Source organism: Sturnira hondurensis, unplaced genomic scaffold (genome assembly GCF_014824575.4).
Source record: "Sturnira hondurensis isolate 20B ecotype Veracruz unplaced genomic scaffold, ASM1482457v3 Scaffold0008457, whole genome shotgun sequence".
NCBI lineage: Eukaryota > Metazoa > Chordata > Mammalia > Chiroptera > Phyllostomidae > Sturnira > Sturnira hondurensis.
The window spans coordinates 533,687-605,775 of NW_028081088.1; the positions used below are offsets into that span (position 1 = coordinate 533,687).

Genomic DNA, 72,089 nt, shown 5'->3' on the forward strand with positions numbered 1-72,089 from the left:
TGCTATGTGTGTCCTGTCCTAGTTCTGCAGTCCTTCAAGGCCAAGGGTAAGGCTTTGAGTGGACATTTGGCCTGCCATCTCTGTTAGACAGTATTGGGGTGAGGGGGTCATTTGGTCCTTTGGATTCTGGGAGGGGCTGGTGAGATAAGAGTACCAAGCAGGCCTTTTGTATTTTTTGACCCTCTGAAGCTTGGTTAGAAGATAAGTTGCCAGCAATCAGCAAAGAGTTGGGTTTTTTGATCTTTGTCTTTAAGGTATACTTCCATCCTAGAGCCAGATCGGCAAGTTCTGGGCTCTGTGGCTGTGTTACAGGGAAGTAGACCTAGGGTCCCCAGTGAAGTTAGCCCCTGCAGTCATGGGAAAGAGACAAATGCCACTGATAACAGAAGAGACAGAATAGGGAGTGTGTGGATCCACAATAGTTGTTCTGGGCCCAAAACAGACATTAGCAGCAGCTGTCTGTGACACTTCACATTGAACTTGACTTACAACAGCTGATCTAGGACCATACCACAGGTGATGCACATGCTTCTCCATTGTACTGATAACTCTGAGTCTACAGCTGTATACAGCCCTGGAGAGTCAGAAACACTAAATACAGACACTCATTTATGCCCCCATTAAAGAAAAGGGGCCCTACAATCTCACTGGGTGTGCATCACTCTGCCTTGATTAGGGTCAGGGGAGGAGTTGGGGCCAGTGGAGAGGGCACTGGCCTAATTTCACTACAAGATATAGCCTCTTGGACAAAACCAGTGATGTGACTGCTGCGGGGTGCTCAGTGTCCTTGAATGCAAGAACCATTAAAGGAGCAGGTGCAGTTGTGCATTTTGGAGATTTCTTTTCTGGTTTCATCTTCTGGTAAGAGTTTCCTTTAGGGAACCTCTCTGGATTCCTGATTCTGTGCTCCTTTGAAGTCTCTGAGTTATACTAGTCTGTTGTAGAGGGAGATTTTCTCCCATGGACAGAAGGTGGAGTCTCTTTCTAACACTCCTGTGCCCAATTTCAATGAATCATCAAACATGTGACCCACATTGACCGAATATAACTAGAGGCTCTGCTGGATTCAACAGTCATCCCAGCCCTAAATAGCTTACCGTCCAAGCCAGGCAGCAGGAGGACAAGTGCTCGCTGGACAGTGGGCACTAGTGTTGTATGAAACCTACTCAAGAGGTCATAGTCCCTAGTGATGTTGGTCATTGACTTAACAAGATGATCACAGCACAAAGTATAGGTGACACCATGCAGAGGCAGAGGGACTGACACAGCCACATGTGGATCCCCAAGCTGGTGACAGACACACTCTGCAAAGGGACGTGGAATGTGTATCTGGCACAGGGTCATCACTGTGAGGAAAAGGAAAGGCCCTTCAGCAAATTAAATTATTCTCATTCCTGGTTATCAGCCCCCAGTGTATTGTTGAGGTAGGAACCACCAGGGAATAGTACTAGGCTGTAGTTCTCAATGGGAGTCTCTAATAAAGCTACAGCATGTTCAGAACTTTTACACTAAAGATGAAACATGTGAGCACATCATGGAATTGAGCCATGTCTCCTGCCTGTCACACTTTGACCCATGCCCTTGCTTTTGACTCCCCAGGATTTGGGAATATTTACACTTTCTATTTAAGTTCTAGCTAACATTCTGTATATTATTTTATATATTTAAAGATTTTGATTTATTTTTAGAGAGGTAAGAAGGAGAGGGAGAGAAACATCAATGACTAGTTGCCACTCACACCCCTTCTACTGGAGATTTGGCCCAAAACCCAGACATGTGTGCTGAGTGGGAATTGAACCAATGACCATCTGGTCCACAGGCCAGCACAGTCCACTGAGCCATATGAGGCAGGACTCTATATACTAATTTAATTGAGCCTATTGCTGACAGTAGATTCATCATCCACTTACACAATTTGTGATCTGGTGGTCCAATATACCCAGCATGCACGAGACGCCAAATACTATTATTAAGATGTTATTGACTATATTGACAGAGTGTTATTTAAACTGCAGTAATTAATCTCTAAATGCCCATTTGTTTATTCTTTTTTTAAAGAATTATTTCTAATTTTTTATTTTATTTTATTTTTATTTCTTAAAATTTAATTCTTGTTCAAGTACAACTTTCTGTCTTATATTCCCAGCCCTGCCTGTCCCCCGCCCCATGCTCCCCATCTCCCTCCCATTTCTGCCCCCCACCCTTAGTTATTGTCCATGTGTCCTTTATACTTGTTCATGGGAGTCCATCCCCTTTCCCCCTATGATTCTCTCCCCTCTCCCCCCTGGACCCTGTCAGCCTGTTCTGTATTTGAGTGTCATTGGTCATATTTTGCTTGCTTGTTTGTTTTGTTTAGATTCCTGTTAACAGTGAGATCATATGGTATTTGTCTTTCACCACCTGGCTCATTTCGCTCAGCATAATGCTTTCCAGTTCCATCCATAATGTTGCAAAGGGTAGTAGTTCCTTCTTCCTTTCTGCAGCATAGAATTCCATTGTGTAAATGTACCATCGTTTTTTGATCCAGACATTTACCGATGGGCATCTAGGTTGCGTCCAATTCTTGGCTATCGTGAATTGTGATGCTATGAACATTGGGGTGCATAGGTTCTTTTGGATTGGTGTTTCAGGGTTCTTAGGATATACTCCTAATAGTGGAATTGCTGGGTCAAAAGGCACGTCCATTTTTAGTTTTCTTAGAGAATTCCATACTGTTTTCCATAATGGTTGTACCAGTCTGCAATCCCACCAACAGTGAACTAGGGTCCCCTTTTCCCCACAACCTCTCCAGCACTTGCTGTTTGTTTCTTTGTTTATGATAGCCATTCTGGCTGGTGTTAAGTGGTATCTCATTGTGGTTTTAATTTGCATCTCTCTGATAGCTAGTGATATCGAGCATCTTTTCATGTGTCTCTGGACGCTCTGTATGTCCTCCTTGGAGAAATGTCTGTTTAAGTTCTCTGCCCATTTTCAGTCGGGTTGCTTGTCTTCTTTGAGTGGAGTCGAGTGAGTTCTTTGTATATTTGGGAGATTAAACCTTTGCCTGAGGTATCATTGGCAAATATGTTTTCCCAAGCTGTTGCTTCTTTTTGTATCTTGACACTGTTTTCCTTAGTCATGCAGAAGCTTGTAATTTTGATGAGATCCCATTTGTTTATTCTTTCCTTTATATCCCTTGCTCTAGGGGTCGTATCAGTAAAAATGTTGTTGCATGGAATATCTGAGATTTTCTTGCCAATACTCTCCTCTAGGGCTTTAATGGTTTCACGGCTTATATTTAAGTCTTTTATCCACCTTGAATTTATTTTGGTGTATGGTGTAAGTTGGTGCTCAAGTTTCATTTTTTTTTTTGCATGTAGCTGTCCAGTTCTCCCAACACCATTTGTTGAAAAGGCTGTCTTTACTCCATTTTATGTTACCGCCCCCTTTGTCGAATATTACTTGACTATAGAGATTTGGGTTTATTTCCGGGCTCTCTGTTCTATTCCATTGGTCTATGTGCCTGTTTTTATGCCAGTACCTTGCTTTTTTTTATTACAGTGGCCTTGTAATACAGTTTGATATCAGGTATTGTGATCCCTCCTCCTGTGTTCTTCTTTCTCAAACTTGCAGCTGCTATTCGGGGTCTTTTATGGTTCCATATACATTTTTGAAGTGTTTGTTCTATGTCTGTGAAATATGCCATTGGTACTTTAATAGGTATTGCATTGAATCTGTACATTGCTTTGGGTAGTATGGACATTTTGATGATGTTAATTCTTCCAATCCATGAACACGGTATATGTTTCCATTTATTTGTGTCTTCCTTGATTTCTTTCTTCAGTGTTGTGTAGTTTTCTGCATACAGGTCTTTTACCTCCTTGGTTAGGTTTATTCCCAGATATTTTATTTTTCTTTTTGCTATATCGAATGGTATTTTTTTCCTGATTTCTGCTTCTGCTGCTTCATTGTTGGTATACAAAAATGNTGGTAAGTCAGCAGCATTCTTCCAATTATTGCAGCTTCTGGTGAGTACGAGAGTCCTGAGTTAGATGTCCTGCCCTGGAGCTGTTCTCCAAGGTGTGGAGTTCACATTTGCCCCATGAGGTTTAAGGGGCCAACCCAGGGACATCTCTGAAGTGTTACTGTGTCCTTTGTTGTTGATACACTTGATACATTCTCCCTGTGAGGTTCATCAGCAATTTCCCCCGAGTCCTCATTCAGCAGATAAATTACCTAGTGGTAGTTTATGAAGGCACTATTGAGGACGATGTAAGTGAAGGTTGTCTGAGTTTGGTAAGAGGGTGAGACATGTGGGTCTTATGACACTTAACTTGAAGTCCATTTGATAGGAAATGTGTACCTCCATATTATCTGGGGATTTCTGTGAGGCTGTTTAAAATCAGTGGAATTCATGAGAAAGATTACCTCCCATAATGTGGGGGAGGTTCCCTGCATTACAACTGAATGCCTGCAGGGGACCAATGGTACCTCCTGCTTGATGTCCTTGGAACTAAAACGTCCACATGAGCTGTGGTCCTGTCTCCACCAACCATGGCACACAGGTTCCTCCTGCATCACAGGCCCAAGTCTTTGAACTGAAACTAACTTTGAGGCTCCTAGGCAAACCTCATATCACACTGGTTCTTCAAATTCCCCCAAATCTCCTTTCTGTCACAATCTTGTACTTTCTCAGAGCCACAGAGCAGAGGTGGGATGTGAGCCCCTGGCCCAGGAAGTCCAGGCTGATGCAGGTGAGATGTGAAGTTGAACCAAGTCCCCATCAGACCCAGGGCCCCATCCACCATGCTGTCAACACACACACTCTTTTCTCCTCATTCTACTGCTTCAGAATGTACATGAGACCATGACAGAAGACCATGAGCATGCTATGGAAATTATTACTGTTTGTCCTAACTCAACAAAGCCTCTGATCACAGGTGCTTCCTGTCCATTTCATTGATCAATGTTGACTCTTGTCACCTGAATTTGTTGTCCTCATTCTCTGTGCAGTGCTTCCTGATAGGAATCAGGAAAAGAAAAAAACTAATTACAAGTTGAATTTTTGTGAAAACCAGAGAGATGGAATCGGAAACTTATTAAGAAAGGTGTGCTCCGTCTTCACTACCAAAATGCCATTCCCTATAAAAAGCAGAGAAAGTGGACAGACACAAGAACACTGATGATTCTTGGAGAATTCTTCCCTGGAGAAGCACAACACTCTCAGAATCACGATGGCTGCGTGCTTCCACATCTGTGAGAGACAGTCAAGGGCATGAAGATGGAGAACAGTAAGGGGTGGCTGGGGCAGGGACAGGGAATGGGGAGTTATTGTTTAATGGGTACTGAGTCAATTTGAGAAAGTGAGCATTTCTGGACTTGGAAGGTGAAAATGTTGCACAAAGCTGTGAAAGTGCTTAATGTCGCTGTGTTCATTTATAATTGATCAGCATGGTGAATGTTAGTTAATGCATGTTTTACCACAAATGTCACACCAGGATTAATGTGAAGTGTGCACGTATTTTCCAGGAGAGATGATGTATACTGATCTTACAGGATTGGAATGTAGTCAGGAGTTAACTCAGGTGGCTGGTATGAGAAGTTGTTCTGAGGAGCTAGCTATTGTGGATAAGAACCTCAGGAAGAGTGTGACTTTCCCATGGGTGTTTCTAGGCAATGGAATTTGGAATGAGGGGAGATTGGATCAGGATTCTAGGTCACAGGGTCTCTGGGCTGAGAGCAGTGTGTGAGGTGGGTATGTGGGGACAAGGATAGTAGGTGAGTCACGTCCTTAGATGGTGCAGGGCATTACAAGGACTGGGTGTCTCTTTCAGAGAGATGCTGTGGGTGCTATGTTATTAGGGCCCAGCACTCTCTGATTCATGGCGCCACAAGGATGACAATGGGAATGCACAACCATCCAAGATGTTCTTAACACACAGGACCATGATGGCCCAAATGGACCCTCCCATCTCAGTAGATACTTTGTGCCCATGAATTTTCACTTTACCAAAACCCCTCAGCAGGCAAGCAACATTTCTCTCTGTTCTGATAGGGCGTGGGAGAGAGAAAATGACAAGACCTTCAACAGGTTCCACTTCTCTGGGTCTCGTGTACTCTAAATCTCCAGGAAAACTGGGATACAGAGGCACCCACAGGCCACCTGAAATATGTCTTTAGACAGTGTGACAAAAACAGGTGAGGGAATGGAGGACATGTCCAGTCTGAGGGCCTCTGGGAAACATGGGGACACACATAACTGGGTTGGCCAGAGACATGGGTGGGGGCTCAGTTCTCCTGCATGTTGAGGGAGGGGACAGGAGTGGGTTACAAAGCATAGGTGTGCCCTTGGGCACAGGTGTGCTGCCCCCTGGGTGAGGCATTCTTACAGCTCCTCTTGATCAGAATCCACCTCCCTTTTGTTCATGCTGGTCACAACTGGCCAGTGTCCAGGGCTCCTCACAGGTGCCCCCCAGTACCTGCAGGCAGTGGTACTATCTTTGTCACAGATACCACCTCAATCCCATGAGATTTCTTTAACCCATTGCTCTCATCTCTCTTGTCGACATAGAAGAGCACCTCAAATGATTGTCCCTTCAGGAAATCTCACCTCCAGTCAGTGGATGTCCTCAGTCTGTCAGATGTGCCCCAGTACTCGCTGTGAGCTATTAAATAATGGGGACTGCAGTGGGAATTTTCTGTGTGTGGAGGGTGTGTGAGACTTGGGCAAGAAAACTTTGTTTTAACCATTTACCAGGCTGTTAAATTCCATCATGAGTTTCACCTCAGTTTAGTGATTTAATGAAAGATACACTTGCTCTGCACTTTCATTTCCCTTCATCTGTCACCTGGGCCCATCATGAGCTCCCACTCCCCTTCCTAGGACATCAGCCACAAGATTCATCCCCATTCAGAGTCACAAGTGTACCTGAGGATGACAGTTTCCATACTGACCCTCTATGACCAGGAAAAGGGCACTGTCATCCACACACATCTTAGAACACCTGCTGACCCAGAGCCCACATTATGCCTTCTCTCTCTGAGAGAAGGTGACTCATAGGTCTCAAGGCCTCATGTGGTCAAGGACACTGAAAGACCTTCTGAGCATCTCATCTGTAGAAGCAGCTGCACTGCCATGTGTGACATGAGACAAAGGGAAGGATACTGTGCATGTAACACCTGGCTCAGTGTAGGGCCAGGGCTGGATTTCTGGCCACAAGTGTTAACCAGCATGGCTCAATACCTGAGCTTGACTTGAAGAGAGGTGACACCTGCATGAAAACTTTCAGGGTCCTAAGCCAGGTCAACGTATAGAATGTTCTGTATTTTGCTCCTATTTTTCATAGAATTTTATACCATATAATATTTTATATGAAATTATGAAACAATGGATCTGGAGACAATATTCCCAACCTAGAAACAATGAATCTACTTCATGTGTCTCTTTGGACTTATTATGTTTGGGCATAATGTGCATCTGTTTTAATATACACTTGAGTACTGCATGGAATTAAAAGAGTATGATCCCTCAAGCAGTCAGTCCTTAATTTTTAAATGTAGAAAGAAGGGTTGTCCTTTGACATGATTCAAAGTTGCTTCATAACCCAACTGCTCTCCATCATAGAGTATCAGAGAAGAAATGTGCTCAGGACCCTGAAGGAACTGAGGCAATGACCTCAGCTCCTTCTCACTTATGAGAACAGAGTCACCAACACACACACTTCATTCTCATTCCCCAGGTAAATCTTCCCCTGGGCTGTGGGGCTTACAGATCTTTCTGCCCAGGGGGCTGACTTATCTGAGAAAGGCTGGGCTGTACTCTAAGGAAGGTGAGATTGCTTTCTGTCCTACTTTCCCTGGTGACAGCCCCCCAGGGTGAGTGTCTGAGATGTCATACATAGGATTAAGGGATGGTGGTGAGTGAACTTGACTGACAGGGACTGATGCTTTATGTCCCCAGGTGTCGTGTCCCAGGTTCAGCTGCAGGAGTCAGAGCCAGGGCTGGTGAATTCCTCAAAGAGCCTCTCCTTCATCTGCTCTGTCTCTGGATTTGCCACACAACCAGTGGTTACTGCTAGAGCTGGATCCACCAGCCTGTAGAAAAGGGGCTGGTGTGGGTTGAGTACATGTGTTCTGATGGGAATACTTACTATAGACCAGGCCTCAAGCACCACACCTCCATCTCCAGAGACATATCCAAGAACCAATTCTCCCTGCAGCTGAACCACTGAGGACACAGATGTGTATTACTGTGCAAGAGACACAATGAAGGATATAAAACATCAACCCAAACAGAAATCTACCTGAGGGAGACAGAAGGACTGAGCTTTAGGTGAGCTCAGGACACCAGGGGGACAGTAGAAACTGCACTGACACTGCTTCACAGACTCTGACTCCCCAGCACCACTTTTGTGGCTCCTCTGTTCCTGCATCAGCAGCTGCTTCTGTTCCTGAGGAGACACCTGTCCAGTGCCCACCATGGTAGTTCCCTTGGAGCTCCTGGCTCTGCTTTTGGAGAATGAGGACCTGTGAGCTGTAGATTACAGTGACCTTACACACACGTCAGGTTAGTGTTGGCGTCACTAATTGGAAAAGGATAACCTAGGTCTGACCCTCTGGATGAAAAGCCAGGAGATTCTCACAATTGCCTCTGCAGGTCCCAGGTGCTGGGAAAACAGGAAACCACAAGGTCTGGGACATTCCTGTCTTTACATTAATCATGTTTTGTTTTGTTCTGTCATTAAAGTGCATCACTCACTTGGGTCCAGTGAGACAGGGGATCCTGCCCATATACTCGGCACAGGGCAGAAGGGAGACCTGAAGTCATTGTTGTGAAAATGATCACTGTGCACCTGTCTGTGTGAGATTCATTGAGCAGTATAAGTGCAATAGAATTAGAGCCACATGCAGGGATACTCAGTTGGAACCTGCAAGCAAGGACCTTGAGGACATCAGAGTCCCCAGAGACACTGAAGTTTCTGGTCACAAGGGTGTCAGCTGAATCAGTGTGTGTGGCATCTCCAGTGAAGGGACTTCCTGTTGGATTCATAGTGTCCTGATTTGGGGCTTGCTGTGGACTCACTGGGGTTTACTAAGGCTGATGCTCTTTATCCTGAGATGTCTAAAACCTGGTGCCCCTGACAGAGCATCCTGAAATCAGGGTGCAGGCTTTAATTTAGAACTAGAGATGCTGAGACGCCCATGCCTTGTGAGCCCAGACAGGACCCTCCCATTCAGGGCAGGGGCTGGAGAGCAGGTGGCATGTTGGACCCAACAACTCAGGGCTGCTCACCAGGAGAATGTGAAGAGAAAGCTAGGGAAGGGCTTCCATCTGAAGGTAAGGGTCTTCCTTGTTTCATAAAAACATCTTAAGTAAGGGCTGGACATGGAGTGACTCTACGTGTCCTGAACTCTCAGAGCATTTATCAAACTCAATAAGGCAAGAGGACCACAGTCATCAGAGGTATTTCTGCAGGGTTTTTTTTTTTTTTTTGTATCTGAATGTTCAGGAGCTAGAAAGAGGGTTTTTCCTTAAATTTATTCACTGCTGCATTTGGAAGACACCTCAATCTAAAGAATAAAAGCTACAGGCATTAAACCCCAGAACTGGACCAGTTACTCCAAGGTGGGATCTCTGTGAGGAGTATGTCCTGTGGGGGTTGTTTCTCAGTTGGAGGATCCATGTCTGCACAAAGATCAGGGGCCTGGCAGGGGACTCATATCAGATAACGCTGTTTAAGACTAGCAACTTGATTTTCTCACTGAGCATGGTCTCCGTGTGCCTTGACTTCTCACAGACTGAGTCAAATAATCAGCTATGAATGTTCTGCCGCATGACTATGCCAATGAGAATAATTAGACTAGGTGACGGAGGTTCTGCCTGTGCATTGAGAGCATCACCCACAGCCACACCCTCCCCTACGGGATACCTGATGTCACAGCCCCTCACCGTGAATTGGAGCCTGAGAGCCCTCTTGGTGGCACTAACTGCAGGTAAGGGGGTCCTCAGATCCTGAGTTGAGATGGGTGCCACGGGCAGTCAAGGGGAATTCCCACTAATTTCTGTTTTTTCTCCACAGGTGTCCACTCACAGGGGCAGCTGGTGCAGTCTGGGGTGAGGTGAGGAAGCCTGTGGCCTCAGAGTAGATTTTTTGCAAGAATTCTGTATACACTTTCACCAGCCCTGTATGTTTTATGTACATCAGGTCCCAGGATATGGTCTGCAGTATGTGGGCTGGGCAAACACAAACACTGGGAACACACATATGCCCAGGGATTCTCAGAATGATTTTTCTTTTCCATGGAAAACTCTGCCAGTATGGCCTATCCAAAGATCAGTGGTCTGACTTCTGAGGATACAGCCATGCTTTACTGTGTGAGACTCAGTATGACATCCTCAGTCTGTCACAAATCCAAAATAGAGGGACAAGTGGGTTGGGCTGAGGACATGACCGGGTGATGAGCCTCCTTACTTCCTCACACAGTCAGAATCCTGAGACCAGTAGTGATGTTGCCACAGGTATATCACAAATCCATTGAAAGTTTCCAAGAAAGCAGATGCACTGCAAGGAAGATGGAGGGGAGATGCTCCTGAAATGCCCCTTGTTATTTACTATGGTTGTGCAGGGGACACATTGAGAGTTTACTTGGACTCTGAATGAGGGATGTTCATGGGGGCCTCATCTGAGAAACTTGGTCAGGGTCAGGTTTGAAGATTTGGACTGTAGTGTCTCCCCAGCAAATTCTATGACATTCCCTGTTTCTGAACAATTAAAGAGAACTTTGGGAAAAGTAAGTACATGAAAGGAGGATGAAACTCCATGCCCTTGTCTCTAGCCAAGAATCGGAGATGACATTGTGGCAGCAAAGACTGTCCTTTTCAAACTCTTCTTCCTCTTCCAAAAAAATCATGAAGCTGCCTGATCCATGTCAGCTGAATCTAACCAGAGCCTCTGCAAGACTCAGCAGTGAGTCCAGCCCCACACAGCTCAGTTCCAATTCATCCAGCAGGAGGACACATGCATGCAGGACAGTGGGCAACAGAGGCAAATGAACCCACCTCTGTAAGAGAAAGGCCTCCTGTGGTGACATTCACTGACTTGGCTTCATGCTCATAGCACCTAGAGCAAGTGATGCCACACAAATGCAGAGGGATGCACAACAGCTTTGTGTGGATGTCCAGGTTGATGACAAACACAGACCACAAGGGGGCATGTCAAGTCAATCACCCACAAAGTTGAAATCTCTGGAAGGATCAAGTAAAGCCCTTCTGCAAGTCAAATTATAACACTACATCCTGGGTAGCATTCCCCAGTGTGTTGCTGAGGTAGGAACCACCAGAGAATAATAGAAGCACAAGGATCTGCATGAGATTCTCCAATAAACCTAATGATGCTCAGAATTTTCAAAATAAAGGTGAAACTTGTGAGTAGATCCCTGGAATTCAATCACGTCTTACCCATTGTACCTAGGAATTTGGGTTAAATATCTTCTTTTCTTTGTCTATTTCAGTGTCATTCCACATTATGTTATATCAGCTTTTAGCCTGCAGCAGAGTGATCACACAGCTTGTGACGTGATGGGCCAGCATCTCCATTTCCTGCCTGGCACCATCCATGGTCATTACAGTATTATTGACTTTATTATGAATGCTGTGACTTACCTCCCTTTGTTTAACCTGTAATTGCCAATTTGTACTTTTTATCTTTTTCCATTTTCATTAAGGCTCACAAATCTGGGTCTGTGAGTATGTTTCTATTCTGCTCTCTCTTTTTTTTTTTTTTGGCTGCTGCTGTTTTTTTTTTTTTTTTCTTAGATTCCAGATACAAGTCAGATCAAATGACATTGGTGTTATTCCACCTGAATATTTTTATTCAGCATAACACTCTCTAGGTCTATACAGTCCCAAACAGTAATATTTAATGATCTTATGTGTAAGGATTTCATGTGTTTTTTTTGTCTACATAAAAGTAATAGGTTAAATTTCAAATAAATTATTTTTTATATCAATGACTAGATGACTATGTGAGGCTATTTCTGAGAAAAGTGACACAAGACAACTTGAACTTGCTATATGAGGAGGACAAATCGCTACATAAAGAACAAGGACCCTAGAAGTACTGTCCCCAGGCTTGCTTAATCCCACCATCCATGTATCTTGGAAGATCCCTTTCCTCTTCTGCACACTGATCCACAGAGCATGTGACTTCATGCAGAAATGGCACCTGTCTCATGTGGAAAAGGTGAAAGCATTCTCAAAGGTCATGTGCAGATATGAAAATGGATGAGAAAGAAGGAGGAGACAAATCTTCTGAAATTTACTTCTGATGAACCAGGGATGAACCTGGTCTCATTTCTGACTAGAACTATGTCACATGCCTAGAAAGCCACAGATGCTGATGGTGAAAATAAGACAGAATCCAAGCACCTGACCAGATTTACATAAAGTTAGATCCACCAATCCCAGGATGGAGAGGACATTTAAATGACTTATTTACTTGGTAATCAGTGGGCAAAGAAAATGATGTTTTTATATAAATTATGATTTTATTTATTTTCTGTTATTTTGTATTAGTGACTGGTATGAAGTTTCATCAAAAAGAAATGTTTTAAATTTAAAAATACTTGCCCCTCAAATTCTACCTACATCTTCACCTGAGAAGATCTAGTCATGGTGAGATTCTTCTGTGTTCCTGATGGTGGAACCTGGTTTTACCACAGAGTCTAGGAAATAAAAACAAACGTGAGCAGTGAGGATGCTGAACATTCAGCACCAAACTCCACTAAAGAAACGTGTCCTAGGAGCACATTGTGCTTCTCTGTACATTTCATGCTTCTGTCTCCCATGCTCCACACAGACCTCCTCCAACACTGGGTCCACATGTTCCAGGGTCTCACTCTGTTCTTAGTTAATACTCTGATTGCTTCATAAAAGGAACACAGTCCAATGGAACTTTCTGTCACCCGAACAGGAACCTCCCGCAGCTTTAATGCTCCCTCCACTCATGAGACTTGCATTCTCTTGGTGTGTTCATTACTGTGAGTTTCAAAGGCAAATCTCATTTTAAATACTGGTCTTTTATAAAATTTACTCTCCTAGGTCATATACCCATCTCCTGGAACAGTTGGGTCAGTGGAGATATCACAGGTTCCAAAGTGCAGAGTAAGTCTTAACAGACATGCGCCCATAGACATGTCCATCTCTGGGGCATTGCCCTTCACGTGAGCATCCAAACAAACAGCTCCATATATAGCAGGAGGTCATGCAAATAGGGGCCCTCTGCTCATGAAAAGCAGCCCAGTCCTGACCCTGCAGCTCCGGAACAGGAGCCCAGCTCAGGATTCCCAGGTGTCCCAAGTCCCTGCTCAGGACATAACACAGACCTCTCACCGTCGAGTTTGGGCTCATCTGGGTTTTCCTTGTTGCTATTTTAAGAGGTAATTTGTGGAGAATGAGAGACACTGAGCATGTGGGTGGATGTGAGAAGAACAGTGGACATGTGACTGTTCTGGAACTGATGTCTTTGTGTTTGCAGCTGTCCAGTGTGATGTGCAATTGGTGTAGTCTGGGGGAGGCTTGGTTCAACCTGGAGTGTCTCTGAGACTTCTGTGTAGCCTCTGGATTCACCTTCAGTTGCTCTGGAATGAACTGGAAATGCATGGGCTCCTGGGAAGTGGTTGGAGTGGGTGGCAATTATATGGAGTGATGGAAGTCAGACATACTATGCAGACTCTGTGAAAGGCCAATTAACCATCTCCAGGGACAATACGAAGAGCACTCTCTACCTGCAAATAAACCACGTGAAAGCCAAGACAGGGCCCTGTATTACTGCACTCAAACAAAGTGAGGGGAAGTAAGTGTGAGCACGGACAAAAACCTCCCTCCTGGCGACAGAAGTCCTGGGCTGCATGGAGCACCCAAGACACCAAGGGACACATAAGATCTGCAGTGATTGAGTTTAGCAAAGGATTATTTTTATCTGATCTTGGGACAATAGCCAATGTCAATTGCCTTTTATGGAAAAACGTTTCTGGGTCAATTTACTGAAACCATATATATATATATATATATATATATATATATATATATATATATATATATAANTATATATATATATATATATATATGTATGATTCATTAGATTACTGTGAATGTTTGAAGGATGTTTGCTTGATGGAGGTCCTACATGTGATGATAAATTATAATGACAAGCACAGCATAGAAGATAAATATGCACCTACCTTAATGAAGTGATGGCACACAGAAATGTCACATGCTTGCTAAATCCAGCACAGGTCCAGGGCCCTGTAGAAATGGGGACTTTCTCAGTACTCTCTGGTAAGAGGAACCTGTGACACTCCCCAGACACTGAAAACCAAACAGATGCTCATGTCTGTCTCTGGAACTAAGGAGAACTCAGTGCCTACTCAGCTGCTGGGTTTGGAGGACGCAGATTCCACATGTGGAACATCACACAGATCCTCCATGACCAACCCCAGAGAAGACCTTTTTGAAATGGAGCCTGAGAAATGACCAGTGGCGTCTGAATTCTCACCTGCAATGTGTTGATCTGTGTGTTTGGCCACCAATATTAACTGTCAGACACAACTGAGAATATATCTACAACTTGCACTGACACAGACTGGACTATGTGATGAAGCTCCAGAATTCACCTGTGTACAGTGCTGGAATTTTCACACAGATATTTCCTAATAAAGGGTGCAGGAATACCTTGTATATACTATTATATGCTGACTATTTAGCACACAAAGCCCCCTGTTGGGAACCACCCTGCCTGGTTTCAGGAATTATAACTGTCTCCCATTGCTAAGTGAGTGACCTCCAGAATTCGAGCCACAGGAGACAAAGCTTGTCTCTGGCAGCAAGTGCTGCTTCTGCTTCTTCCCCTGCCCCCAAAGCATGGTAGATGTCCATAGTGGGTACAACCCTTCAGAGAGGGGCAACCTAGGCCCCTCATGATCATTTGGGAGGCCATCATGGAAGGACTCAGGGGGCTGCGACAAAGAGGGAGCGATGGACCCTTATCTCCCCGGCTACTGTGACATAGCCCGAGTCCCCATTTCCACCTGGGAGAAGTGCTTCCTGGCTCTAATCCACTTACGCCTAAAAACCTATGATAGGGAAGGCAGGGAATCCCTGTGCTGGAAAGGGGGGGTGGGTACCTGGGGTAAATCAGGCATAAGAAAGAATATGTAAAAATCTCATGAAATCTGCTTTGTTTAGAATGCTCTCATTTAAATGGTAAGGATCCAAACAAGAAGTTTGTTCCTCAAAGTTTTATCGCTCATTAGCTATCCGACACTGACTGAGAATATGCCCTCATGGTTCTTGGAATGCTATCTATTGTTTGATATTTATCTGTATTCTTGTACAAATGAACCCAATAAAAGCCCCTTGAGGAAGGGTCTCTTGGCCCTTCCCCTTTGAGGGACCAGCCACCTTTCCTCCCCAAGTAGATCATGTCTTGGTAGTTTCACTTCCATCCCTGGCAGATGGGGGCACTTTGCACAGAAAGTTGCCCCCAGAGCCTCCTATGCGTGAAGAACATAAAGTAATTTGGAACCCAAAATATCCATAAGGCCATGGACTGAGAGACAAGCATTTCCTTAAGGACAACTGCCCAGAACAGCTCTGAATTAAAATGGGAATAATTACACTGATATGTGACAGCAGATGAATGCTAGAGGCTGTCCCTTGTGTTCTTGGTCAGGGAGCTAGTCTTCTACCATGGCTCACTCTGGAGAATAGGGGGCTCTGTTGGTTCCTGTTGCCATGTGGATACTTGTCCTTGAACTTCTCCAAATGACCACTAAGATTCTTCTTGGGTAACAGGCAGCATTTATTTAATACATGGGCAGGCTCTTGTGTGAAAGGCATTCACACTGAGGCTGTTGGAAATTACTGAGGCAAAATGTAAGAGTACATCAGCTCATTGAGCTAAATCACAGGCTTATTTCTCTGATTTGCCTGAATAGTCACAGTGCTCTGGTGTGAGAGACACATGGGTGTTGTCCAGTGCAGTGTCCATGCGCCAGGAAGGTGGTAGTGGAATCCTGGTTATGATAGAGATGACTATATGGAGACAAGCCTACAGAATACCCTATGGTAAAAGGAACACATTGAGTAAAGCCTGCCACATCCTGTTAGAAGAAATTCCCAGGCAAAGGAGCAAGCAAGGGGACTTCCCAGTGGCTCTGTTGAAGTAGCCACCAGGGACCCTGTGGTGAATGGACACAGGGAGCTTGTGCAAGGCCATGATGTGCTCTAATCCATATATTCCTCCTGCACCCATGCAGGAGCCAAGTGCCAGCAACCACTTTACTGTCTGCCAGCCTGAGATGGCAGTTGATCATGGGACTGATGTCCTTGGGGAATGGCCACCACAGTTCACGGTGAGCATATGAAGCCACATCCCATGGCCCAAGGAGGCTGTGAATGTGTCCCACAATAAGCAGGTGCTTGTTCTGTTCTGGGCTTCACAGACCCTGTGGCAGGTGCCACTGATGGAGGTCTATGGAAAGTAATTCAATGCAGACATCACACCACATGGACAGCTGTCTTACATTACCTCACATTGAGGGACACACTTTTCTTCCCATAGCATCTGACAATGAGCAAAAAGGCACCATATCAGGTTGACTTCCTGTGCTCCATACCATTTTCATAGTTCTCTTTTGATGGGAACTGAAATGATCTATTAAAACATGTGGCGTGTACACAAGAAGAGAAAAATATGTAAGGGCTGCTTTACCAGAATTTTGAGTGTGTACTCACACTCACCAGGAGGCCATTTCCACTGCACAGACTCTACCACTGTCCTGGGGGTTGATACAGGAGGAGTATGGGAGCATTCAGGAAGGATAATACAAGTCTTTCCTCATCACTTCACCTTCTCTTTTCCTACAGTGTGCAGCCTGCAGGAATGAGAAGAATGTTTCTCTTAGTAGCCAAGGCCATTGAACTACATAGTTCACTTTTATGTCAGAGTTCATACTGGACTGTGCATTTACACCATCTTGTAGAGTCAAAGGGGCAGAGAGAAGTGCAGAACAAGATTACATAACAATATGTTAGTTTGGGAATAAGTTTAAAATGGAATCTTGCTATTTACAGGTTAGAAAAATAAAAGTGGGTGGAAATCCTTCTTATTAAAATGAAATATTTCTCTTGATTTTCATGTTTCAGAGTCACCCAGATATTACACAGTGAAGCTGAGCTCTGCCCTCCTCTGTTCACACAAGTCACATTTCATTGGCTCTTGGATCTTTTGGGGAGTCATTTTTCCAGGGCAGAGTGGGCACAGAACTCAGTCAGGGATGTGGCGTTGACACTTGGCTCCTCTTGAGTGGGAACCAAGAACAAGGTCAATTATGTCCTGGGGTAAACTGTGCTTCCCTCCACTCCATGGATCCTCAGCTATGGCCATTTCAGCCCAGCACTGTGGGTCTCTACAGATGATGGGATGGCACAGGGTAAGTGTGAAGCAGAGACACATGAGATGTCTTTGACCTCACACTCAGGTCCACAGCATCTCTGAATCCCAAGGTACTGTGACCTGGCTTGTGTTTCCATTAATAAGTGAAGCCAGAGGGTTAGCACCTTTGACAAGAATGTGTGTGCCTGGGACTTCCAGTGATGACCCTAGAATGATGCAGATTCTGGCTGAAGCCTTTTTAAAGGATTTCCAGAAACCCATTTCTTCACACATGTTAGTATTTTCATATGTAATTGAGGATTCTGTACAAGTGGATGGAGACCTGTCAACACCCACAATGAAAAGACCGAGTGGCATTGCTGGAAGGATGGACACAGGTGAATGGGTCAGAGTTCACATAGCTTCGCAGGAGACCTTGCTGTACTGGAACTGAAAGAGAAAGCACGGACTGAGGAAGTCAACACATTGCTTCCCATCCAAATTTTAATTAGTTTCAGAATTGAAAGGTGCATTTATAAAAATTCACAGAAAAGTACAAAATGTAAGAATTTAATTAAGACATGTTTGTACAAAGTAGTTGAAACAGGAGATACAATAAATGTTTACCCCACAATAGCAATACGAGTGGCAGGATTATAAAAATTTTCACATCAAGAATCAAAGTCTGAACCTCCATGTAATTTAGAGGCAGGTGCTCAAACACAAGGAATATCATTATTACTAAAAGGAAAAACATGTGGGTTCATGAATGCCTGCCTTTAGATAAGGTTATACTTAGAGCAAGGCTGATGTCACAAACTGTTTTACAGTTTTGTGCATGTAGGGTCACATAGGGCTTGAAAAAATACATCACTGTGCCTGCTTGTCCTGTGTGAATGCCACAGTGTAATTGAACACACCTGGATGGTTCAGCCACCACTGTGACCCCAGGGGCTGTGCTTTTTCAACACTGTCGTGCAGTAGATTTTTGGCAGTACAGTCAACACAAAGAACCTGTGAGCCATGCAAGACACTATGACATTATAGCACCAATGATGCCCCGAGGTGATAGGGATGATTTAATCCATTTGGACTGCATGGGAGCATTGTCAAATACCTGGTCTGGTGTTCACGCAGAACCCTATGTGCACGTGACTGCACAGGAAAGTGTGGTCATAGAATTTGGCAAGAGCCGATATGTTTAATCTGATGTTTCAGATGTAAAATTATTTTTTCCCAAAATGTTCATCCTTTTGAATGGCACCTGAAAGATGCATGAAATTGGAATATCGTGACTGGCCCATCCCCTCTGGCATTTGTTGTTACAATCGCCGACATGAGGGGGCCCTTTGGAGCCTCACTCTAGGGGAACACCTGCCTGATGTCTGAGGAGCACCTGTCAGACAGGAAGCTAGTTCTCTGTACATGACTCTCACCATTTGTGAACCAGCATTGCTGCTCCAATACACAATCACAGGGTTGCAGAGTTTATCAAAATGTCAGGGAAATGTCAGTCTCTTTGACAGTGAGCTCTCTGGTGATTTTTGAGTTGAAGTATTGAGATGAGATATTGATGAATTAAATTTAGTTAAATTAAAATTCCTTGTTCCACTGCAGTACTGATAAGGGATTGAAAAGGCAAACATAGAATACAGAACACATTTTCAAATGATAAAAATTCAAAATTTTGTATACTGAATATTAAAGACATTCTATGTAATGCAATAATCCAGGACCCTATGGCCACAGGGCCCAGCCTTCTCATGGAGGCTCAAGAAGGAGAGGGTTCCTTTGAGATTCACAGTGACCATCCCTCTCAGCAAAGTTGTGGACATGCCACACCCTAGTCTCCTGCCTCTGAATACAATAAATCACTAGTAACAGAATCTGACAACATGGGTCTGTCAGGATTCTGCTCACATTGTCTCTTCAATATTTGCACACCACTTCATTATAGAGAGGTCTAGTGGCTGTTTTGTTTCTTTTTTTCTGTGTTTTATATAAATGTGTGCTTCTGTCTGATGTGATTTTTAGGGTTCTCTGCTGTAGGCCACAGTGCCTTAAGGGAGAGCTAGCACAGAGAACCTTGGACACAAATGCAAGACTCAAACAGGGAAAATTAAGGGTCTCCCACCTGTTCACGCTTTGTAGTTACTCACATAACCATGGTGATATGTGTTTGAGTTATAGAAAATGGGGTCTTGTGAAAATGGTTGTATTTGTTTGGATCACACTTATAACCACCTTGGAATCAACATATTGCTAAACTTAAAAGTATGATTATAAAATCATCTCAAGTGTGGATATTTTCATGTTTTAGGTTTTGGAAAGTGTATGGAAATAAAGATAATACATTTTAATATTTACAAAAAACAGTGAGATTCAAATTTTACCCTTACACTCAGAAAAATTGGGCTATCTTTGACATTTTTGCAATGCACCTCAGAACCCTGGTCCCCTCTTGTCACAAGTCATGTAGGTTATATGGTCAGGAGAAGAGATACTGAGTAGGTACACTGACCCAGTCCCTGCCCACTTAGGGGAAGAGTCCCCTACATAAAAATTTCTCCCCCAGCTCCAGGTAAAGCCTCCCCTGGTCTGTGGGTCTCATAGCTCTCTCCTCACACAGGGCTGAGATCTCTGGGGAAGGCAGAACTGTGCTCTAGAAGAAGAGGCTACTTGGTATTTCTGTGCCTGGTGAAAGTCCCTAGGGTTGGCTTTCTCAGATGACAGACACAGGTGTGTTGCATGTTGGTGATTGTATGTGACTGACAGGGACCGATGCCCCTTGTTCCCAGATGTCATGTCCCAGATGTAGTTGCAGAAATTGGGCTCAGTACTGGTGAAGCCCTTTTAGACCTTCTCCCTCACTTACTCAATCACTAGAATTATCTACTGGATCGAATCCACCAGACTCCAAAGAAGGGGCTGAGGTGGATCAGGTACTGCACAAGGGGCACAAAGTATAGTCTAGCTCCTGGGACCACACCTCCATCACTGCTGACATAGCCAGGAACAAGTGCTCCCTACAGCTAAGCTCTGTGACCAATGAGGGCATGGCCATGTATCACTGTGTGAGAGACACAGAGAGGGGAGTCAGTGTGAGCCCTTGGTTTCTGTATTAGTCTTGGGTTAATACTTCATCTGACATCTGCTTCTGTATCTACTCCTGAGTCAGTATGTGGACACTGACAGGAGAGACTATTAAGCTGCAAACAGCACTTCTCAGGACTCACCTGCCATCAGCTGTCAGAGCAGTGGTCAATCCTGAAGGAGAAGAAAGACTTGCTGGTGGTGGTCATCGTCCCAGCACCATGATGCATAGCCTGTGACTGTGGCCTCTCTGCAAACTCCGAGGTGCTCACACCCCAGGTAGCTTCAGATGTTGAGTCTGATGATGCCCAGAAACCCTGGGATCATATGGAACTCAGTTATGACATCACTGAGGTCTCTGGTGGGTCAGAAATGCTTCTCCAGGATGGAAGAACTGACTTCTGAGAGCCAGGCCAGGAAATTGTCTCTGGGTTTGTTGTTATTAAGGTTGAGGGCTGGTGAAGGTTCTTGTGTTGAGCAGGGGCTTGGCTGGATCTACTGTCCCACCAGGGCCAAAGGAGTGATGCCCCAGGTTTCCTTACGGATGTGTTCATAGGAGGGCAGATGTGGATAAAGTGGGTAAGGGTCAAAAGCTCCCAGATGTCCATTAACTAACCCTGGGTTCAGATGCTGAGTCCACCTAAGAATTGCAATAAGAAGGGAAAGGCAGATAGGTATGCATGCGGGTCAACACCAATCAGAATTATGAGCAAACAGATATGATCTCACCAGGGTGTAGACAGGGGTCTTGGTGGGACAAATTGAGTGGCTCTTTCCACTGTCTGAGACTTTTCTCACTGTACCAAAGGTTGTGGGCCAGTTGTTTCCTTCCAAAAATCACAGATTCAGGAGGGTACAAATTCCTTAGTTAGACATCTTACACTGGAGCCATTCTCTAATGTGTGGAGTTTGCATTTCCTCCCTGAGGTGTGGGATGTGAACGAAGGGGCTTCTCTGGATTTTTACTGACTTTTGTAACTGACCCTCATTCTACAGTTTCATCTTGTGAGGTTCATCAGCATTTCCTCTGATTCCTCATTCAGTAGATAAATCTAGGTTTATGATTATGAAGACACTAATGAGGATGATGTGGGGAGAAAGCTGACTGAGTCTGTTGAGGGGTTTGGATACATGGGTTATGCCCCAGTCACTTTAAGAGGTACACTTCAGAGAAAATTGGCGCCCCCAAATTATCTGGGTGCTTCCACAAGGTGTTTCAAATCAGTGGACTTCTTGAAACAGATTACCCTCTTTATTGGGGGCGGCCATGCCTGAATGTCGAAGTCCTGCAGGACAACACTGTGACCCTCTTCTCTGATGTCCTTGGAACTAGAGTGTGCACATGAGCTGTGGCCTTTTCTCCAGCACCTAAGGCACACGGGCTCCTCCTGCACCTGAGGCCTGTAATGTTTTGACTGTAAGTAACCTTGAGACTCCTCTGTGATCCTCATATCCCTGTCACTCCTCAATTTCCCCTGAACTTTCTTTCTGTCACATTCTGCTATTTCCTCAGAGATACAATGCAGGGGCAGGATGTGTGCCCCTGTCCCAGGAACATCAGCCTGAGACAGGTGTGATATGGAGGTGGACCTGGTTCCTGTCAGACACCAGGGCCCCAACCACCCTGTCCCCATTACATAGGCTGTGTCTCCCCCTTTCCCTTTTTCCTCATCTCCTGCTTCCAGGATGGACAGGAGACTGTGACAGAAAACCTCAAGCAACATTATGGAAATCATTACTGTTTGTCTAACTCAGCACAGCCTCTGGTCAGAGGTGCTTCCTGTCTATTTCACGTAATCATGTGTTGACTCTTTTTACCTGGGTTTGTTGTCCACCTTCCCTGTGCTGTGCCCCCTCTTTCCTGATCAAGAAAACAACAAAAACACCTGTTCACAGTCAACTGAAATCTTGTGAAAACAAGACAAATGGAAGAGGAAACTGAATAAGCAAGATGTGCTCCATGCTCATCACAAAATGTCATTCCCCCTTTAAAAAAAGAAAAAGTGAACACATACAAGAACACGGAAGACCCTTGCAGACATAACGCCCTGAGAAATAAATCATGCTCAGGATCATAGCAGCTGTGTGTTTCCATGTCTGTGAGAGACATAGTGGTCAAGGGCATTGAGACAGAGCACTGGAAATTTGGCTGGGGTCGGGTCAGGAAAGAGGGAGTTGTTATATAATGAGAACGGAGTCAGTTTGGGAAAGTGAGCATTTCTGGGTCTGGATGGTGACAACGGTTGCATATGGAGTGAGTGTACTTAATGTCGCTGTGCCCATTTAAAATGGATTAGGAGAGTGGATGTTAGTGAGTGTATGTTTTACCACAAACATAACACCAGCACTGAGAAGTGGGTGCGTGTTTTCCAGGAGAACTGGTGACTCCTGACCCAGCAGGGTTGTCATGTAGTCTGGACTGCTGCAGTGGTTGATATGCAAGGTCGCTCTCAGGGCCTCATTTTGGGGCAAGAACCTCAGACAGAATATGCCTGACCCAGGGATATTTCCTGCAAAATGGTGTCTGGGAACAGGGTGAGCCTGGTCAAGGATTCTGGGACACAGCATCACTGAGATGAGAGAAGTGTGTGAGGTAGATGTGTGGGGTCAAGGGCAGAGGGTGAGACATTTCCTTAGGGAGAAAGGCATTACAAGACCTGAGTGTCTCTTGGAGGAAGATATGATGTGGGTGGCATGTCTTTAGGGTCAGCACTCTCTACCTCACAGTGTCACCATAATGATGGTGGGAACCCCCAACCTCATCACATGATTCTCACCACACACAGGCCCCTGCTACCCAGAATGCATGCTTCCTTCTCAGTAGACATGTTGTCACCATGAATTTTAACTTTATAGTGTTTTCCTGAGCTGGTAGCCAATGTATCCCTCTGAGCTCACCTGGCACGGGAGTGACAAAAGTGACAAGGCCTTAAACAGGTTCCATTTAGCTGTGCCTCACAGTCTCTAAAGCTTCTGGAAACCTGGGACAAGAGACGCCTATGTGTCACTTGAAATGCATCTCAGAGCAACATCACAGGGGCAAATGAGTTGGGGGAGACATGTCCAGATTGAGAGCCCTCTGGGGCAGTTCAGCAGACACATCCCTGGGTTGGACAGGGCCATAGGCAGGGGCTCAGTTCTCTTTCTTTCTCCACATTGGGTCAGGGGATGGGAAATGGTTAAAGAACATAGGTGTCTCCTGGAGCACAGGTGTGTTGCTCCTGGAGCGTGTGATCTCATTGTTCTCCCATGGCATGCCCCTCTTTTACCTTCTTGCTCGCCATGCTGTCCAATGCCCTGGAAACCTCACAGGTGTCCCCCAGTATTTCCAAGACAGTGTTGCCATCTCCACAATATGTATCATCTCAACCCCATGAGGCTCTACAAACTCCTCACTCTCAGTTCTTTGTCGACAAACACAAAATCTCCTGAGACATTTGTTACCTGAGGCAATCTCATAACTGGTCCATGGATGTCCTCAGTGTGGCAGATGTGCCCTAGGCCTCGAATTGCACTATTAAATAATGGGGAGTGCAGTGAGAATTTTCTGTCTATGGAGGGCGTGGGAGACTCAGAGAAGAAAACCTGGTTTTAAGGACTTACCAGGCTATTAATTTCCATCATGTGTTTCACCTCAGTTTAGTGATTTAATGAAACATACACTTGCTCTACACTTTGGCTTTCATCCATCTGTCACATTGGCCCATCATGAGCTCCTAGTTCCCTTCCTAATACATCAGCCACTAGATGTACCCCCATTCAGGGTTTAAAGTGTACTCGAAGAGGCCAGTTTTTATATTGAACCTCTATGACCAGAAAACAGGCTGTTATCCACACACATCTCAGAAGACCTGCTGGCCCAGAGTGAGTGCCTGTTTCTCTGGGTAAAGATGACTCCAGTTTCTCAGTGCCCCATGTGATCTAGGAATCTGGGAGTCTTCCTGAGTGCCTCACCTATGAGAAGGGGCTGTCTGCACTGCCCTTTGGTAAGTGAAATGAAGGAAGGACACAGCATGTGTAATACCTGTCTCAACTGAAGTACCAGGGCTGTACTCCTAGTGGAAGGACCTGACCAGTGTGATGTGTGCCCTGGAGCTTGGCTGAGACAGAGGCTGCACCTGCACCACCACCTGCAGTCCCAGGGGATTCAGCCAGGTCAAGGGAAAGACTTTTTAGTTTTACTCTTATTTTTACATCAATATTCACATCAACTGTTATCTTTTATAAAATTATGATTTTTAATCTGACAAATGAATCTACTCCATGTGATTTTTGAATTTGGGCAGATATCTGAGCACAATGTCAATCTGCTTTAGTAACCACTTTAATAACACATGCAATTAAGCGTGTGGTTACTCATTCAGTTCAGCTTCAATTTTTAAATGTGGAAAGAAAGGATGTCCATTGTCATGATTCAAAGTTATTGCATAACGCAGCAACGTTCCCATCTCTGATCCACACAATCTAGTCAGAGAGACAAAAAATGCTCAGAGAACAGAAGGACATGGGGCAGTGACCTAAGTCCCTCTGTACTTATGACAACAGAGTCCCCTATATTCAAATTCCCTTCTCAAATCCAGTTTAAATTGTTATCTGGGCTGTAGGGTTGCATAACTATCTCCTGGCAGGGGGCTGAGGTTTCTTGAGAAAGCAGAGCTATGCTCTAGAGATTAGAAAGATGGGTCTCTTCCTGTGCTTGGTGACAGCCCCCATGGGTGAGTGTTTTAGGTGTCAGAAATAGTTTTATGGGATGCTGGTGACTTCACATAATTGACAGGGTCTGGGGAACCTTGTCCCCAGGTGTCTCTCCCAGGTGCAGCTGCAGAGGTCGGGTCCAGGACTGGTGAAGCTCTCACAGACCCTCTCCCTCACCTGTGCTGTCTCTGGATTCTCTATAACAAGCTGTGGTGTGCATTGGACATGCCAGGCTCCAGGGAAGGGGCTGCAGTGGGCTGGTGCCATGTGGGGTTGTAGAGGTACATACTACAGCCCAACACTGAAATCTAGACTTAGCATCAGCATGGATGCCTCCAAGAGCAATTTTATTTAAAACTGAGCAGTCTCACTGTCGAGGACATTGCAGCGTATTACTGTGTGAGAGACACAGTTAAGGGAAGTCAGTGTGAGCCCAGACACAAACCTCCCTGGGAGAGGCAGGAGGGCTGGTCTGCAGGGCCACTCAGAACATCACAGGGCCCTCTCCTATCACCAAATCATAGAGAACAGCCCAGGGGCAGGTGTGGACCTGGTGGGGACTGAAGGAGCTTCCTCTCAAGAGCAGGGATTTCCTCTCAGATCCCTCAGCTGCATCCAGGGACCCTGCCTTCTTCTCTGTGAATCTGGTTTCTGAGGTTTTTACTGCAGGCAGTAAACAAGAAAGTAAACACGTTTGCAGATGAAATATCACCAAGGACTACTGACCTCTTCTTCAGCAAGTTCCTATTTTTTTCCTTTCTTAACAAAGTGCACCACAGTTTATTATTAAATTATACTTAAAATGTGACCAAGCAGTATTTGATCCAGAAGAACAAATTCTATGTTCATAGTAAGACTGTACATACTTACAGCCCCTTTATTTGTCTTTGTAAAAGCTACAGACATTCTATTTTTTTTCTAATTTTTAAGTAAGCAGACTAGGAACATGCATGAATGGAATATAGTCAGCAATGAAAATAATGATCAGGTAACAGAATTATCAGTGCCAGTGATTCTCAGGAATCACTCAGTGTAAAATGTGCCAAACTCAGCGACTCCAAAGAGGTGTATCTTGGTGCTCACAGGTGCACCCTCGGAAGACAGTGGGAGGTGGGGCTTTCTGTTCCTTTCTCACTGTTACCAGGCCGGAAGCTGCAATATATGTAGATGATCACAATCTCATTTTCAGGAGGGCCTGTTGAGTGGCCTGCTCCACATATGGAAGCAAACAACTCCAGGCTCCTGTGAATGCACAGTGTCCACCACCAGGTCTACTGTTGCCCTGACAGCAGCTGTTTCCTCCAGGTTCCTCTGTCTTTGGTTCTCCCATGAGGACAAGATACCATGGCAGCTGATACTCCACTGATCCCCATTTCTTGCAATAGATTTTCACCTTACCCAGACCTCCAGCACCTCCATACTCTGCTGGGAATGACTTCATCATCATGGGAATAGGTCTGGACTTTACTTGGTGGTTGATTTCTTGGCATTTTCCTGAGAAAACTCTGACACAGGTTATTCACCTGCTGCTGGGGACAAAGATGGCTGCACTCCACACTCAGTAAGAAGCTGAGTGCTCAGGTGTGATTACCTTGCAGGTCTTGTCTCCATGACCCCTGTCTCTGTGGGTTATCCCTGCCAGGCAAGTTTAGTTGGGACTTCCAGCGACCAAGTATTCTGGTGGGGTGTGTCCAGGGCAAGGGCTCCATCCAAGGAGTGGGGTAAGTTGGACAGAATGAGCCCTGTAGTTTGGTGGCAGCTGTATGGATCTCAACCTTAGTGGCCAGCACTTTGTGGATGAATGTAGGACACTGACATCTCTTTAGAAAAAGAATCTAAAGACAGCCCCTGATGCAGGGGCTGGCAACACAGAGACTGTGCTCTTAAAAGTGTCTGTCTTGAATGTATTTGCTGCACTGAAATTGGGAAGGAAAGGGTGTGTCTTAGTGTTCCACTGTTGGAATCTGTTCTGGAGTGAATTATTCTTCATTGTCCATGTTCCAATAGGATCACCCCAGTCCAAGTGGGATTTTTAAAAACAAGGTCTGCATTCTGAATACAACTGAAACCATTATAGCTCTTTGTGCTCTCACACTGGAGTCAAAGTCCTGCTTGCCCTCTTTTGTTCAGTGAGATCTCCACAAAATATCTATGCTTGACACAAACTAAATACATGTGATGCTTGTTAACTCCAGGTGCAGTGATGTGCAAGTGACCTCTAGAACCCAATCACCCTCAATAACGGGATGCTTTTTTGGAAAGGCAGGACATTATGCGCCTTCCACGAGCTCTGGTCAACCATGATGCTGTCCCCAGCAGGCGTGTCTGTACTTTCTGAGAGTCCTGAGGTAAGCAGGGCTGTTTAGTGTTCACTCAACTGTGCCCATGTCTCTTCCCTCAGCATGGTGCCCTCATGGTTTATCCATGTAGTTGCTTACCACAGGATTGCCTTTGAATTACCCTGTAAATATAAAAGAACGAGGTGAGAGATATCCAGTGTTAATCTAAGAGTTAAAAAAAGTTACTAATGAAGCAAAAATTCAGGCAGAAACCTAAATACTGCCTTCAGTAGGGGTGAAGGCAAGGGGTGTCTGAGACATAAAGAGAAATGCAGGTACACGGATACAGGGGAGGAACTGCTATTATTGCAGACAACCTAAGTTCATCTTTAGCTGCACATGGGGGTGAAGATTTGAAGATTGTCTGACGTTTTCAATCAAGTAGTCAGAACACATCTTCCCTGTTAGGTGTGCAATCAACTGTGAGAGATGCAGTGTCAGGGGCCCAGTGCAAAGGTGACTGTGCTGAATCCACACCCTGCATATGTTGGAGAAGGAACACATGACAGCTCTTTTGTATGAAATGGTTGTTCCCAGTCTATTTTAACACAGCCCCTCTCCTGTCACCTTCTCACAGTGTAAGCCTGTCACATGTGATGTGCCCCTCACAAATCTCTGAGTGGACAACATGTGTGATTAATTGCAGATGAGATCCACAGCAGACTCCCAGCCCTGACTCTGCTTCATGGTGGAAAATTCCAGGCAGGGAACACCCGCTTCCCAAGTTTTTGCTCCAGCGCTGCAAGCACCACCCCGCTGCCTGTGTTCATGTCCAGTGCTGACTCAGAGACCTCACCTCCATGGGGTCACACAGTGCTGGTCCTTTCTGATGGCTTAGTGCATATGTTAGTAATGTACATTTACTAAAATAATAGAGATTTACTTGATTAATTACATTTCCTCATATATCTGTGAATACTTCCTCAGAAAGGAAGTTTACATGATTCAGTTCTCAAGTGTGTTAATACGTAATGACAACACTAACACAGAGGATAAACATGCAGTGCCTGAACTAATTTGGTGAAAGATATACCTGGTACATGATTGAGAAATCCAGGACAGGTCCATGATCCTGTGGAAATGAGAATTTTCTCATTGTTGTCCTTTGTAGGAACCTTCTGTGTCATTCCCCAGACAGAGAAAACCAATCAGATGCTCTCCTCTGTCCCTGGAACTAAGTGAGATGTCAGTACTTACTGGGTTGCTGGATTTAGGACAGGGAGTCTACACATGGAACATCACCACAGCTCCTCCATGACCGACCCTACAAGAAACCACCTTTGAATGGAAGTCTAAGTAATGATCATCACTGTCTGAGATATCACCTGTGACACCTTGGTCAGTGCATGAATGTCCATGAGGGTTGAACTTGAAAACCAAACGAATGAGGAGATTGAGGTTCCTACAGCAACTGAAAGGTGCACCTGTGAGTCCCTGAGCAGTGGTTCTGTCTCCCCATGTGATGTGGGGTGTGAGGTCCATCAGGCAGGTGGTAGAAAGATATTTATCACAATAGAGCATACAGAAAGGACAAATGCCAGTGTGTCCTTCACAGAGCAGCCCATCATTCACTCACTCTGGAAGTCACACTCAGGGCTATGATCTCTGTAGCAGCCCTGCCAAAGTGGAAGAAACAGACAATAAAGTGACCTGGAGTTAACTACCATGAAAATCGTGTGTGTGTGTGTGTGTGTGTGTGTGTGTGTGTGTGTGTGTGTGATTTATTGAGCAGTAAATGTGCAGTGGGATTAGGGCCACATGCAAGGATACTCAGGTGGGACCTTCAATCAAAGGGACTGGAGGGCATCAGAGGCACTTAAAGCCCCTGGGAGCTCTGGACTCAGAGATGTTGAATGCATCAGTGCATCAGGCAGCTCCAGGGGAGAGGATCCCTGCTGATACATAGAGCATTGGGTATGGGGCTTACTATAGAGTCGCTGAGGTTTAATATGGTCAGTTATCTGTGTCCAAAGATGTCGAAGCACATGGTGTCCCTGAGGGAGCATCCTGAAGTAAGTGTCCAGCCATGAGAGGCTCATTCCCTGTGAGTCCACACAGGAACCTCTACTGCAAGGAATAAACAGAGCATCAAGGGACGTATGGGATTCAGAAGTGCAGGGCTCTTACCCCAAGGGCAGGTCTAGGGCAGGTACAGGGAACTAGGGAAGGATTTCCTCTGAGGGTCTGGGTCTCCCACTTCTCAGAAAATGTCTTTAAAAATCAACTTGAGGTGATAGTTAAACATCCTATTCTGGTAAAGAATTTACAGAACTGGTAAGACATGAGAAGCACAGTTAATGGGGATATATCTGGGGCTTCTATTATCTGAAAAGTAAGAGGCTGGGGACAGAGAAGATTCTATTAACTCACTAGGGTCACAGTTTTGGGACACACTGATCCAGCAATAAGACATGCATATATAAATGTCAGACTTGCCCTGATAGTCTCTGTATCACCAAAGGTGAGGTTGCAATAAGTAGTATGTCCTATCAGAGGTTGTTCTTCAGTGGGAGGAAATATGTCTGCACAGAGCTCAGGGATCTAACAAGGAGGTTACATCCAATACCATCATTTCAAACTTGGACCCTGAATCTCTCACTGAACATGTTCTATGTGTCCTCTACCATCTCACAGGTAGGCTCATGAATATACAAATTATAATAGGTGGAGTAGGTTAATATGGGTCTTTCTGTGTTCTGAGAGTATCACCCAGAGCCACACCCTCCCCTACAGAGGTCCTGAAGTCACAACCTCTAACCATGGACTGGAGATAGATACCATTTTCCCTGCTGGCATTGAATGCATATAAGAGGATCTCTAGTGCCTGGGTTGAAGAGAGAGCCATGGACAGTCAAGGAATATTTCCGCCTACTCTTGCTTTCTTTCCACAGGTGTCCTCTCCCATGTGCAGCTGGTTCAGTCTGGGGCTAAGGTGGAGAAGCTTGAAGCCTCAGTGAAAGTCTCTTACAAGGCTTCTGGATACACCTTCACCAGCTATGAGATGCATTGGGTGTTACAATCCCCAGGACAAGGCCTTGAATAGATGGAGTGGGTTTACCCTAACGGTGGGAACACAAAGTTCTCCATGAAGTTCCAGGGCATAGTCACCATGACCACAGACAAGTCTGCAAGCACAGCCTGCATGGACATGAGCAGACTGAGAGCCGAGGGTACAGGTTTGTATTACTTTCTGAGATATGCAGTGCAGGGAAGTCAGTGTGAAACCAGATACAAAACACTTTGCAGGAGACAGAAGGCCTGAGCTGAGGGGTATAGAGAACTGACCCATTTGGCAGTGTGAATGTAGCTCAGCCCTGATTAAGAAAACTTCCAGGCATGAGGCAGCACACAGGAGCCAGGCACACAGATTAGCTTTCTCATGTGGAACTATGCTGCTTCAAGGCTTGCTTTTACTAAAAATCCCTCACCCTTAATTGGGGCAGAAAATTTTTACTGCATACCTTTAAAGTAACTGCCTAAACTCTGCGCTAAACCACCCAAGGATGGAGCGTAACCAGGTCAACCACTTTTCCCCTTGTATTTGCAACATCCTTTTCTTTGAAGTAATCAGCAACAGTTTTTCTTTTTGTTATCTGTAAAAGTTAATGACCTACAGTGAAAATGTGTATGGTAAATTAGGACCATCCTCCATGTAATGTGCCCAGAAAAGCAATAAAAGACTGTCCAGGCAAGGGTCTGGGCACTCTCACTCAGAGAGTGGCCATGCTGTCTCTTTTCTTCACAGGACTTCTGTAGTCCATGTAAATTTGTTCATCATAGCCACAACACAGAAACCCTGCTGGTTGGAGCCCTCATCAGCTGGCACCAAAGGACAAGGACCCAGGACGATGAGCCACTATTGTGGACAACACTCCAAGTGGGCTTGAGTGCATGCATCATCTCAGGTAAGAGCAGATGACATTGAGTGACTTATGGTAAGGTTGGAGTGTACGTTAGATTTCAGAGAAAGTGGAGTTTCTTCCAAGGTCACCCTCTCTTGCTGCTGCTTTGCATCTGCACTCTCTTCACTAAGCAGGAGCCTTGCTCTCTCTCCATCAAGCATTAGCTGCATCTCTCAGGCATGGGTACAGAAGTTAAGAACCACCAGGGCACTCACTGCAATAAGAAACCCATGACAGGATAAGGTAGACTGTGGACCAGGAGAGAACACTGGGTTTTCCAACAGCCACAAGTAAAAGTCCACTCAACAAGAGGCACACTGAAAAACATTCACGAGCCCACCTATGCTACACAACCCCCCCAACTACATTTAGGATTGGGAAAATGAGAAAATACTTTCATTTTAATCAGCTTTAAAAATGATAGCTAGTTGCAGGGCTACTTAAAAGCAACTCAGCAGATTCTTTCAGGCCTCTTCTTGCAGTCCTTTCTATTGTGCCTTTCCCTCCATCCTCCTGCATAAGGAAAAGCAGATAGTGAATGAGTGTTTTGGTTTTGACTGGACTCTGAAGATTACTTTCCAGAAGAATTTAGTGTTAGTCACAGGTTTTGTATAAGAGCTTTTGGAATTTGTCAAGCTCCACAGACAAAAGGCACTTCCTCCCCTCGGCTTGAGAAACTGTGTTCCCATGTGAGTCTGACCCTTGAGAGGGGGTCTGGGAACAATTACTGAGATCTGGAGGGGCCTCATAGAAACCTCCAAAATGACTTAATATAACTTCTGGTTCATCCAGGAAAACGCAATATGAAGGCTAGTCACCTAGCACTTGGAGCTAAGAAATAAGACTAGCTAAGACTAGACTCCATTGCAGTCTTAGATGCTTGGAGGAATACCCGAGATCCATAAGCAGGGTTAGGGTAATTGGAATGTCTGATGCCCCTCCCTAACTATCTTTCACCAACAGCACATTTCGACCCACCACACTATATCCACCAATAGCTAACTAGCTAGGGTTTCAGCACAGGTGGCAGAGTCTGAAAAGACAACAATTAACAGTAAAAGGGAGCATTTTAGCAGGAATAATGAGCTCTGGTTTATCTAAAGATCAGGAAGAGTACCTACATGTGTTACAACAGCTCCTCTGGGGTACAGAAAGTGAGGTACAGGAACAGCATGTCATTCACTTTTTTAAAAATAGATTTATTTAATTATTGTTCAAGTACAGTTTTCTGTTTTATACTCCCAAAATAGGAATACTACTCTGCTTTTCCTGACAAGGGAACCTTAGATAATAAAATGTGGGCAACGACAGATGACAAGCTAAAATCTGTAAAGTACAGTGGTGTTTCTATTGGAGTTCAGGACTTACTGACTTGGGGACTAGTCACGACTGCTCTCATGTCTATATGGGCTAAGAAACTGAGGATAAAGCTAGTCACAGAGGATGATGAGGAGTCTAGTTCAAAGGAGGAAGTCATAAGATGTAGCAGGAGAATAGGCCACAGAAGTCTCGTCTGCAACCCCAACAGACCACCTGCCTAGTAGCCATTGTTCCTTACTTTAACTCTGGGAGTGTTCCTCCTTATATGGTGTGCTACCACCAAGAAACGCAGAAAATTCAGGTGAATACCCTGTCAGGGTTATGGGTCAGTGTCTTCAGCAGGAAGCAGAAACTGGGGATTTAGATGCCCATTTGGCTTTCCCCATTATAGTCAAGGGTAAAAGAAGTGTACATGACCCCCTTCTCCTTTCTCTTTATAAGGACTTAAAAAAGAGTATTAAGGAAAATGAGCCTCAGTCTTCTAATACTAGTGGGCTATTTCAAGTCGTCACCGACAGCTATAGAACGGCTCCTTGTGACTGGATTGCCCGGGCCAGAAGAGTATTAACCCGTGTTGAGTTCACAGTCTGGCATTAGGAATATTCTCTGCCAGCCAGTAACCAAGCAGACAAAAATGCACAAATGAATTACCCTGTCACCCTGCCTATGCTGTTTGGATCTGGTGACTTTGCTTCCACTGCAGATTATCCAGGCTTAATCCTTAAGCTTTTACTCAAAGTGCTCAAATTTCTCTCAGAGCCATGAAGGCTGTGCCCAGTTCTCGGGCCAGGGATGCTTCTTCCTTAATCCATATGTCAGGGTACTACTGAGGCATATATATTGACTTTATTGATTTCCTCTAGGAAGCCATTGAACAGCAAATTGATAATCATAAAACATCCAAGTCTCTTTTATGGCAACTAGCTTATGAAAATGCTAACAAAGACTGCAGGACCATTATAGCACTCCTGTGAGTTACCACCAGAGACACCAGTGAGCTTACCAAGGCTTGCAAAGATGTTGGCGCAGAGCAACGCAAGGCTTCTCTCTTGGCTGCTGCAATTAAGGGAGATCCCAAATGTTACAGTTGTGGAAAGCCCAGTCACCTGTGCAAGGACTGTCCATTCATATGGGGAGTGGGAATAAGTAATGACAAGCTTCCCCTCAAGAGATGCTCGCTCTGTGGCAGTGGCAGACACTGGGCAGAGAAATGCCACTGTAATTTTTTAAAAGATTTTATTTATTTATCTTTAGAGGGGAAGGGATGGAGAGAAGGAAATATCAATGTATGGTTGCCTCTATATATAAGTCCCCTGCTGGGAACTAGCCTGCAACCCAGGCATGTGCCCTCACTGGGAATCGAGCTGTGATCCTCTGGTTCGCAGGCCCGCACTCAATCCACTGAGCTATGCCAGCCAGGGCAATGCCACTGTAAATTTGATAAAAATGGCCAGCCAATTCAGGGAAACTTCCAAGGGGGCTCCCTCTTCAGAACCCCCAACCCCAATCGGAGCTTACAGAACAGCAACCAATATCAAGGAACTCAAGGAAACGCACAGTTTCTGACCTCCTTACAGCCACTTATGGAAATACAAGGCTGGACTTGGTCACCACCAACAAGCTCATCCTAAAGGAATGGGATGAAGTAATTATAGCTGCCACTGGTGTCTAGGAACTCTGCCCCCAATCACAGTCAGTCAGTATAATCTTAAGAGAGATCCAGTATTACTACCAAAGGCATTTTTGTTCAGCCAGGGCACATTGACTCAGACTATCAAGGGGAAATTAAAATTATGCCCAAAGCATATAGGTATTATGTTATTCCTGCCCAAACACACATTGCACAGCTGCTCCTACTCCCCTACTGAACCTTGAAGACTCAAAATATAGTGAGGGAGGAAGGAACCTTCAGTAGCAGAGAGAATCAATGAGTTTTTTTAACAGAATCAATTAAGTTAAATAAAACAATATTATGTGAAGTCAGGGCTTAGCCTTTAATTCTGTACTAAAGTCACTGTGATATCCATGCCCTAGGAGTGCAGACAGCACTGTCCCCTACAGTGTGCAGCTGGGGCAGCAGGGCACACGTGATACCCATGAACTCAGGGCTGCTGCTTCAGTATCAGGTACAGTAAGAGCTGGGAAGAGATTTCCTCTGAGATCCTGCGTCTTCCTCTTGTCAGAGAAACATCTAAAATAAGAGTTGGACATGAGGTGACTACAAATACCCTATTCCCTCAGATCATTAACCAAAACCAAACTCAGTAATACATGAAAACCACAGTCAGTAAAGGCATTTTTATGACGTTTTTATATCTGAATTCTAAGGAAATAAACATAGAGAGTATTTAACTAACTCACTATGTGGAAAATCTTGAAAACACTTTGGTCTAGTAAGAAGACATTTAGGTATCAAGGTCAGACTGGTCTAGATGGTTTCTGTGTCACTGAAAGGTGAATTCAGAATGAGGAGCATGTCCTGTGGGGGCTGGTTCCTCATTGGGAAAAACCGTGTCTGCATAGAGCTCAGGGACCAGCCAGAGGGCACATATCATCACATGCAGATTAAGATTTGGTCCATCAGACTCCGACTTAGCATGGTCTCTGTATCCTCTGCCTTCTTTCAGGTGGGGTCAAGACTTCACCTATGAAACATTCTGCTACATGCATGTGCAAATGAGAAGAGGTAGACTAGGTTGAATGTGGGTCTGCCTGTGACCTGAGAACATCACCCACAGCCATACCTTCCACTACAGGAGTACTGATAGCACAGTTTCTCAGCATTGATTGAAGCTGGAGAGCCCTCTTCCTGGTGGCAGTGGCTACAGGTAAGGAGATGCCCAGTACCTGGTTTGAGAAATGGACCTGGGACAGTCGAGAGTGTTATTCCCACCCTCTCCTGCCTCCTCTCCACAGGCATCCATACCCAGATGCAGATACTACACTTGCCGGCTGAGCTAAGGAAACTTATATACTCAGTGAAGGTCTCCTCTAAGGATTCTGGATACACCCCAACAACTACTGGATGCACCGGGTATGGCAAACCCCAGAACAAGGGCTTGAGAAGAAGAGACAAACTGATATTGAAGATAATGAAACAAAGTACATGCAGAAGTTCCACAGCTGAGTCACCATGGTTGCAGACAAGTCCATGAGCACAGCCTACAGAGAACTTAGTAGCCTGAGCAATGACAAGATGGCTGTGTATTCTTGTGCAGTGTTGGACATCCTTTACAATGGAATTCCTACGTCCAACCTGCACTATATTCCTGTGACAACTAAACCAGTCACACATCTGGCACAGCCATCTACACACATTTTTTTCTTCAGAGTCTGGCAATCACAGTGAGTGTGTCAGCTGAAATGAGGTTCATTTACCATCCCTAATAATTCCCCTCCGTGCATGGAGTCCCTTTTCCTATGTTGCACATTGATACATTCAGGCATCAGGTTCAAGTTCAGTAGATACCCATCAGATATGAGCATTGTCACTGTTTCTCACGGGTCACACATAGACATGAATGACAGGGAGAAAAAAAGGAGATGGCTCTTCTGAAGTTAACTATAGAAGAGCCAGGGGGCTTGAGCTACTCACTCTCCTGCCTTGTAATTACAACTACTTCACATGTGCATGTAAACCCAGATCCTGAGAGTGAGCATCAAGCTGAACCGGCAATCCTGTACAGTTTTAAAATAAAGTTAGATCCACCAGCTCCAGTAATGAGAAATGTTCTGAATGACTTATCCATCCTATAATCAATCAATGGATACATAAAAATAATGTTCTTCATATCAATTATGATTTTATTTACAGCAGTTACTTTCTATTAATAATTTGTATCATGATTTCCATAATCAACTTCCTAAAATGTCAACATACTTACTACCCAATTTCTACCTCCATCTTCAACAAAGGAGATCTGGTCATGACTAAGTTTCTTCTGTATCCAAATATTTGGATCTGGTTTTACTACATAGTCTGCACAATAACAACAAAAGGAGGCAGTGAGGCTGCTGAATATTGAGCATCAAACTTTGTTATATGAACATGAACTGGGAAAACTGTCTGTTTCTCTGTAGAGTCCACACTTCTGTCTCCAAAGATACACACAGATGTTCCACCTCCTCCAACACTGAGTTGGTGTGCTCTAGGGTCACTCTCTGGTCTTAGTTCTTACTGTGATTGCCTTGTAGGGGAAACAGGGTCATTTTGAGCCTCCTGTGACCTGAACAACAACCTCCTGCTCTTTGAATTCTTCCTCTGCCTGTGAGCATTGAATCCTCTTGGTGAGTTCATTACTGGTGAATTTCAAAAGCATCACTAATTTTAAATCCCTCTCTTTAATGAGAATTTACTCTCCTAGGTCATGCACCATCTCGATGCTTCAACATATCACACTCTGGGACAATGTACTTCATGTCAGCATCTAACACCAGAGGTTCATATATAGCAGGAAGACATGCAAATAGGGCCCCTCTGTTCAAGAAAAGTAGCCCAGCCTTGAACCTGCAGCTCTGGGATAGGAGCCCAGCTGGAGACTCTCAGGTGTTCGCAGTTTCTGTTCAGGACAGAACACAGACCACTCGCCATGTGGTTTGGGCTCAGTTGGGTTTTCCTTGTTGCTATTTTAAGAGGTAATTTATGGAGAATGAGAGTCACTGAGCATGGAGTGGACATGACTGAGGAAAAGAGTGGAGAGTGACAGTTTCCTGACCAATATTTTTGTGTTTGCAGGCGTCCAGTGTGATGTGCAGCTGGTGGAGTCTGGGGGAGGCTTGGTGAAGCCTGAGGGTTCCCTCAAACTTTCCTGTCTGGCCTCTGGATTCACTTTCAGTAGCTCCTATATGTACTGGGTACGCCAGGCTACAGGAAAGGGGCTAGAATGGGTCTCACATATTACTAGTAGTGGTGGTAGCACATACTACGCGGATTCTGTGAAGGGCCGATTCACCATCTCCAGAGACAATGGCAAGAACATGCTCTACCTGCAAATGAACAACCTGAGAGTTGAGGACACAGCAGTGTATTACTGTTCGAGTGACACAGTGAGGGGAACTCAGTGTGAGCCCCGACATAAACTTCCCTGTGGGAGATACAAGCTCTGGCCCATAGGGAGCACTCAGGACACCAGGGGGCGCTCAGGTCATAATGAGCACAGTTACCAGCATGGGAGCATCTCCAGATGCAGTTTAAGGAAGGGCTGGTTTCCTACCAGGTGTGGGGTTGACTCTCCACACAGCAGTCTCCCTCTGGTAGCCTCCCTCTCTTCATGATTCTGTGCCAACCTCTTCAGCATCTAAATTACAGAGGCTTGTTGTCATAGGAAGAAAATATTCTTACATGTTCAATGTTGGAGAGTCACATGCATTCGTTTTCTCTTATTCTGATGGAACATCAATGAATCATAAGACCTCCTGACCCAAATCAGCTAAATCCAGCCAGAGGCTCTGCTGGACCCAACAAGTATCCCATCTCCACACATCTCAGAGTCCAAGATGATGAGCAGCAGGACACATGCCTGCTGGACAGTGGGCACCAGAGTTGTAGGAACCCACTTCCATAAGGAAAAAAAAAACAGGGGTGATGGTCATTGACTTAATTCCACATCCATGACATCAATTACAGTTGACATCATATGGACGTAGAGGGACCCGCACCACACCATGGTGTGGATGTCCAGGGTTATGACATCCAGGGTTATGTCCAGGGTTAATCTGCTCTTAGCAGAGCAGATTTCATAGGTTTATCAAGAAACCTTTGTGATGCCAGATTTTTTCCCAGGGCATGCTCTAGCAAAGCAAGGAGCTGCACCTCTTTCCAACAGGTATTCAGGCTTAAGGGGATTAGAACCAGAAAGCACTTCTCCCAGAGAACTCAGGGTATGTTAAAGCCGGGGGGGGCAAGAGTCCATTGCACCCCCCTCCCGAGTTTTTCCATGAAGGCCTCCCAAGTGATCCAGTCTGGCTTAGGTTGCCCCCTGCTGTGAGGGGTCTTACCCGTCATTAACTTCCAACCAAGCTTTGGGAGCAGTGAGAAAAAACTGAGGCAGTGTTTGCTACCAGAGACAAGCTTTGTGTCCTCTGGCTGGCATTCCAAAGGTTGTCCCTCACCCTTAGTCACAAGGGGTTGAGATATAATTCCTAGAACCAGGCAGAGAGGTCTACAACAAGAATCAAACATCAAACACTAGAACCTGGCTCCTTATTTCACTGAGCAACTGGGCGCATGAGTGAGAACACAGAGGCACCTGTAATTATGGATAGAAAAATAAATTTATTCATAGAAAATTAGAATAACAGTTATATGTATGCAGTAAGATAGGAAATAAGAAATTATATGAACATTGTTGTTCAAAGTGTACGTTGGAACCTTTGCATTCTAAAAGCTTATCCACTTGTTCTGAAAGGTTTGGATTCACTCTCAGCTTCTACAGGTAAGAAGCATCCACAGATTTATGGGGATCTTCTACTCACATTTATGGGGAGATCTATTGAAGTAGCCTTCAAAATAGGTGGAATCATGATTGATCCATTTGTTGGTGCTATGAGCTGGTGTTAGTGTCACTCAAAGACTCCCGCAATAAAACCTGAAACTCACTCTGGCTGTTGCAGTTCAGTGGATTGAACACGGGACTGGGAACTGAGAGATCATGGTTCCATTCCCAGTCAGGGCACATGCCTGGGTTGCAGGCCAGTTCCAAGCAGGGGACACACAAAAGGCAACCATACATTGATATTTCTCTCCTTCTCTCCTTCCCTTCCCCTCTAAAGATATATTAATAAAATATTTTTTAAAAACCCTGTAACTCATGTGATGATGTTAGTCCATGGGGCACTGGGGCATGGGGCCTTGGGAGAAGTGATGGTCCCAGGGTGGGGCTCTCATGAATGTGATCACATTCTTTGTAACAGAAGACAGAAGAAGCTCCCACGTGATCACATTCTTTGTAACAGAAGACAGAAGAAGCTCCCATGTCCCATCCACCATCTGAAATCACAGCAAACAGCCAATAGGGAGGAGTTCCTACAAGTCATTAAAAGTGCCGGCATCTATTCTTGGATTTTTCACATCCATATTTGTGTGAAATAAATTTCTCTTGTTGGTCAATCTCACAGTCCACAGTAGTTTTTCACAGAACCCAGAATGGATTAGGGTTGTAGTGTAACATGACTATAAGGACTGACATCTTGTGGTTTCACTGCCATATCTGTTGTGAAAAGTAGGGCACGAATGTTATTGCAGTGATGTCCAAAGGTAATTTTTCTCAGTTGATTTCTTCCAAAGGGAAAAGTGTCTGGTTGAAGGCTATAAAAGGCTCCTAAACAGATGTACAGGAAGGTGGTATTAGAAGTGGGTATAATCCATGGTAACTTTTATTACTTAGCACATCAGCATGGAGCAAGATCCAGCTTCTACTGGAGGTAAAATCCATAAATTCAGGGTCTCTGTATAAATTCTCTCTGTAACCATGTTACAAGGACATGACTGATGAGCTCATGAAGGTATAGAGTGAACAACACTCAGGAGGAGGTCTGGCCAAGAGAGTTTCAGGGTTCACTTAGGTTTTAAAAAATATTTATTTATTTTTAGACGGGAAGGGAAGGAGAGAGAGAGAGAGAGAGAGAGAGAGAGAGAGAGAGAGAGAGAGAGATCAGTGTATGGTTGCTTCTCATGGTTCCCCTGCTGGAACCTGGTCTGCAACCTAAGCATGTGCCCGACTGGGAATTGAACTGTGGTTATTTGGTCCACAGGCCCATGCTCAATCCACTGAGCTAAACCAGCCAGGGCAGGTTTTATCAGTTTAATTAAGCCTGCTATTTTTAAAAATTCCCAGAGACTGTATATAATAATGACATGTGGCATTTGGATCATAGCAGCAACTTACAAGATAATGACTGGTGTACTGTGTGCTCATTGGGCATTTGATGTGACAATCTGTAAGCCTTTGTAAGAGGAGGAGGAAGAAACTGAGTGCAGAAAGTGCTCAGAGAAGGTAAAATTCTCTGCACATGTTTCTTCCTTCTTCCCACCCTCTTTCTCCACAATGATGGAGTCTCGGTGCACAGATGCATAATGGGCAGGGATTCGGTCTGGAAAGAACAAGACAGCAGCCATTGCAGTGCCCACTGACCTCAGCCAGGGGGACTGATGATGAGGGTGAGCCTCTCTAAGTGTGTTGGCACGTGGACAAGGTCACACAGGGCATTTGTTCAGAGCTGAAGAGCATGACACACTGTGCATGCGGAATGTTGCCCTAGATTAAATCGTGTTTAAATGACTGAAGGTAGAAATTAGCAACAACAAGAATAACTCTGCAACACAAAGCAACCGGTCTTTTATAGAACTCTCACTATCACATGGATGATTATCCCTTTGAGTTCAGAGTGGGGCTTCACATACGGACTTAATTTTTCTGTCCCAAAGTGGAACAGCAGATGCAAATTGACATCCATGTGCTGATATGCCAAGCCCTGTCACTGTCCCTGACTTTCAGGGAGAGCAGCCTCAGGTTCTCTGCAATTTGCAGTCACTGCAGCAGTTAAACTAGAGGAAGCTCCATTATGTTTCTGATGAGCTGGGCACTGGCTCTGGTGCATTTAAATGGTGACATTGTGAAGAAAGGGAGGCTTAAGTGTGTGTCCACTCCTAAGAAGAGTTTGTTTTCTCCAGGTTTGTGATATAATTTGCAGCTGATGGAGTCTGGGAGCACCCGAGACAGCCTAGATGTCTCCAAGACTCTCCTGTAAAGGTTGTTAATTCAGTTTCAGTGACTACTATATCAACTGAATCCACCACCTTCCAGGAAAAGAACTGGACTGAATAGGTTTAATTAGATATAAAGTTAAAATTCACACAAGAGAATATGCTGCATCTGCAAAAGGCAGATTCACCATCTCAAGAAATTGATTCTAAAAACACTGCCTAGCTGAAAATGAACAGACCGAGAGCTGAGGCCATGGCCTTGCAGTATGGTAAGGGAGACATTGGGAGGAAAACTCACTGGGAGCCCAGAACAAACCTCCCTGCAGGACAAGCTGTGACCATCAAGGGGTGGTGAGTGTACCTGGACACAGGGACAACCACTGGATCAGTAGCAGGAGGAGGTTTTGACTGTTTTTTCTGCTTGGTTTATTTTTCCTGTAACAGTTTCTCTCATGCCGCCTCTTGGGATTGCTATTCTCTGCTCACCTCTGAATTCTCAGATTAATAATACCTGTTGTAAACAGACAACCTTCCCTCATGTGTGAAATACAGAGTATTTCTCACACAGATTTGTGCCCAATTCCAACAATAATTCAAACCTTCTAAACTTTGTCAGCTTAACCTAACTGTGGACTTTGCTGGACACAACTGTATAGTACAGTCACATACAGTTCGGTGTCCAAACCAGCTACTGATAGGGCTTTAGCATGCTGGAAAGTGGTCACCAGAGACATATGGCCACAATGCCAGGGAACAACAATGCCCAGTGGTGATGGTCATTGACTTGGCATCATGATCACAACACCAGATATAGGTGACACCACACAGAGGCAAAGGTACCCACTAACCTTGGTGCAGATGTCTAGGATGATGACAAACACACATCAAAGGGATATAAAATTTTATCACACACATAAGTGGCATCTCTTGAAGAACAAAAAGGCCCTTAAGAAAAGTAAATGTGGATAGACTTCCGGCCAAGATGGAGGCATAGGTGGAAACACTGTGCCCCATACCACAACTAAGTTTAAAGACAGCAAAGTTTTAATTACAAAACACACCCAAAACAGTGGAAATTGAACTGTACAGAAATCCGACAACAATGAACCATTCAGCCAGACCGGTAAGAGTGGCAGAGTCAGTGGTGGAGTGGGGTCGGGCTAGAAAGATTGTTCCATCTGACCCAGGACCTGAGGTGGAGGAAGTTGGTGGATCCCAGGCATGGCTTGGTGAGCGGTGGACCCTGTGAGGGTGTAAGGTGGCTGGTTGACTGCGGTCACACATTTGCACACAGATAAACCAAGCGAAGGAGCAAACAGTAAGACAGACTGCTCAGGCTAGGGCCCCAGCAAAGGAAATTAGAGCCTGAAAGCACCAACTGGAAAGACTTTCTCGGGGTCATAGGGCTGGGAGAGGCTCCCAGGCTCACAGAGGGTTTGTTGGAGAGACCCACAGGGTCCTGGAGAGCACATGGGCCCACACACCTGGGAACCAGCACCAGAGGGGCCCAATTTGCTTGTGGATAGCCGCAGAGGAGATAGAAATCTGAGAGAGAGTGGAGCAGGGCAAAGCGCCATTTTTTTCTCTCTCTGACTCCGCCCCCACATACAGCATCACAACCAAGCAACTGGGTCTCCCGCCGCTGGTGAACACCTAAGGCTCCTCCCAGCATACATAGCAGGTGTGAATAGACCAAGCATTATGACTCAAAAACAGCTCAAAGCCCCAGAGCCTATAATTCTAAGTGACCAAGAAAAAGCCAACCTTTCAGATGCACAGTTCAACATACTGGTGATCAGGATGCTCACAGAATTGGTTGATTTTAGCCAAAAATTAGTGGAACATGTGAAGAAGGCTAAACTGATTGAAATGAAGGGACATGCACAGGAAACCAATAGTGATGGGAAGAAAACTGGGACTCAAATCAAGGGGATGGACCAGAAGGAAGAAAGAAACAACCAAACAGAAAAAAAGGAAGAAACAAGAATTAAAACAAAAATGAGGAGAGGCTTAGCAACCTCCAGGACATCTTTAAACGTTCCAACATCTGAATTATAGGGGTACCAGAAGGGGAAGAGTAACAGCAATGCGTAGAAAACTTATTTAAACAAATAATGAGGGAGAACTTCCCCAGTCTGGCAAAGGTAATAGACTTTCAGGAAATCCAGGAAGCTCAGAGAGTCCCAAAGAAGTTGGACCCGAGAAGGAACACATCAAGGCACATCATAATTACATTAGCCAAGATTAAAATGAAGGAGATAATTCTAGAAGCAGCAAGAGATAAGGGGCCAGTCACCTACAAAGGAGTTCCCATCAGACTGTCAGTGGATTTCTCAAAAGAGACCTTACAGGCAAGAAGGGGCTGGAAAGAAGTATTCCAAGTCATGAAATTCAAAGACCTACAGCCAAGATTGCTCTATTCAGCAAAGCTCTCATTTAGAATGGAAGGGCAGGTAAAGTGCCTCTCAGATAAGGTCAAATTCAAGGGGTTAATCCTCATCAAGTCATTATTATATGAAATGTTAAAGAGACTTATATAAGAAAAAGAAGATAAAATATTAACAGTGAAAGGACAGCAAACTCGCAGTTATTAACAACCACACCTAAAACAAAAGCAAACTAAGAGGACAGCTAGATCGGGGGCAGAAACAGAAATGGAGATCACATGTAGGGTTAGCAACAGGGGAGTGGGAGGAGGAGAAGGGAGAAGAAGGAACAGAGAATAAGTAGCATAGACGGTAGGTAGAAAATAGACAGGTGGAGGGCAGTAATACTATTGGAGAATACAGGATCTAAAGAACTTGTGACACATGGACATGAACAAAAGGGGGGCAATGGTGGCGGAGGGGTGTGCAGGGTGGAGGGAGTGAAGGGGGAATGGGACAACTGTAATGACATAATCAATAAAATAGATTTTTAAAAAAGGAATGAAAGCCGAGACTACATGCTGAGATTAGTGGTGAAGGGCTCGTTAATCTTGCAGATGTGATGGGCTGTGACTCTATAGATGAATTCTCTAACTTAATTACCTTTGAAAATGTAGTCACTGGTATTTTACCAGTTAAGAAAAACTATTGATTATAAAACACATTGGTGCCAAAATGTGCATTTTGTCACCTGCTCATTAGACTGGGGAAAGCTTATCTAAATAAACCATACAAATGCAAAAAAAATAATCAACTAGAAAAAACAACTGAAGGGTAGTTGCTCTGAGTCTTTATAAACTGTAGCAGAGAAGAATATGGGAGAAGAGAAGGAGAGCGTTAAACCCTTCTCACAGTGGCAGTGAGTGAGAAGCCCATGGGATGTTGCAGCAAGGTGCTCCCTGCCCTAGGGAGCCTGGGGTCTCATCCCATAAAGGATATGGGATGAAAAGGTGAGAATAATTCACACTAATAGAGATGAAAAGGGGAGCCCATGTAGCACTGGCTAGTGACAAATTGTACGGATTCTGTCCACCCGGGGGACTCTGAAAGCAGCATCCCAGAGAGGGAGTGTAGAAGACCATTATGTGTGGCATGAGCCCAGCTCCTAGTCAGAGATTCACAGCAGCCACGCCCACGGATAGGTTCTCCCATGGGAAATCAGGCCTGCAATGTACCTAGGCCACTTTGAAACTTGCTTTTGCTAAAACTCCCTCACCCTAAATTGAGATAGAAAGTGCTTACTGTAACTTCCTAAAATCCATGCTAAACCTTCCAAGGACAAGTGTAACCAGTTCAACTACTTTTCTCTTTTCATTTGCAAATATCCTTATTCTGTGATGTGATTAGCAGCATTAGCTCTTTTGTTTTCTGTAAAATGTAACCACCTAAAGCCAACCTGTGCATAAAAAATGAGGACCATCATGTAATGTACGGAGAAAACCAGTAAAGGATGGTCATGGGAAGGGCCGCAGCTTTTGCTCCCCTTGAGAGAAAAGCCATGCTCACCCTTTTTCTCCACAGGACTCAGTAGTCTGTGTGGATGTTTTGTGTCACATCCACAATGTGGCAGACTCCATGAGCTGGGGTCTGCATCAATGGAGCAAACCCTTTGTTACAAGACCAGGATCTATGACTGGTACCGTGAATGCAACAGCTCCAGGCTGGAGAATGTGTCTCCTTGGTGCATCCTGCAGTGGCTTTGAGGTGTCCTTTATTTTCTATAAGGACTCTGGGGAGAAAATTGCTGGGAGTCTCAACTGTGTGGCTTGAGGAAGAGGACCAGTGTTGCTCACCTGGTGTGAATGGGCAGCACCCCACCCCTACCTGCTGAATTGCTATGTCTACCCTGTCCTAGTCCTGCAGTCCTCCAAGGAAAAGGGGTACTGATTTGAGTGGACATATGGTCTTGCCATCTCTGTTAGACAACATTGAGGTGAGAGGGTCAGTTGGCCCTTTGGATTCTGGGAGGGGCTGGTGACATAAGACTACCCAGCAGGCCTTTTGTTTTTTTTTTTACCTTGTTTCATCAGTTTTATTGGTCATATATCCAGAACTCATTATATAACTCTTTCAAAATAAGTAGATTTTACAAGAATAGTTTATAATTCAGCTCTAAATGCACAAATACTTGACACAGGAAACCATTTTTACAAATACATGTTTCCTTATAAGAATACTTTACTAAAATAAATCTCTATACATCATACAAATTTTATGCAGCTCTTTGCTCCATTCAACCATCATTTCAGGATTTTCTACCATAGTATGTCCATCACATCCAGTAAAACCAAGTTACAGTTTGCTGATCCTTGTCATTCTAAACCGTTGGTGAGATTTCACACTCTTAGGGATTTTTAGGCTTCTTTTCTAATCTTTCCTGATCTGAAAGAATTCACATATTTAGGTTAGAAGAGGTCATTTACACAATACTCCCTCTAATTAGCACTTGACTCAGGTTAATCACTGTGCTTAGTGATCAATCTTTTCAGTTTCCAGGTAAGCTACGGCAGCAGCTAGTAATTTTACCCCCACTGCATTGAGCAGAGGGATAAACCCTGGTAGTCCTAAGTTTCTAAACTGCAAAGACAAAATCCTAAAAACAGAGTTAAATACAAATACCGAGAAAGCTAAAACATTTGCTATTGATTAGATAATGCTTTTACATTCAAGGTCTCTCCCAGGTTGAAGAAGAAATAAAAGAAAGAAAGCATGAGAATATGGCAGTAGTTTCATAAAATATTGAGAAACTGAGAAAGGGTGATCACTTGAGTCAGTGGTGTATCACATCCAGAGTGCCAGAAGACGCACATTCTGCGGCTAGCTGAAAGCAATAGCTGACGTCTGTGTTATGCTGTGAATTTGAAATAGTTTAGTCAATACTTACTTGCCTAAAGCAAGTAAGTAACCATTTAAGCCCGGGGAACTCGACAGAATACTGACCACGTTTACCTGAAGAGACAGGACCCACAGAGGGAAACATTTGGCATTAACCCCATTCCTTTGCTGTTACTGAAAAGCGTGTCCACTTGGCAAAGCCTGTCTTACTTTTCAGATAGCATGAATTAAAACCAAGAGATCAGCAATATTCTATAGTCATGTTCCTGAGTACTCAGCTCCAATTATCCTATTATCCAATACCCTTAAAAGGATTCTTTAATCGAGCCCTGTCCGACAGGAGACCCAAGCAGGTCTTTTGTATTTTTTTTATCCCCTTCAGCTTGGTTGGGAGATGAGAAGGTGCCAGCAAGCAGCACAGAGTTAGGTTTTTGGACTGTGTCTTTCAGGTGGACTTCCATGCTGGAGCCAGATTGGCAAGTTCTGGGCTCTATGGCTATGTTATGGGGAAGCAGACCTTGAGACACAGTGCGGTAAGGCCCTGCAGCCATGGGAAAGAGGCAACTGCCACTGATCACATAAGAGACAGAATAGGGACTCTGTGGAACCAAGATAGTTGTTCCTGGACCAAAACAAACTTTAGCAGCAGCATCTGTCTGTGATACTTCAAGTTGAACTCGACTCACGACAACTGATCTAGGGCCACAGTACAGGTGATGCACAGGCTACTCCATTGTACTGACAACTCTGAGTCTACAGCTCTATACAACCCTGGAGAATCAGAAACACTAGATACAGACACTCATTCATGCTGCCATTACAGAAACACGGTCCTACAATCTCATTGGGCATGCACCACTCTTCCCTGATTAGGGACAGGGGAGGAGTTGAGGCCTGTGGAGAGGGCATAGGCCCAGTTTTGCCTGTTACAAAATATGGCCCCTTGGGCACAACCCAGGCTGTGACCACTAGGGGGGTCCTCAGGTTCCCTGAAGACAAGTACCATGAAAGGAGCAGGTGTAGCCTGACATTTTGGAGGTTTCATTTCTGATTTCTTCTTCTGGTAACAGTTTCCTTCAGGGAACCTCTCTGGATTCCTGATTCTGTGCTCCCCTGAAGTGTGCGGTAAAGGAAGAAGATATCTTCCCATGAACAGAAGGCTGAGTTTATTTCAGACACTTTGTAGCCAATTTCAATGAATCATCAAACCTCTGACACATGTTGACTGAATATAACTAGAACCTCTGCTAGACCCAACAGTCATCCCAGCCCCAAACAGCTTACTGTCTAAGCTGGCCAGCATCAGGACATGTGTTTGTTGGACAGTGGAGACCAGAAGTGTATGAGACAAATTCACGAGGTTATAGGGCTCCGGTGATGTTGGTCATTGACTTGACATTGTGATCACAGCACCAAGTGTAGGGGACACCACACAGAGGCAGAGGGACCCACATAGCCTGGTGTGGATGTCCAAGCTGACGACAGACACACTCCCCAAAGGAACATGGAACATGTATCTTACACAGAGTTGAAATCTCTGGGAGAAAAAGGAAAGGCCCTTCAGCAAATCAGATTTTTATATTAAGTCCTGGGTAGCATCCCCCAGTATGTTACTGAGGTAGGAACCACAAGGTAATAATACTAGGTCATAGTTCTCAATGGGAGTATCTAATAAATCTAAAGGATGTTCAGAAGCTTTATGCTGAAGATGAAACACATGAGCACAGTCCTGGAATTTAGTCATGTCTCCTGCTTGTCACACCCTGCTCAACACCCTTGCATTTGACTCCCTAGGATTTGGGAAATTTTACTTTTTGTATTTAAGTTCCAGCTTACATTCTATACATTATATTATTTTATTTTAAAATGTTTAATTTATGTTTAGATAGGGGGAAGGGAGGGAGACAGAGAAACATCATTGACTAGTTTCCCCTCACACCCCTCCTTCTGGAGATTTGGCCTGAAACTCAGACATGAGTGCTGACTGGGAATAGAACCAGTGACCTTTGGATTCAGAGGCCAGTACACAATCCACTGAGCCACACCAGCAAGGGTTCTATATATTAATTTAATTGAGCTTCTTGCCTACAGCAGAGTGATCAACCATTTACACAATTTGTGATCCAATGGTCCAATATACCCAGTACCTACCTGCTACCACATATGCTTGTTAAGATGCTAATGACTTTATTGACCATGTATACTTTACACCATGCTATTTAATCTCTAAAAGCCAATTTGTATTTCTTTATCCCTTTATTTTTTTCACCCAGGATCCTAAAGCCCCACTCACCTGTGTGGGTGGGCTCTGCCTGCAGGGACCCTCCAGCCGCCAGGGATGAGTTAAATCTACCAAGATGATCTGCTTGGGGAGGAAAGGTGGCCAGTCTCTCAAAAGAGTAGGGCCGGAAGCCTATTCCTCAATGGGCTTCTACTGGGTTTAATTTCGACAGGAATACAGGTAAAGCTCATCAATCATTTTCAGGCAATAATAATAAAACAATAGATAATATTTAAAGAACTTTGAGGGTGCATTCCAAGTCAGGAGCAGATAGCTAAAAGGCCATAAAACTTTGGAGAAACAAAAGCATTCTATGCTTCTACCCTTATCATTTAAGTTGAGGGTATTAGCAAAACAGGTTTCACAGGATTTTATGCACTCTTTGTTAGGTCTGATTAATCTGGTGAACCTGCCCTTTCCAGCACAGGGCTGCACCCATCTTCCAGGCTTAAGGAGAAGTAAGGCAGCTAAGAGATTAGGAGACTTCTCATAGACAGAATGAGGATTCAGGCTATGTCAAAGCAGAGGGGTGAGTGTCCATCACCCCCTTTTTTTACAGCCCCCAAGTCCTTCCCTGATGGCCCCTTTGTGACCATGCCTTTCATATGTCATGTCTCCCTTGAGGAATCTTACCCATCATTGGCTAACTGGTCAGGCTCGGGGCATAGCAGGGTGAAGTAAAGGGGGCAGAATTTGCACCCCTGCCAGGGAGATTAGCTTCTCTCCCTTGTGGCTTATGGTCCCAAGGTCTTTACTCAGCCTTAGCCATGGGGCTTACAGCTTCTGAAACAAGGCAAGGTGGTCCCCAACATCTCCCTATTTTTTGTTTGTGAACACAACTGTAGGTGTTTAGCCTGTGAAACCTAATATTTGCTCTTCCCAAATGTGATCTCAAGAAAACAACCTCCATATAAACCATAAAACGCAAATAAGGGGAAAGACAAGGAGGCACCCAAAGGCTGCTATGACTCAAACCCATAAATTCAGTCCATCAAACAAAGTCTTAGGGTTCAGTCACTGTAGATCATCATGGAAGATCTGGAAAACCTTCTGTTCAGTTAGGTGTTTGATGTCACTGAGCTGCTGGTGGAGCTCAAGCTGGAGCTGATCAATTTGTACTTTGAGATTGGTAGAGAACAAACCCTGTAGGCAATGATGAATATTTGCCCAGGAATGCTGACTAGAATTTCACCTTGAAGGGTGACACACAGCTTAGAGAAGTCTGGATTGGGAGAGTCCAATAGAGCAGAGGTGGGTCATGGTTGGGAAAGGCTTTTCTGTGATATGCCTTCATCCTCTTCACTGGCAGCTCTGAATGTCATTCTGGAGAGAAAACACAAGCACATCCTCTTCCCCAAGTCCATAGTTCACCTGGGCCATTCCATTTTTTCTTCCCCTAAGTGGTCTTTGTATAGGACCAAGGGGTGAGGGCCTGCATGCCTGTTTTTCACAAAGTGTTTTTCTGTGGATGACTTTAGATTATCATCACAATTCAAAAAATATATGTGTATATTGCTAGCATGGTTAAATTTCTGGAGGATGTTCCTTGATTCCTCCTTTTTTGTTTGTTTTTTAAAATATATTTTATTGATTATACCATTACAGTCGTTGTTCTATTCCCCCTTTCATTCCCCTCCACCCTACACACCCCCTCCCCCACCATTGCCCTCTTTAGTTTATGACCATGTGTCTCAAGTTCTTTAGATTCTATATTTCCCCTACTATTCTTGCCCTCCCCCTATCTATTTTCTACCTACTGTCTATGCTATTTTCTGTACCTTCTCCCCCCTTCTTCTTCTCCCACTCCCCTGTTGCTAACCCTCCATGTGTTCTTCATTTCTGTGGTTCTGCTCCTGATCTAGCTGTCCTCTTGGTTTGCTTTTGTTTTAGGTGTGGTTGTTAACGACTGTGACTTTGATGTCCTTTCACTGTTCATATTTTGTTTAATAATGCTTTAAAGGTCCATGAGCTCTTTCAACAATCGCTTGGCCCATAGGGTTATAAGGGATACCTGTTTATGCCAAATTCCCCATTTTTCTAAGAAAGCCTGAGTGGTTTGCACAATATATCCCAAGCCATTATTATTCTTGTTTTTTTTTTTTTTGGTGGATGAACTAAGTGACTGAAGGCCTCAAGCCAATGAGCTCTAATGTTCTTTGCTGATTCCCCTGTGAGGGGAGTGGAATGTAGAGCATCTGAGTCAGTGTTTACAGATATATATATATATATATATATATATATATATATATATATATATTTGAATATTTCAAAAGGAGGGTAGTGAGTAACATCTGTTTTCCAAGTCATTTGAGGTTTCAAGCCTCTAGAGCTAATCTCAAAAGTAAGGGACACTTTTGAAATCACTAGACAATCAGGACATTCTGTGATAATCTGTTTTGCTTGGGTCCATGGAATATTAAATTCTTTATGCAGGGCCTGCTTATTTTGGTGAAAAATGATGAGATATCACCACAGATCGAAAAGTATCTGCTAGGCTGACAAGGGCAACAGCCCAAGACTTACCCTCTGCCATAAGTCTGGGAAAGCCTGAATGAGATTGAATATGGGTAAAAAATAAAAGGTGCTTCCTTTTATCTAAAAGACTTTCCAGGGATAGAAATAGACTTAGGAACTGAGGCTCAATGAACCCTTTTAATAGAGCCTGATCTATATGAAGGAATGTATGCACAGTATAACCAGAGTTACAAACTAAGTTAAGAGGCTCTTTTGGACAATGCTGGAGGGCAAGAATAGCCCCTGAAATTTCTGCCTGTTGGGTGGAAGAGTGCCCTCCAAAAAGAATATGTTTCTACTCATGCCCTTCTTTCCAAGTAATAGCAGCTTTACCTGTTTTTCATGAACCATTAGTAAAGATGGTTCTAGAATTAGGAATAGGAGTGGTGATGATTTTTATTCCCTGTGTGGATATTAAGAATGGGGAGGTTTTGGAGAATTTTATCAGAAGCCAAATAAATATTTAGATCCCCTACAAAATTAGTGACTGAACACACTGAAATTTTGAAGATTGACTATAAAGTTTTTGTAGATACACTTGGGTGAGTGGAACATGTATAACACCTAGGTTGTAGCAAAAAAACTAAAATACTCTATTGTGGCCTTTGATAATAAGCTGACATAGTGCAGTAATATAGGTGGTAATAGTGTTCTGGGGTTGATGGGATAATAATAACCATTCAATCATTCCTAAATTAGGTTACAACTGTCTGATTAAGCCAGTAGGCATCCCCAGTGTGGAGGAGCAAAGAAGTCTTACAGGTAATTGTCTGTTTGAACTACAGAGATGCCTGGGGGGGGGAGGCATTGGTTAACTAAATCTAATTCTTGTCTATCCTGATCACTTAAGGATCTAGGAGAATTTAGGACTGAATCCCATTTAAGTGTGTTGAATAAGTTAGTTAATTTTCCAGTGGAGATCCCTAAACTGGGACAAATCCAGTTGATGGTGCCTAAGAACTGTTGTAAAGTGTTAAGAGTTAAAGGGTCTGGTACTTGGATCTGAACTATTTGAGAAATAACCATATGGTGAAATAAGACATATACTAAATACTGCTGAGGCTGATAACACTGTACCTTTTCTGGGGTTATGATTAGTCCTGTTCAGGAGATATTGCCCTCAAGACAGAGACTTGTTTTGGTTCTTGAGAAGCTGCAGTAATTAGGATGTCAACCATGTAATGATAAATAGTACTTTGAGGAAACTGAGTTTGTACTGGCTGAACAGCCTGATGAACAAAATGTTGGAAGATGGTAGGGCTGTTTAACATGCCCTGTGGCAGGACTTCCCACTGAAACCTCTCTAATGGTTGAGAGTTATTAAGCAGTAGGGCTGAGAAAGGCAAATCGCTCGTGGTTCATTTCATCCAGGGGAAATGGTAAAGAAGCAATCCTTTAAGTCAATGACAACATGAGGACATTCTTTTGGTATCTATGTTGGATTTGGAATCCCAGGCTGAAGGGGTCTCTGGATTTTAAGATTTCATTAATTTTTCTAAAGTATAAGTCTCCATTTCCCTGTTTTCTTGGGAACTAAAAAATAGGAATATTCCATGGGCTACTGGATGGTTCTATGTGCCCTGCCTCTAAATGTTGTTGTATAAGCTCTTGAAGTTTTTTTAGCCTCTCCTTTTTCAGTGGCCACTGATTAACCCACACAGGTGTATCAGAGAGCCAAGTGAGTGACAGAGAAGAAGTCTGGACAGTGGCCGCTAAGAAAAATGAGGAGAGTGATTTGTACTCCTCAGTGAGTGAGGAGGTCCCTGCTCCAGATATTAACTGGGGAAGAAATGACATAAGGCTGAATTTGTCCAACTTGCCCATCCAGACTAAAACATTTAAGTGTTTACATATTTTTTGTGGGGCTGAGAAATCCCCGCTATCCTAGGTATAGAAATGTAAACAAAATTAAAATCCCTTTCTCAAAATTAAGCATGCTGGCAGCCTCCCAAAGCTTGGGGTCTGCTGTCCCTTACCTCAGAGGTGACCTGGCTGGAACTCCCCTTTGTTATGTGCTGTCTGTGTCAGTTCCAAATCTGCTGCTAGGCACTGACCAAGTCAAAGCACTTTATGGAACTGTGGCCCTTGGGGCAGACCCGGTGGGTCAGTACCAGCTCCCACTGCTGGCGTGGGGAAAGGTTGCTCCCATGCGCAGGGGGAAAAGGGGAGGACAGGGGGACCAACCACCTCTCTGCTGCTGTTACTTACCCCAAGTGGGATAAGCTGTTACTTAGCCCAAGTGGGCCCAGAGATCTGGCCCCACCATGCTGCGAGCTTGCACAGGCCAGTACAAACAAGGTGTGGCCATGACCCCCACTGTAGCTGAGACAATCAACAGGAAGGGCCTGGCTGGCATCCAGATTCACCCTTGCCACCATCCCATAGGCCCCTTTTCTTTTTGTCTGAACATTCCTCATTATGAGGGCTTCTCTGCCCTGCTTTTTCCCACATTTCCAAATCTAAAGATCTCTTATCTGGAAGACATCCAGCAGCCTTAAAAAGCTGCTGGATTAGCCTAAAACATTGCTCCTGTTCCTTAGAGAGCCCATTCCTCATGGTTGAGGATTTGTAGGAGCCTGTAAAGAAGTACCTTAACAAATAAGATAATATTTTCTTAAAGTCCTCCGGCCACAAGCGTGGTGATTATGAAACCAGTTTCAGTTTCAGTATCACTCCATCTACACACTCAGATCCTTTTTCTTTTTTTTAAATATTTTATTTATTTATCTTTAGAGGGGAAGGGAAGGAGAGAGGGAGAGAAATATCAATGTATGGTTGCCTCTGCCGAGGACACACAATGTATCGTGTGTCCCCTGCCGGGAACTGGCCTGCAACCCAGGCATGTGCCCTGACTGGGAATTGAACCGTGATCCTCTGGTTCACAGGTCCGTGCTTAATCCACTGAGCTACACCAGCTAGGGCTCAGGTCCTTTTTCTTGCTAGTGAGGAAAGTGTAGTGGGCCAAAATGTTCTGCTGGTGGAAGACAATCAGGGAGGGCTGCCAGATATTCCAGGTACCCTAACCCAGCTTATGAGTCTCGGTGTCTCTTTCCAGTTATCTAGAACAGCTGGGAGTGCTCTGAACACTGGGTAGCCAACCCTTAAATCTTGCTTCCCCAAATAACACAAAAGTTAAATCATGAGAGGTGGAATTCCATGTGAGACCCCTACATGTCTCAGGGATTTGATCCCAGACACGTCCACAAGGTTCCCATTCACATAGGGATTTGTAGAAACCTTTAAAGAAATTCCTTAACAAATAAGATAATATTTTCTGAAAGTCCTCCTGCCACAAGCATGGTGATTATGTAGGGTGAAATTTCTCACATAGGGAGAAATTTTCATTAATTTATTTCTCATGCTTGTTGCTGGGCACATGAGCTTTCTGTCTTGGTGACTTTCTGTAAATGACCTTTCTTTCTTGCTCTGGCTTTGTCTAACTGCCTACTCTATATCCTGCTCAAGAATTTTGGCTCTGAATCCTTTTGGGGAAAAATTGTGCTAGATATTTTCTGCAACTCCTTTCTGAAGAAGAGGGATGCCATTTTCCTTCAGAGACAAGAGTTCCTTACTGTCAGTCAGAGGGGAGATGAAGCCTGGACATGGAAGAAGGTGGTGATGGCATCTAGATGTAATATTTCTTGATAAAAAGTACATATTATAACCTGGAGGAGTCAAATTGTGTTATTAATCTCAATACTATAGAGGGAGACAGAAAGACAGGATCCAATCCTGTTCATTAGTGAATAGTAAAACTTTGAAGACAATTCCTTGAAGTTTAATGTCCATAGCTGCGTAGTATAGAGTCTATTGAAACACAATTTCTCCATATAAAATCACCATTGTTTTTATCAAAAAGTCAAACTAGGACTCATTCATTCTCTACAATAAGTCCCGTTTCAATTCAGCCTGATTATTTGCATAAAGATAACAGGAATAACAATTGATTGTAGAGATTCTCTTAAATGTGCTCTGTCTGTCAGGTTCTTATCAGGAATTTCCAGGTGAAGTTTTGATTATCCCAAAGAAGTGGAAAAGCCAAGCCACTTAAATGCTTTTAGGCTTTGCCTGTAATATCTATGTCTTTCAGTGAGTTTGTCAAGTTTTTTAGCTCCTTCCAATGTATCCTGAAAACCTTCATTGCCATCTCCCATAAAAGCAACCTTCACGCCTTGCTTGGAATTGCTTCCATGAGCTTTTTGAATAAGCAAGTTATGAGAACCCTTCTTCAACCTACTTCTATTGGCTTCAAATTAATTCTTCATTCCTTAAAGGTTTTGCTGACATCCAGAGTTTAAGCATGTCTCTCTCAGACATGACATTCCAGTATAAATTTTGGTTAATAAAACCACAATTGTTGCCCTGGCTGGTGTAGATCAGTGGATTGAGTGCAGGACTGCGAACCAGAGTATCACAGTCCGCTTCCCAGTCAGGGCACATGCCTGGGTTGCAGGCCAGTTCCCAGCAGGGGACGCATGAGAGGCAACCATACATTGATATTTCTCTCCATCTCTCCTTCCCTTCCCTTCTAAAAATAAATAAATAAAATCTTTAAAAAGCCCATAATTGTCAACTGGCTTTGCATGCCCTGTTATTAATAAGTCACATTTCTTCAGGATATATTTAAATAAATATATTGCCATAGAAATAACAATACTTATTCATTAAGAGTGTTCAATTTTGGAGGGATCAGCTGGCAAGAGGCATATAAATGCTTCAGTTTTGCTTATGAAAATATAGTTTCCACAGTTGCTTTAAGAAAAATGCAAATTGTCTTATGTCTGAAAAACAAAATGATTAAAATTAGCATTTTTTCAACAAAAGTTATAGAACTAAAATAATCTTAGGTAATTATGCCCCATAATTAATTTTATGATGACTATTTGTCAGTATTTTATATCCAGGTCTTCCATAGACTTCTACTGCTCTTTATCCCATTCAAAAACACAGAATTTAGAGTAAGTCATAATTCTTTGCATCTGTCTGTGATGTAATATATTTGGATATGCATCAGGATAAAAAAATGACTGCCCCTAAATGGCAGAAAAAGAAATTTAAGCCCTGGCTGGTATAGCTCAGTGGATTGAGCACGGGTCTGTGAACCAGAGGATCATGGTTCGATTCCCAGTCAGGGCACATGCCTGGGTTGCAGGCCGGTTCCCTGCAGGCCAACTCCCAGCAGGGGATGCAAAAAAGGCAACGGTACATTGATGTTTCTCTCCCTCTCTCCTTCCCTTCTAAAAGATAAATAAATAAATAAAATCTTTAAAACAAGAAAATAAAAAATAATTACTAAAAAAAGAAATTTAAAGTAACTTGTTTATGGATCTGGTTATAATGTGAGTGACACATAAATTGCTTTTCTGTAACAACTTAAGATATCTTAAATTGCAAATAAAATTATATCAGAAGTTTATAGATTCTTAGGGTTTTTAAATAATCTCTAAATATCCATTTAATGATAAAAATATGTGTGCATAAATAGAAAATATTTCTTATTTCTTTATGTGGCGTGCTCCCCATGTACTGTGAATAAACCAAGTACATCTAATTGGTTCAAAATTTCTTCTTTGTAATAAGAAAGTACAAACCCATGTTGAATTCCAGGAATCTATTGGAATGACCTGAAGTAAATTTTAGGTGAAGAAAAAGTCTTTTAAAATTAAACCCCGGGAAGTTAGTCATACATGTTTGACCAGAAGATTGTGTATCATTATGAAACAATATTAAATTATTAGGTATTTATTTACCCATTTTTAAAGGTATCAAACATAAATACAGGCTAATACAACTTTACTTCTTACAATATAGGATATGTGTTTTTAATAATCAGGTACCTGATTAACATAATATAACAAATTACTCTTTTTATAAAGTATAGAATATGTTCTTTCTAGACAGAAATGGAGAATTTTTTTACTTTTTAACAGACTGAAGAACAAAAATAGTTCTTGTTTAGTTACTTTGATACTTAGATTAATCTACCTAATTTAATTCATGATTCAGATAAATTGTGTAATTTCCTCTCAAGATGTCCTTTTGCAAACTTTTCAATTGCATAAATTGGATTTCCAGCCAAGATGGATGCATAAGTAGAAACCCTTCACTTCCTCACACAGCCAGAAGGAATATAACAACTATTCTAAAATCAATAAACAACCAGAAGTGCCAGAAAATTGAACTGCATGAAACTCCAACAATCAAGAAATTAAAGAAATAGTCAAAGAGAACAATCAGATGGGTGCCCTGAATGCAGAGAGGGCCAAAATGAAAGAACAGAGCAAAATTTTAGAAATAGAGCTAAATGATGAGGGTTAAAAAATGACTCTCCCTAAATGACAGACAAAGGAACTTAAAATAACCTGGTTATCTATCTGATTATAATGAGATTGCCAACATTTAGGATGGGGAATTTAAAGCATTGATAATCAAAATGTTCACAGAACTGATTGAGCTTGGTTGAAAAATGAAAGATATTCTGAGTGAAATAAAGCAAAATATTCAGGGAACCAACAGTGACAGGAAGGAAACTGGGACTCAGATCAATGATGTGGAACAAAAGGAAGAAATAAACATCCATAAGAACAGAATGGAGAAAGAAGAATTCAAATAAATGAATAGGGAACGGAAAACTCAAAGAACATGGGCATGAATTAAAGGGAGAGGAAATGCTGAAGGGCCGAGGAGTATGGGGTGGAGGGGGGTTTAGGGGCAAACAATTGGGAAAATTGTAATAGCATAATCAATAAAATATAATTAAAATAACAAAAATTAAAATGTTAAAAATACATAAATAAATAAATTGCATACACTCTTTGTGGTGTACACAGTCTTTTTGCAATTTACATAGTCCCTGCTAATTACCATTTTAAAATTCATTCAAAACTAACTGCCTTTATTTTTTTATTTTTAATTTTTATTTAATTCTTGTTCAAGTAAAGCTTTCTGTCTTATATTACCAGGCCTGTGCCCCCAGTGCTCCCCACCTCCTCCCATTTCCGCCCTCCACCTTAGTTATTGACCATGTGTCCTTTATACTTGTTCATGTGAGTCCATCCCCTTTTTCCCTGTGATTCTCTCCCCTCTCTCCTCTGGACCATGTCAGCCTGTTCCATATTTCAGTGTCATTGGTCATATTTTGCTTGCTTGTTTGTTTTGTTGTTTAGATTCCTGTTAACAGTGATATCATATGGCATTTGTCTTTCACCACCTGGCTTATTTCGCTCAGCTTTCCAGTTCCACCCATGATGTTGGAAAGGGTAGGAGCTCCTTCTTCCTTTCTGCAGCATAGAATTGCACTGTGTAAATGTACCCTAGATTTTCGATCCAGTCATTTGCCCATAGGCATCTAGGTTGCTTCCAACTCTTGGCTATCATAAATTGTGCTGCTATGAACATTGGGTGCATAGGTTCTTTTGGATTGGTGCTTCAGGGTTTTTAGGATATACCCTAACAGTGAAATTGCTGGGTCAAAAGGCATGTTCATTTTTAGTTTTCTTAGAAAATTCCATACTGTTTTCCATAGTGGCTGTACCAGTGTGCAATCCCACCAACAGTGAACTAGGGTCCCCTTTTCCCCACAACCTCTCCAACACTTGTTTGTTTCTTTGTTTATGATAGCCATTCTGGCTGGTATAAAGTGGTATCTCATTGTGGTTTTAATTTGCATCTCTCTGATAGCTAGTGATATCGAGCATCTTTTCATGTGTCTCTGGATCCTCTGTATGTCCTCCTTGGAGAAGTGTCTGTTCAAGTCCTTTGCCCATTTTTTAATTGGGTTGCTCGTCTTCTTTGAGTGGAGTCGTATGAGTTCGTTGTATATTTTGAAGATTAAACCTTTGTCTGAGATATGATTGGCAAACATGTTTTCCCAAGCTGTTGCTTCTCTTTGTATCTTGATACTCTTTTCCTTACCCATGCAGAAGCTTTTAAGTTTGATGAGATCCCGTTTATTCTTTCCTTTATGTCCCTTGCTCTAGGGGACATATCAGTAAAAATATTGCTGCGTGGAATATCTGAGATTTTCCTGCCAATGCTCTCCTCTAGGACTTTAATGGTTTCCCGGCTTATATTTAACTCTTTTATCCACCTTGAATTTATTTTGGTGTATGGTGTAAGTTGGTGCTCAAGTTTCATTTTTTTTTTGCATGTAGCTGTCCAGTTCTCCCAACATCATTTGTTGAAAAGTCTATCTTTACTCCATTTTATGTTGCTGCCCCCTTTGTCGAATATGAATTGATTGTAGAGAGTTGGGTTTATTTCTGGGTTCTCTGTTCTATTCCATTGGTCTATGTGCCTGTTTTTATTTCAGTACCAGGCTGTTTTGATTACAGTGGCCTTGTAATATAGTTTGATATCAGGTATTGTGATCCCGCCCACTTTGTGGAACTAACTGACTTTAAAATAAATGGTTTTATTCTTTTTTAATTTTCAGGAAAAGTATTGTTCAATTACAGTTGTCCCCTTTTCCCCAATTGCTCTCCACTGCCCTGCCCACAACCCCTCTCCCACTCTCAATTCTGTCCCATGTTTTGCTGGATTTCGGTGCCTGTGAAGTTCTGTGCCCATTGCTCTGGTGGACATTTAAGCACAGTGATTAACTCTCTGTTTTGGCCCCATATACCATAGACCTCCCATCTACTGAGGTCTTTGATCGTGCTCAGGGCTGGTGGACATCACCTGTCATCTTGGGGTCTCCATGGATCCTGGAAAGGGAAGTCAGATCAGTCCTACAAACACAGGATCCCCCACTTCCATTTGAAGAGGAGTCTCTCTTTTCTGTAGTGAACAGTCCCTGTTTTTCCCATTGCTCTCCACTCTCCAGCACTCAACCCCTCTCTCACATTCAATTCCACCCTCCTGTTGTCTTTGTCCATGGGTCCTTCATACATGTTCCCTGACTTGCCTCTTACACTTATTTCCCTTGTGACCTCCCACCCCCTCTGGCAAGTGTCAGACTATTTTTCATTTCCATGTCTCTAGTTCTATTATGCTCACTTGTTTTTTTGTTTATTAGGGTATACATATAGGTGAGATCATACGGTGTTTCCTCTCCTGGCTTATTTTACTAAGCATAATACTCTTTAGTTCTATCCATGATGTTGTATAGTGTAAGGATTCCTTCTTTCTTCTACGTTGTTTTCTATTATGTAAATATACCACAATTTTTATCCACTCAATTACTGATGAACATTTAGGCTGTTTCCAGCAATTGGCTATGGTAAATCATGCCCCTATGAACCTCGGGGTGCACAGGTTCTTTTGAATTGGTGTTGCAGGATCCTTAGGTTATAATTCCAGCAGTGGCATTGCCTGGATAAAAAGGCAATTCCATTTTTAGTTTTTGAAGAAATTATACACTGTTTTCCATACTGGCTGCAGAAGTCTGCATTCCCACCAACAGGGCAGTAGTGTTCCCTTTTCTCTACACCCTCTCCAGCACTTGTTTGATTTGCTTATGGTCATTATGACTGGTGTGATGTGGTATGTGGTATTTCATTCTTGTTTTAATTTGCATCTATCTGATGGCTAGTGATTTTGAAAATTCTTTATATGTCTGTGGCCCCTGTGTTCATCCTCCTTGGAGAAGTGATTGTTCAGGTCCACTACTTGTTTTTTTAATTGAGTTTTTTGTTTTCCTGGAGTAGAGTCTTGTGGGTGTACCATGTCATTCTTCATATATTTTGGAATTGAAACTCTTGTCTAAAGTACATTTGAAAATATGTTTTACCATACTGTTGGTTTTCTTCTCATTTTAATGCTGTTTTCTTTAGCTGTGAAGAAGATTTTTAATTGGATAAAGTCTCATTTGTTTATTCTTTTCATTATATCTCATACCCTAGGGAATGTAGTCATGAAAATATAACTTTGTGAAATATTCAAAATTTTCCTTTGTTCTCCTCTAGGACCTTTATGATGTCACAAATTGTATTTAAGAATTCTATCCACCTTCAGTTTATTTTTGTGTATGGTGTATGTCAGTGGTCCAGTTTCATTTATTTGCATTTACTTATCCAGTTCTCACAATACCATTTGTTGAAGAGGATATTTTTCTCAATTATGTACTTCTGCCCCCTTTGTCAACTATTAATTGACCATAGATGCATGGGTTTATTTCTGGGCTCTCTGTTTTGTACCACTTATCTATTTTTCTGTTCTTAAGCCAGTACCAGACTGTTTTGAATACAGTGTTCTTGTAGAATATTTTGATATCAGGTATTGGGATCCCTCCTGCTTTGTTCTTTGATGCATGCACTGGCCCTGGCCCACAGTGTCTGCAGCGTCATGGATGAAATATGAGACAAATTTGCACGGACTAGTGAGTTTTGTGGAGGAAAAGGGATGACATGACTACTCCCTCAAGGCAGGAGAGCCTCAGAAGGACCTGGCCACTCTCTCAAGGGGAGAGCATTGACTCTTACCTAGACAGTCTTTTATGGGTTTAATTTGCACATGAATACAATCACAGCTCATTAACCATTGTCAGGCATTAAGGATCAAACAGTAGATACCATACAAAGAACTATTAAGGCTTCTTTTCAGTCAGGGTCTATCAGCCAAAGGCTACAAAACTTTGGGAAACAAACTCATTTCCTGCTTGGGCCTTTATCATTTAACTAAGAGCAGTCTTAGCAAAGCAGACTTCATGGGATTTTACTTATCCTTTCTTAGGCCTAATCACCCAGGGACCCTGCCCTTTCCAGCCCAGGGCTGCACTGCCCACTGTCATTGTTTCAGGCTTAAGTCAGGCAGAGGAGGCAAGATAGCCAAGGAATTTGGAGAAATGAGGACTCAGGCTTCAACAAAGCTGGGGGGTTAAGGTCCATCACCCCCTTTCTTTATAGCACCCCAAATCCTTCCCTGGGGCCTTCATGTGATCATGCCTATCTTAGGTCATTTCCCCATTGGGGAATCTTACCCTTCATTGTTTAACTGATCAAGCATTGGGGCCAGTTATGAAAAAAGGAGCAGAAGCAGCACTCCTGCCAGGGATATAAGCTTTGTCTCCTTAGTGGCTTAGTGGCTTTGTCTCCTTAGTGGCTTGCTCAGTCAGCCTTAGCCATGGTGGGGTTACAGCTTCCAAACCCAGGCAGGGCAGCTACCAACAGTGCTTCTTGCTCAAAATTGCTGGGGCTAATTGGGGTGGTTTATAGTTTCATATGAATGTTTGAAATATTTCTTCTATGTATGTGAAATGTGTAATTGGTATTTTGTAGTGTTTAAATCAAATTTATAAATTCCTTTGGGTGGTATAGCCATTTTAATGACATTAAATCTTCCAATCAGGAACTCATTATGTGCTTCCATGTATTAGTGTCTTCCACAGTTTCTGTCTTCAGTGTTCTGTAGTTTTCTGAGTACAGGTCTTTCAACTCCCTGGTTGAGTTTATTCCTAGGAATATTATTTTTTGTTTCTATAGAAAGTTTGATTTACCTTAATTTATGTTTCTGATATTTCTTTTTTGGTATACAAAAAAGCCTTTAATTTCTACATATTGACTTTGACTTCTTCCTTTGACTTTGTATCTGTTATTTTGCTGAATTCATTTATTAGGCCAAGTAGTTGTGTGTGTGTGTGTGTGTGTGGAATTTATTGTGTTTTGTATGTACACTATCATGTCTTCTGCAAACAATGGCAGTTTTGTTTCTTCCTTTCTGATTTGGATGCCTTCTATTTCCTTTTCTTGTCTGATCTCTGTAGCTGAAACTTACAATATTATATATTTTTCATTTTTAAATATATTTTATTGATTGTGCCAGTACAGTTGTCCCATTACCACCCTTCATTCCCCTCCACCCTGCAAACCCCTCCCCCACTATTCCCCCCTTTTGTTCTTGTCCATGTGTCTCAAGTTCTTTAGATTCTGTATTTCCCATAGTATTCCTGCCCTACCCCCTTCTATTTTCTACCTACCATCTATGCTACTTATTCTCTGTACCTTCTCCCCCTTCTCCTCCTCCCATTCCTCTGTTGCTAACCCTACATGTGATCTCCATTTCTATGGTTCTGCTCCTGATCTAGCTGTCCTCTTAGTTTGCTTTTGTTTTAGGTGTGGTTGTTAATAACTGTGAGTTTGCTGTCCTTTCACTATTCATATTTTTACCTTCTTTTTCTTAGATAAGTCCCTTTAACATTTCATATAATAATGGCTTGGTGATGATGAACTCCTTGAATCTGACTTTATCTGAGAGGCACTTTATCTCCCCTTCAATTCTAAATGAAAGCTTTGCTGAATAATTTTGAGCTGAGCAATCTTGGCTGTAGGTCTTCTTTCCAGCCCTTCTTGCATGTAAAGTCTCTTTTGACAAATCAGCTGACAGTCTGGGAATGTCCATGGGGTTGAACCTGAGGCTCAGGTGCATGTAGTTCCTCCAACAACTGGAATGTGCTGCTGAGAGTCTCTGAGTAGGGAGTCTGTCTCCATGTGGGATGCTGAAGTATGAGGTCCATAGGCAGCTGGTAGAAAGAAAGATAATCATCAAGATGAGATATCCAGAAAGGACAGAAAGACAGTGTGTCCCTCACTGAGCAACCCAACACCCAGTCACTTACAAAGTCACATCCAGGCCTGAAATCCTTGTGGGTGGACCCTGCCCATACGGGAGGAATAGGAGATAAGGGATACCTGGAGTTAATTACTGTGAAAATCATCACACTCTGTGTGTGTGTGTGTGTGTGTGTGTGTGTGTGTGTGTGGTTTGCTGAGCAGTAGATATGCAGTGAGATTAGGGCCACATGCAGGAATATTCAGATAGGACCTGCAGGCAGAGGAACTGGAGGGCATCAGAAGCCCCCAAAGCTCCAGACAGCTTCTGAACTCAGATGAGTTGGCTGTGTCAGTGCCTCGGCCAGCTCCAGGGAAGAGGTTCTTTGGTGATTCATGCAGCACTGTTTATGAGGCTCTCTTCAGAGTCACTGGGGTTTAGTATGACCAATTCTCTGTGTCCAGAGATGTTGAAACACATTGTGTTCCCAAGGGAGCATCCTGAACTCAGCATCCAGCCATGAGAGGACCATACCCTGTGAGCCCAGAGAGGGCCCTCCCTTGCAAGTCATGGGCTGGTTAGTAGGGGACATGTGGAAACTTTGACCTCAGGGCTCACAGGGAACATGGGGCTCACAGAGCTCAGGACATGGCCCTGTATTATTGTACCAGAGACACAGTAAAAGCAAGTAAGTGTGAGCCCAGACACAAGCCTCTTTGGCAGAGACAGAAAGGTTGGCTGTAGTGGATGCTCATGTCCCAGGGACCACAGGGAGCAAATGCAGGGGCTAGTGTTGGCCTGGCTGAACATGGGTGTGCTTCCACTTGGGAGCAGGGATTTCCTCTGAAAATTCCCAGCTGCATCAAGGAATACTTTTTTACTTCTTTGTCGTTCTCATTTCTTACATTGTCACTGCAGACAGCAAAGGAAGAAATGACACTGTCTGTTTGAAGATAAGATTCCACCCAAAGTCTGGGACCTCTCCTTCACCATTCTCCTGTGTGCTCTTTTTTTTCTTGACAATAAAACACTCTGAGTGCTTTTTTCTTACCTATATTTGTAAATGTCTCCCAAAATGTGTAGTCCAGGCTAGTCCAAACCCCTATATGCTGAGCTCAGGCTCTCTGACACCAAACATAAACACAATGTCCTCACATGTGTCTTTCCTTCTGACACTCACACCTCACACTGCAGGGCTTGTGATCATTCCTCAGGACCTCTACCCCTCAGGCCTTTGTCTGGCCTGCCACATGTTACCTTCCTGCCCCTCATTTACGGGGTGGATGAGGAAATGCACCACAACATCTGTTTGAATGATCAGAATATTTTACTCTGATTTTCTTTTTTTCCTCAATTTTTTATTTATTTTTTAAGTACAGTTTTCTGTTTATTACTCCCATCCTATCACACCCCCATGCTCCTGCCCTCCCTCCCATTTCCACCCTTCTCAGTTGTTGTCCATGTATCCTTTATATATGTTCCTCTAAATTCCTTCCTTATTTCCCTGAAACTCCCTCCCCTCTGCCATCTGGTCACTGTCATCCTGTTCTCTATTTCAGTGTCTTTGGCTATATTTTGCTTGCTTCATTGTTTTGTTGTTTAGCTTCCTGTTAAAGGTGAGATCATATGGTATTTGTCTTTCAACACCTGGCTTACTTCACTCAGCATAAAGCTTTCCAGTTCCATCCATGATGTTGAAAAAGTTAGGAGCTCCTTCTTTCTTTCTGCACCATAAAATTCCATTGTGTATATGTACCATAGTTTTGGGATCCATTCAGTTACTGATGGGCACCTAGGTTGCTTCCAAGTCTTGGCTATTGTAAATTGTGCTGCTATGAATATTGGGGTGCATAGGTTCTTTGGGATTGGTGTTTTAGGGTTCTTAGGATAAAATCCTAGCAGTGGAATTGCTGGGTCAAAAGGAAAGTCCAATTTTAATTTTCTGAGAAAATTCCATACTGGTTTCCATAATGGTTGTACCAGTCTGCAATCCCACCAACAGTGGACCACAGTCCCCTTTTCCCCACACCGTCTCCAACATTTGTTGTTTATTACTTTGTTTAAGATAGCCATTCTCACTGGTGTAAAGTGGTATCTCATTGTGGTTTTAATTTGCATCTCTCTGATAGCAAGAGATATTGAGCATTTCTTCATGTGTCTCTGGATCCTCTGTATGTCCTCCTTGGAGAATTGTCTGTTCAAGTCCTTTCCCCATTTTTAATTGGGTTAGTTGTCTTCTTAGAGTGAGGCCGTGTGAGTTCTTTGTACATTTTGGAGATTAAAATTTTGTCTGAGGTATCATTGGCAAATATGTTTTCCCTAACTGTTGCTTCTCTTTTTATCTTGATACGATTTTCCTTGGCCATGCAGAATCTTTTAAGTTTGATGAGATCCCATCCATTCATGCATTCTTTCCATTATGTCCCTTGTTGTAGGGAACGTATCAGTAAAACTATTACTGCATTGAATATCTGAGATTTTCCTGCAAATGCTCTCCTCTAGGACTTTAAAGGTTTCCCGGCTTATATTTAAGTCTTTTATCCACCTTGAACTTATTTTGGTGTATGGTGCAAGTTGGTGCTCGAGTTTCATTTTTTTTTGCAAGTAGCTGCCCAGTTTTCCCAACACCATTTGTTGAAGAGGCTATCTTTACCTCATTTTATGTTACTGTCCTCTATGTCAAATATCAATTGACTGTATAGATTGGGGTTTATTTCTGGGCTCTCTGTTCTATTCCATTGGTCTGCGTGCCTGTTTTTATGCCAGTACCAGGCTGTTTTGAATACAGTGGCCTTGTAATACAGTTTGATATCAGGTATTGTGATCCCTCCTAATTTGTTCTTCTTTCTCAACGTTGCAGCTGTTATTCGAGGTCTTTTATGGTTCCATATAAATTTTTGAAGTGTTTGCTCTATGTCTGTGAAATATGTCATTGATACTTTCATAGGTATTGTATTGAATCTGTAAATTGCTTTGGGTAGTATGGACATTTTGATGATGTAAATTCTTCCAATCCATGAACATGGTATATTTTTCCATGTGTTTGTGTCTTTCTTTCTTTCTTTCTTTCTTCAGTGTTCTGTAGTTTTCTGCATACAGGCCTTTTACCTCCATGGTTATATTTATACCCAGATATTTTATTTTTGTTTTTGATATATCGAGTGAGATTTTTTTCTTGATTTCTTCTTCTGCAGATTCATTGTTAGTATACAAAAATGCCTTTGATTTCTGCATATTGACTTTGTAACCCGCTGTTTTGCCAAATTCATTTATTAGTTCAAGCAGTTTTTTGGTAGTGTCTACAGGATTTTCCACATAAGCTATCATGTCATCTGCAAAAAAATGACAGTTTTGTTTCCTCCTTTCCAATTTGAATGCCTTTTATTTCCTTTTCTTGCCTAATCACTGAGGCTAAATCTTCAAATACCATATTGAATAGTAGTGGTGAAATTGGACAACCTTGTCTTGTTCCTGATCTTGGTAGAAAAGATTTTAATTTTTGCCCATTGAGTTTGATATTGGCTTTAGGTCTTTCAGATATACCCTTTATTATATTGAGGAATGCTTCCTCTATTCCCACTTTGCTGAGTGCCTTTATCATAAATGGGTGTTGTAACTTATCAAAAGCTTTTTCCGCATCCATTGATATGACCGTGATGTTTTTGTCCTCGCTTTTGCTTATGTGGTGTATTACATTTACTGATTTGCGTATATTGAATCATCCTTGTATCCTGGGATGAATCCCACTTGGTCGTGGTGAAGGATCTTTTTGATGTATTGTTGGATACAATTTGCCAATATTTTGTTGAGGATTTTGGCATCTATGCTCATCAGCGATATTGGCGTAAAGTTTTCTTTCTTTGTTGTGTCTCTATCTGGTTTTGGAATTAGGATGATGCTGGCTTCATAAAAGGAGTTTTGGAGGTTCTCATCATTTTGGACTTTTTGGAATAGTCTGTGAAGTATAGGGGTTACCTCTTCCTTAAATGCTTTGTAGAATTCTCCTGTGAAACCATCCTTTCCAGGGCTTTTGTGTGATGGGAGTTTTTTTATTACTTTTTCAATTTCTTCTGCTCTTCTTGGTTTTTTCAGGCTTTCTGGTTCTTCTTCATTGAGTTTTGGAAGATTATATTTTTCCAAAAACCTTTCCATTTCACCTAGGCTTTGAAATTTCTTGGCATACAGTTCTTCACAGTAATTCCTTTCAATCCCTTCCATTTCTGTGTTATCAGTTGTAATTTCTCCTCTTTCATTTCTCATTGTGTTTATTTGGGTCTTCTCTCTTCTTTTCTTAATGAGCCTACTTATGGGCTTGTGTATTTTGTTTATTTTTTTCAAAAAAACAACTCCTGGATTCATTGATCCTTATAATTGTGCTTTTCGTCTCTATGTCATTTTATTCTGCTCTGATCTTGGTTATTTCCTTCCTTGTAGTTGCTCTGGGCTGTCTTTGTCGTTGCTCTTGGAGTTCTTGGAGGTGTAGGGTTAGGTTGTTTGTTTGATATGTTTCTATCTTCTTTAGGTAAGTCTATATTGCTATGAACTTCCCTCTCAGGACTGCCTTCGCCATGTCCCATAAGTTTTGGGTTGTTTTGCATTCGTGTAAATTTGTTTCCAGAAAATTTTTGATCTCTTCTCTAATTTCAATCTTGACCCATTCATTGTTTAATTGCATAGCATTCAGTCTCCATTATTTTGTGTGTTTTGGGTTTTTTTCTGTGGGGTTGGTTTCTAATTTCAGTCCCATTTGGTCAGAGAACATGCTCGGTATGATTTCAATTTTTGTTGAATTTGTTGAGTCTGTTTTTGTGTCCTATCATGTGATCTATCCTTGAAAATGCTCCATGTGCATTTGAAAAGAATGTATATTTAGCTTCTTTGGGATGAAGGTCTCTCTCTCTCTATATATATATATATATTAGTCAAGTCCATTTCATCTAGGTTGTTGTTTAGTGCAGCTGTATCTTTGCTGATATTTTGTTTGGAAGATCTGTCCATTTTTGACAGTGGGGTGTTAAAATCCCCTACTATAATTGTGTTGTTGTTAATATCTTTCTTGAAGTCTTCTAGGATTTTTCTTATATATTTGGTTGCTCCTATGTTGGGTGCATATATATTTAGGATGTTAATGTCTTCTGGGTGGATTCTTCCCTTGAGTATTATGAAGTGATCTTCTGGGTCTCTCTTTATGGCCGTTTTTTTGACGTCTGTTTTCTCTGATATTAGAATTGCTATCCCAGCTCTTTTTTCTTGACCATTTGCTTGGAAAATTTGTTTCCAGTCTTTTGCTTTTATTCTGTGATGATCTTTTTTCCTGAGGTGGGTCTCCTGTAGGCAGCATATGTGTGGGTTATGCTTTCTTATCCATTCAGCTATTCTATGTCTTTTGATTGGAGCATTTAATCCATTTACATTTAAGGTCATTATTGTTAGGTACTTATTCATTGCCATTTTTGTACCACAGTTCCTATCTGTCTCTCTCTTTTCCTTCCTTTCCTTAAAGCAGCCCTTTTAGTATTTTTTGTAGAGCTGGTTTTGGGGAGGCATACTCTTTTAGACTTCTTTTGTCTTGGAAGCTCTTTATTTGGCCTTCTATCTTCATTGAGAGTCTTCCTGGGTAAAGTAGCCTTGGTTGTAGGCCTCTGGTTCTCATTATTTGAAATATTCCCTTCCATGCTCTTCTTGCTTGGAGTGTTTCTATTGAGAAGTCAGTAGCTAACCTTTTTGGGGATCCCTTGTATGTTACTTCCTTTTTCTCTCTTCCTACCTTTAAGATTTTCTCGTGGTCTTGGATTTTTCCCATTTTAATGATGAAGTGTCTTGAAGTGGGTCTCTTTGAGTTCCTCTTGAGTGGAACTCTCTGTGATTCCTGGATTCATGTAACTTTTTCTCTCATCAAATTAGGAAAATTTTCCACCATACTCTTTCAAATAGGTTTCTATCCCTTGTTCTTCTTCTCCTTCTGGTATTCCTGTTATTTGTATATTATTACTTTTCATATTGTCTTGCATTTCTCTTAATCCCTCTTCATTCTTTCTAAGCCTCTTTTCCCTTTCTTGCTCTTTCTGCGATATTCTTTCTGTGTCCTCCAACTCGCTGATCCAGTCTTCTGCCTCATCAATCCTGCTCTTCATTCCTTCTACTGTGTTCTTCACTTCCAAAATTGTATTCTTCATTTCCTCTTGGCCTTTGCTGATAGTTTCTATTTCCTTTTTCATGTTAATATAACTTGCAGAGAGCTCATTGTACCTCTCCTCTAGTTTCTTTTAGCTCCCCTCTAGTTCCTGGTTGCTCATTGTGAGCTCTTTGAACTTCCTGATAACCAGTGCTTTGAATCCAATATCTGATAAGTGACTTGCCTGTCTCTCATCTAACAATATTTCTGAGACTTTCACCTTTTCTTTCATTTTGGCATTGTTTCTTTGTCTTCCCATTGCTTATGAGACTCTTCTTGTTAGCCTCAGCTTCTTCAATTGATCTCTTCTGACTCCCTGGGTTTATGGTGTGAACTTCTGTGGTAGAATACCTGTGAAATTCAGTGGTGCAGTCTCCTGCAGATATCTTGATGTTCTCCACTCTCACCTACTCCTTTCTCGGTTTGTGTGTGATCATTTGGAGGGGGAGGCAAAATGGTTTATGACAGGAGAGTACTTTATGATATTTACAGTCACTGCTGGTAGATATGAGATAGAAGAACTTTAGGATATGTATAGTGTTATCTGTAATCATCAACCCAACTTTTAAGAAAGAATAGACCAAAGATAAGTCTCTTGTTGGGGAGGGAAGTCTTGTGAGTTGTATCTAGAAAGCAGTGAGGTTCCCAGTGGTCAGATTTTTAGGTAAGGTGAGAGTAAAGAATAGTAAGTACACATAGGGTGTGAGCAAGTAGAGTTAATCACTACAGTAATAAAATTCAGGAACCTGTAAAGAGGTCTATGACCCAAGTGATGTGCTGTGAAGTATTTACAGTGGTATAGAAAGCAACAAACAAACAAACACACACACAAAAAGGGCAGGAGAATTGAGGGAAAAGCAATAAATTTGGGGTGAAAGGAAGAAGGACTAAAACAGGAAAAAAAAGGAGAGGAACAAAGTACTGAAAAATACAACAACCATAAATTGAAAAAAAAAAAAAAGATACGATTACTGAAAAAAAATTAAAAAAAGAAGAAAAAGTTAAAAAAAATTCTCCCTTGTTGGTTTCAAACTGTCCAATCCATTTTTTTCTGGTTTTGTCAGGACCCCTCTGTGGGCTGGGTTGTAGGCCCAGGTGCACACCCACACACCAGCCAGGCTTCCAGACTGGGGTGCGCGTGCCTGCCCACCCGTCAGTCTGCCTGGGTGCCACGGGATCTGGTACTGGTCCTTCCCAGTCCTGTGGCTGGGTGAGAAGCAAGTCAAGCTGCCTTCACTGGAGAACACCTCAGTCCACTTTCCAATAAAAACTTCTCCAGAAAGCCTGCCTCTCAGCCCAGCCCAGTCCCCAACCTGACTGGTTAGGACAATGCTCCTCTCAAATTTCCTGGGCTGGCAGGCTGGTGGGCTCATGACCACAGAGATCGCAACTGAACTTGGCCCCCTGTCCTTGCCCCCTGTCCTTGTCATCCCTATCCCTGCACACCTAGGCATACAGGTCTCTGCCACCCAGCCCCTCCTAGATGGGGAGGGAGGGAGCCAGCTCTCTTTCAAGGACCCCGTAGCCAGCCAAATGCTCCACTGGGTGTGGGGCTCCTAATGAGACCTCTGTGGCACTGGATGCACACAGAAGCCTCTACACCCCTAATGCGGCAGCAGCAGCCGCTCCGAGCCATTATGGGCTGGCCAAGGGCAGCCGGCCCTGCCACTGCTGCTTTTGTCTTTACTCACAGGTACCTGGCTCCCAATGAGTCCCCTGTGGCAGACGCCCCTCTTGCTGGGCACAGACAGAAGCCTCTGTGCCCAATTGCTGAGGAAGCCATGGCTCCAGGGCTGGCGTTATGCCCTGGCTGAGGGCTGCCGTTGTGCGTGCCTTTCCATCCTTTCCCACCGAACGGTAGCTCTCTGGTCCGTCACTATCTCTGGTCTCTTTTTTTTCATAAAT

The 72,089-nt window shown here is 43.2% G+C and overlaps 1 gene segment (V, D, J or C); it reads left to right on the forward strand.

Annotated features, from left to right (window-relative positions):
- The first annotated feature begins 37,288 nt into the window (after positions 1-37,288).
- LOC118992906 (immunoglobulin heavy variable 3-23-like) lies at positions 37,289-46,078 on the forward strand. The segment is given in 4 exon segments: positions 37,289-37,398; positions 37,499-37,809; positions 45,474-45,478; positions 46,066-46,078. Coding segments are annotated over 4 exon segments (375 nt in total).
- The last annotated feature ends 26,011 nt before the right edge of the window (positions 46,079-72,089 follow it).